Source organism: Syngnathus floridae, chromosome 6, assembly GCF_059516105.1.
Source record: "Syngnathus floridae isolate MCC-2025c chromosome 6, RoL_Sflo_1.0, whole genome shotgun sequence".
Lineage (NCBI taxonomy): Eukaryota > Metazoa > Chordata > Actinopteri > Syngnathiformes > Syngnathidae > Syngnathus > Syngnathus floridae.
The window spans coordinates 2,574,317-2,644,617 of NC_142418.1; positions in this window are offsets into that span (position 1 = coordinate 2,574,317).

The window sequence follows — 70,301 nt, forward strand, 5'->3', positions numbered from 1 at the left end:
GCCGCGTTGACCACTGCGCATGAAGAAATAAGCACCTGCAACGTTTGGTTTAGGTTTTAGGTGCATTTTTAATTTTATTGCTTAAATCGCATTTTCTCGACGAGCTGAGCACGTTTTCTGAAATGTGCTCCTCCCGTCACTCTGGTTGGGTGCGCACAGTAAAAAGTGCTCTTGGCAGCTAGAGAGTGCCGCGTTGACCACTGCGCATGAAGAAATAAGCACCTGCAACGTTTGGTTTAGGTTTTAGGTGCATTTTTAATTTTATTGCTTAAATCGCATTTTCTCGACGAGCTGAGCACGTTTTCTAAAATGTGCTCCTCCCGTCACTCTGGTTGGGTGCGCACAGTAAAAAGTGCTCCTGGCAGCTAGGGAGTGCCGCGTTGAGCACTGCGCACGAAGAAATAAGCACCTGCAACGTTTGGTTTAGGTTTTAGGTGGATTTTTAATTTTATTGCTTAAATCGCATTTTCTCGACGAGCTGAGCACGTTTTCTGAAATGTGCTCCTCCCGTCGCTCTGGTTGGGTGCGCACAGTAAAAATAGCTCCTGGCAGCTAGGGAGTTCCGCGTTGACCACTGCGCACGAAGAAATAAGCACCTGCAACGTTTGCTTTAGGTTTTAGGTGCATTTTTAATTTTATTGCTTAAATCGCATTCTCTCGACGAGCTGAGCACGTTTTCTGAAATGTGCTCCTCCCGTCGCTCTGGTTGTGCGCGCATAGTAAAAAGTGCTCCTGGCAGCTAGAGAGTGCCGCGTTGACCACTGCGCATGAAGAAATAAGCACCTGCAACGTTTGGTTTAGGTTTTAGGTGCATTTTTAATTTTATTGCTTAAATCGCATTTTCTCGACGAGCTGAGCACGTTTTCTGAAATGTGCTCCTCCCGTCGCTCTGGTTGGGTGCGCGTAGTAAAAAGTGCTCCTGGCAGCTAGGGAGTTCCGCGTTGACCACTGCGCACGAAGAAATAAGCACCTGCAACGTTTGGTTTAGGTTTTAGGTGCATTTTCAATTTTATTGCTTAAATCGCATTCTCTCGACGAGCTGAGCACGTTTTCTGAAATGTGCTCCTCCCGTTGCTCTGGTTGGGCGCGCATAGTAAAAAGTGCTCCTGGCAGCTAGAGAGTGCCGCGTTGACCACTGCGCATGAAGAAATAAGCACCTGCAACGTTTGGTTTAGGTTTTAGGTGCATTTTTAATTTTATTGCTTAAATCGCATTTTCTCGACGAGCTGAGCACGTTTTCTGAAATGTGCAACTCCCGTCACTCTGGTTGGGTGCGCACAGTAAAAAGTGCTCCTGGCAGCTAGGGAGTGCCGCGTTGAGCACTACGCACGAAGAAATAAGCACCTGCAACGTTTGGTTTAGGTTTTAGGTGCATTTTTAATTTTATTGCTTAAATCGCATTTTCTCGACGAGCTGAGCACGTTTTCTGAAATGTGCAACTCCCGTCACTCTGGTTGGGTGCGCACAGTAAAAAGTGCTCCTGGCAGCTAGGGAGTGCCGCGTTGAGCACTACGCACGAAGAAATAAGCACCTGCAACGTTTGGTTTAGGTTTTAGCTGCATTTTTAATTTTATTGCTTAAATCACATTTTCTCGACGAGCTGAGCACGTTTTCTGAAATGTGCTCCTCCCGTCGCTCTGGTTGGGTGCGCACAGTAAAAAGAGCTCCTGGCAGCTAGGGAGTTCCGCGTTGACCACTGCGCACGAAGAAATAAGCACCTGCAACGTTTGGTTTAGGTTTTAGGTGCATTTTCAATTTTATTGCTTAAATCGCATTCTCTCGACGAGCTGAGCACGTTTTCTGAAATGTGCTCCTCCCGTTGCTCTGGTTGGGCGCGCATAGTAAAAAGTGCTCCTGGCAGCTAGAGAGTGCCGCGTTGACCACTGCGCATGAAGAAATAAGCACCTGCAACGTTTGGTTTAGGTTTTAGGTGCATTTTTAATTTTATTGCTTAAATCGCATTTTCTCGACGAGCTGAGCACGTTTTCTGAAATGTGCTCCTCCCGTCGCTCTGGTTGGGCGCGCGTAGTAAAAAGTGCTCCTGGCAGCTAGAGAGTGCCGCGTTGACCACTGCGCATGAAGAAATAAGCACCTGCAACGTTCGGTTTAGGTTTTAGGTGCATTTTTAATCTTATTGCTTAAATCGCATTTTCTCGACGAGCTGAGCACGTTTTCTGAAATGTGCTCCTCCCGTCACTCTGGTTGGGTGCGCACGGTAAAAAGTGCTCTTGGCAGCTAGAGAGTGCCGCGTTGACCACTGCGCATGAAGAAATAAGCACCTGCAACGTTTGGTTTAGGTTTTAGGTGCATTTTTAATTTTATTGCTTAAATCGCATTTTCTCGACGAGCTGAGCACGTTTTCTGAAATGTGCTCCTCCCGTCACTCTGGTTGGGTGCACACAGTAAAAAGTGCTCCTGGCAGCTAGAGAGTTCCGCGTTGACCACTGCGCATGAAGAAATAAGCACCTGCAACGTTTGGTTTAGGTTTTAGGTGCATTTTTAATCTTATTGCTTAAATCGCATTTTCTCGACGAGCTGAGTACGTTTTCTGAAATGTGCTCCTCCCGTCACTCTGGTTGGGTGCGCACAGTAAAAAGTGCTCCTGGCAGCTAGGGAGTGCCGCGTTGACCACTGCGCACGAAGAAATAAGCACCTGCAACGTTTGGTTTAGGTTTTAGGTGCATTTTTAATTTTATTGTTTAAATCGCATTTTCTCGACGAGCTGAGCACGTTTTCTGAAATGTTCTCCTCCCGTCGCTCTGGTTGGGTGCGCACAGTAAAAAGAGCTCCTGGCAGCTAGGGAGTGCCGCGTTGACCACTGCGCACGAAGAAATAAGCACCTGCAACGTTTGGTTTAGGTTTTAGGTGCATTTTTATTTTATTGCTTAAATCGCATTCTCTCGACGAGCTGAGCACGTTTTCTGAAATGTGCTCCTCCCGTCGCTCTGGTTGGGTGCACACAGTAAAAATAGCTCCTGGCAGCTAGGGAGTGCCGCGTTGACCACTGCGCACGAAGAAATAAGCACCTGCAACGTTTGGTTTAGGCTTTAGGTGCATTTTTTATTTTATTGCTTAAATCGCATTCTCTCGACGAGCTGAGCACGTTTTCTGAAATGTGCTCCTCCCGTCGCTCTGGTTGGGTGCGCGTAGTAAAAAGTGCTCCTGGCAGCTAGGGAGTTCCGCGTTGACCACTGCGCACGAAGAAATAAGCACCTGCAACGTTTGGTTTAGGTTTTAGGTGCATTTTCAATTTTATTGCTTAAATCGCATTCTCTCGACGAGCTGAGCACGTTTTCTGAAATGTGCTCCTCCCGTTGCTCTGGTTGGGCGCGCATAGTAAAAAGTGCTCCTGGCAGCTAGAGAGTGCCGCGTTGACCACTGCGCATGAAGAAATAAGCACCTGCAACGTTTGGTTTAGGTTTTAGGTGCATTTTTAATTTTATTGCTTAAATCGCATTTTCTCGACGAGCTGAGCACGTTTTCTGAAATGTGCTCCTCCCGTCGCTCTGGTTGGGCGCGCGTAGTAAAAAGTGCTCCTGGCAGCTAAAGAGTGCCGCGTTGACCACTGCGCACGAAGAAATAAGCACCTGCAACGTTTGGTTTAGGTTTTAGGTGCATTTTTAATTTTATTGCTTAAATCGCATTTTCTCGACGAGCTGAGCACGTTTTCTGAAATGTGCTCCTCCCGTCGCTCTGGTTGGGTGCGCACAGTAAAAAGAGCTCCTGGCAGCTAGGGAGTGCCGCGTTGACCACTGCGCACGAAGAAATAAGCACCTGCAACGTTTGGTTTAGGTTTTAGGTGCATTTTTATTTTATTGCTTAAATCGCATTCTCTCGACGAGCTGAGCACGTTTTCTGAAATGTGCTCCTCCCGTCGCTCTGGTTGGGTGCACACAGTAAAAATAGCTCCTGGCAGCTAGGGAGTGCCGCGTTGACCACTGCGCACGAAGAAATAAGCACCTGCAACGTTTGGTTTAGGTTTTAGGTGCATTTTTTATTTTATTGCTTAAATCGCATTCTCTCGACGAGCTGAGCACGTTTTCTGAAATGTGCTCCTCCCGTCGCTCTGGTTGGGTGCGCGTAGTAAAAAGTGCTCCTGGCAGCTAGAGAGTGCCGCGTTGACCACTGCGCATGAAGAAATAAGCACCTGCAACGTTTGGTTTAGGTTTTAGGTGCATTTTTAATTTTATTGCTTAAATCGCATTTTCTCGACGAGCTGATCACGTTTTCTGAAATGTGCTCCTCCCGTCGCTCTGGTTGGGTGCGCACAGTAAAAAGAGCTCCTGGCAGCTAGGGAGTGCCGCGTTGACCACTGCGCACGAAGAAATAAGCACCTGCAACGTTTGGTTTAGGTTTTAGGTGCATTTTTTATTTTATTGCTTAAATCGCATTCTCTCGACGAGCTGAGCACGTTTTCTGAAATGTGCTCCTCCCGTCGCTCTGGTTGGGTGCGCGTAGTAAAAAGTGCTCCTGGCAGCTAGAGAGTGCCGCGTTGACCACTGCGCATGAAGAAATAAGCACCTGCAACGTTTGGTTTAGGTTTTAGGTGCATTTTTAATCTTATTGCTTAAATCGCATTTTCTCGACGAGCTGAGCACGTTTTCTGAAATGTGCTCCTCCCGTCACTCTGGTTGGGTGCGCACAGTAAAAAGTGCTCTTGGCAGCTAGAGAGTGCCGCGTTGACCACTGCGCATGAAGAAATAAGCACCTGCAACGTTTGGTTTAGGTTTAAGGTGCATTTTTAATTTTATTGCTTAAATCGCATTTTCTCGACGAGCTGAGCACGTTTTCTAAAATGTGCTCCTCCCGTCACTCTGGTTGGGTGCGCACAGTAAAAAGTGCTCCTGGCAGCTAGGGAGTGCCGCGTTGAGCACTGCGCACGAAGAAATAAGCACCTGCAACGTTTGGTTTAGGTTTTAGGTGGATTTTTAATTTTATTGCTTAAATCGCATTTTCTCGACGAGCTGAGCACGTTTTCTGAAATGTGCTCATCCCGTCACTCTGGTTGGGTGCGCATAGTAAAAAGTGCTCTTGGCAGCTAGAGAGTGCCGCGTTGACCACTGCGCACAAAGAAATAAGCACCTGCAACGTTTTGTTTAGGTTTTAGGTGCATTTTTTATATGATTGCTTAAATCGCATTCTCTCGACGAGCTGAGCACGTTTTCTGAAATGTGCTCCTCCCGTCGCTCTGGTTGGGTGCGCGTAGTAAAAAGTTCTCCTGGCAGCTAGAGAGTGCCGCGTTGACCACTGCGCATGAAGAAATAAGCACCTGCAACGTTTGGTTTAGGTTTTAGGTGCATTTTTAATTTTATTGCTTAAATCGCATTTTCTCGACGAGCTGATCACGTTTTCTGAAATGTGCTCCTCCCGTCGCTCTGGTTGGGTGCGCACAGTAAAAAGAGCTCCTGGCAGCTAGGGAGTGCCGCGTTGACCACTGCGCACGAAGAAATAAGCACCTGCAACGTTTGGTTTAGGTTTTAGGTGCATTTTTTATTTTATTGCTTAAATCGCATTCTCTCGACGAGCTGAGCACGTTTTCTGAAATGTGCTCCTCCCGTCGCTCTGGTTGGGTGCGCGTAGTAAAAAGTGCTCCTGGCAGCTAGAGAGTGCCGCGTTGACCACTGCGCATGAAGAAATAAGCACCTGCAACGTTTGGTTTAGGTTTTAGGTGCATTTTTAATCTTATTGCTTAAATCGCATTTTCTCGACGAGCTGAGCACGTTTTCTGAAATGTGCTCCTCCCGTCACTCTGGTTGGGTGCGCACAGTAAAAAGTGCTCTTGGCAGCTAGAGAGTGCCGCGTTGACCACTGCGCATGAAGAAATAAGCACCTGCAACGTTTGGTTTAGGTTTTAGGTGCATTTTTAATCTTATTGCTTAAATCGCATTTTCTCGACGAGCTGAGCACGTTTTCTGAAATGTGCTCCTCCCGTCACTCTGGTTGGGTGCGCACAGTAAAAAGTGCTCTTGGCAGCTAGAGAGTGCCGCGTTGACCACTGCGCATGAAGAAATAAGCACCTGCAACGTTTGGTTTAGGTTTTAGGTGCATTTTTAATTTTATTGCTTAAATCGCATTTTCTCGACGAGCTGAGCACGTTTTCTAAAATGTGCTCCTCCCGTCACTCTGGTTGGGTGCGCACAGTAAAAAGTGCTCCTGGCAGCTAGGGAGTGCCGCGTTGAGCACTGCGCACGAAGAAATAAGCACCTGCAACGTTTGGTTTAGGTTTTAGGTGCATTTTTAATTTTATTGCTTAAATCGCATTTTCTCGACGAGCTGAGCACGTTTTCTGAAATGTGCTCCTCCCGTCGCTCTGGTTGGGTGCGCATAGTAAAAAGTGCTCTTGGCAGCTAGAGAGTGCCGCGTTGACCACTGCGCACAAAGAAATTAGCACCTGCAACGTTTGGTTTAGGTTTTAGGTGCATTTTTAATTTTATTGCTTAAATCGCATTTTCTCGACGAGCTGAGTACGTTTTCTGAAATGTGCTCCTTCCGTCACTCTGGTTGGGTGCGCACAGTAAAAAGTGCTCCTGGCAGCTAGGGAGTGCCGCGTTGACCACTGCGCACGAAGAAATAAGCACCTGCAACGTTTGGTTTAGGTTTTAGGTGCATTTTCAATTTTATTGTTTAAATCGCATTTTCTCGACGAGCTGAGCACGTTTTCTGAAATGTTCTCCTCCCGTCGCTCTGGTTGGGTGCGCACAGTAAAAAGAGCTCCTGGCAGCTAGGGAGTGCCGCGTTGACCACTGCGCACGAAGAAATAAGCACCTGCAACGTTTGGTTTAGGTTTTAGGTGCATTTTTATTTTATTGCTTAAATCGCATTCTCTCGACGAGCTGAGCACGTTTTCTGAAATGTGCTCCTCCCGTCGCTCTGGTTGGGTGCACACAGTAAAAATAGCTCCTGGCAGCTAGGGAGTGCCGCGTTGACCACTGCGCACGAAGAAATAAGCACCTGCAACGTTTGCTTTAGGTTTTAGGTGCATTTTTTATTTTATTGCTTAAATCGCATTCTCTCGACGAGCTGAGCACGTTTTCTGAAATGTGCTCCTCCCGTCGCTCTGGTTGGGTGCGCGTAGTAAAAAGTGCTCCTGGCAGCTAGAGAGTGCCGCGTTGACCACTGCGCATGAAGAAATAAGCACCTGCAACGTTTGGTTTAGGTTTTAGGTGCATTTTTAATTTTATTGCTTAAATCGCATTTTCTCGACGAGCTGAGCACGTTTTCTGAAATGTGCTCCTCCCGTCACTCTGGTTGGGTGCGCACAGTAAAAAGTGCTCTTGGCAGCTAGAGAGTGCCGCGTTGACCACTGCGCATGAAGAAATAAGCACCTGCAACGTTTGGTTTAGGTTTTAGGTGCATTTTTAATTTTATTGCTTAAATCGCATTTTCTCGACGAGCTGAGCACGTTTTCTAAAATGTGCTCCTCCCGTCACTCTGGTTGGGTGCGCACAGTAAAAAGTGCTCCTGGCAGCTAGGGAGTGCCGCGTTGAGCACTGCGCACGAAGAAATAAGCACCTGCAACGTTTGGTTTAGGTTTTAGGTGGATTTTTAATTTTATTGCTTAAATCGCATTTTCTCGACGAGCTGAGCACGTTTTCTGAAATGTGCTCCTCCCGTCGCTCTGGTTGGGTGCGCACAGTAAAAATAGCTCCTGGCAGCTAGGGAGTTCCGCGTTGACCACTGCGCACGAAGAAATAAGCACCTGCAACGTTTGCTTTAGGTTTTAGGTGCATTTTTAATTTTATTGCTTAAATCGCATTCTCTCGACGAGCTGAGCACGTTTTCTGAAATGTGCTCCTCCCGTCGCTCTGGTTGTGCGCGCATAGTAAAAAGTGCTCCTGGCAGCTAGAGAGTGCCGCGTTGACCACTGCGCATGAAGAAATAAGCACCTGCAACGTTTGGTTTAGGTTTTAGGTGCATTTTTAATTTTATTGCTTAAATCGCATTTTCTCGACGAGCTGAGCACGTTTTATGAAATGTGCTCCTCCCGTCACTCTGGTTGGGTGCACACAGTAAAAAGTGCTCCTGGCAGCTAGAGAGTGCCGCGTTGACCACTGCGCATGAAGAAATAAGCACCTGCAACGTTTGGTTTAGGTTTTAGGTGCATTTTTAATCTTATTGCTTAAATCGCATTTTCTCGACGAGCTGAGCACGTTTTCTGAAATGTGCTCCTCCCGTCACTCTGGTTGGGTCCGCACAGTAAAAAGTGCTCTTGGCAGCTAGAGAGTGCCGCGTTGACCACTGCGCATGAAGAAATAAGCACCTGCAACGTTTGGTTTAGGTTTTAGGTGCATTTTTAATTTTATTGCTTAAATCGCATTTTCTCGACGAGCTGAGCACGTTTTCTGAAATGTGCAACTCCCGTCACTCTGGTTGGGTGCGCACAGTAAAAAAGTGCTCCTGGCAGCTAGGGAGTGCCGCGTTGAGCACTACGCACGAAGAAATAAGCACCTGCAACGTTTGGTTTAGGTTTTAGGTGCATTTTTAATTTTATTGCTTAAATCGCATTTTCTCGACGAGCTGAGCACGTTTTCTGAAATGTGCAACTCCCGTCACTCTGGTTGGGTGCGCACAGTAAAAAGTGCTCCTGGCAGCTAGGGAGTGCCGCGTTGAGCACTACGCACGAAGAAATAAGCACCTGCAACGTTTGGTTTAGGTTTTAGCTGCATTTTTAATTTTATTGCTTAAATCACATTTTCTCGACGAGCTGAGCACGTTTTCTGAAATGTGCTCCTCCCGTCGCTCTGGTTGGGTGCGCACAGTAAAAAGAGCTCCTGGCAGCTAGGGAGTTCCGCGTTGACCACTGCGCACGAAGAAATAAGCACCTGCAACGTTTGGTTTAGGTTTTAGGTGCATTTTCAATTTTATTGCTTAAATCGCATTCTCTCGACGAGCTGAGCACGTTTTCTGAAATGTGCTCCTCCCGTTGCTCTGGTTGGGCGCGCATAGTAAAAAGTGCTCCTGGCAGCTAGAGAGTGCCGCGTTGACCACTGCGCATGAAGAAATAAGCACCTGCAACGTTTGGTTTATGTTTTAGGTGCATTTTTAATTTTATTGCTTAAATCGCATTTTCTCGACGAGCTGAGCACGTTTTCTGAAATGTGCTCCTCCCGTCGCTCTGGTTGGGCGCGCGTAGTAAAAAGTGCTCCTGGCAGCTAGAGAGTGCCGCGTTGACCACTGCGCATGAAGAAATAAGCACCTGCAACGTTCGGTTTAGGTTTTAGGTGCATTTTTAATCTTATTGCTTAAATCGCATTTTCTCGATGAGCTGAGCACGTTTTCTGAAATGTGCTCCTCCAGTCACTCTGGTTGGGTGCGCACGGTAAAAAGTGCTCTTGGCAGCTAGAGAGTGCCGCGTTGACCACTGCGCATGAAGAAATAAGCACCTGCAACGTTTGGTTTAGGTTTTAGGTGCATTTTTAATTTTATTGCTTAAATCGCATTTTCTCGACGAGCTGAGCACGTTTTCTGAAATGTGCTCCTCCCGTCACTCTGGTTGGGTGCACACAGTAAAAAGTGCTCCTGGCAGCTAGAGAGTGCCGCGTTGACCACTGCGCATGAAGAAATAAGCACCTGCAACGTTTGGTTTAGGTTTTAGGTGCATTTTTAATCTTATTGCTTAAATCGCATTTTCTCGACGAGCTGAGCACGTTTTCTGAAATGTGCTCCTCCCGTCACTCTGGTTGGGTGCGCACAGTAAAAAGTGCTCTTGGCAGCTAGAGAGTGCCGCGTTGACCACTGCGCATGAAGAAATAAGCAGCTGCAACGTTTGGTTTAGGTTTTAGCTGCATTTTTAATTTTATTGCTTAAATCGCATTTCCTCGACGAGCTGAGCACGTTTTCTGAAATGTGCTCCTCCCGTCACTCTGGTTGGGTGCGCACGGTAAAAAGAGCTCCTGGCAGCTAGGGAGTTCCGCGTTGACCACTGCGCACGAAGAAATAAGCACCTGCAACGTTTGGTTTAGGTTTTAGGTGCATTTTCAATTTTATTGCTTAAATCGCATTCTCTCGACGAGCTGAGCACGTTTTCTGAAATGTGCTCCTCCCGTCGCTCTGGTTGGGTGCGCGTAGTAAAAAGTGCTCCTGGCAGCTAGAGAGTGCCGCGTTGACCACTGCGCATGAAGAAATAAGCACCTGCAACGTTTGGTTTAGGTTTTAGGTGCATCTTTAATCTTATTGCTTAAATCGCATTTTCTCGACGAGCTGAGCACGTTTTCTGAAATGTGCTCCTCCCGTCACTCTGGTTGGGTGCGCACAGTAAAAAGTGCTCTTGGCAGCTAGAGAGTGCCGCGTTGACCACTGCGCATGAAGAAATAAGCACCTGCAACGTTTGGTTTAGGTTTTAGGTGCATTTTTAATCTTATTGCTTAAATCGCATTTTCTCGACGAGCTGAGCACGTTTTCTGAAATGTGCTCCTCCCGTCACTCTGGTTGGGTGCGCACAGTAAAAAGTGCTCCTGGCAGCTAGAGAGTGCCGCGTTGACCACTGCGCATGAAGAAATAAGCACCTGCAACGTTTGATTTAGGTTTTAGGTGCATTTTTAATCTTATTGCTTAAATCGCGTTTTCTCGACGAGCTGCGCACGTTTTCTGAAATGTGCTCCTCCCGTCACTCTGGTTGGGTGCGCACAGTAAAAAGTGCTCTTGGCAGCTAGAGAGTGCCGCGTTGACCACTGCGCATGAAGAAATAAGCACCTGCAACGTTTGGTTTAGGTTTTAGGTGCATTTTTAATTTTATTGCTTAAATCGCATTTTCTCGACGAGCTGAGCACGTTTTCTGAAATGTGCTCCTCCCGTCTCTCTGGTTGGGTGCGCACAGTAAAAAGTGCTCTTGGCAGCTAGGGAGTGCCGCGTTGACCACTGTGCATGAAGAAATAAGCACCTGCAAGGTTTGGGTTAGGTTTTAGGTGCATTTTTAATTTTATTGCTTAAATCGCATCCTCTCGACGAGCTGAGCACGTTTTCTGAAATATGCTCCTCCCGTCGCTCTGGTTGGTCGCGCGTAGTAAAAAGTGCTCTTGGCAGCTAGAGAGTGCCGCGTTGACCACTGCGCATGAAGAAATAACCACCTGCAACGTTTGGTTTAGGTTTTAGGTGCATTTTTAATTTTATTGCTTAAATCGCATTTTCTCGACGAGCTGAGCACGTTTTCTGAAATGTGCTCATCCCGTCACTCTGGTTGGGTGCGCATAGTAAAAAGTGTTCTTGGCAGCTAGAGAGTGCCGCGTTGACCACTGCGCACAAAGAAATAAGCACCTGCAACGTTTGGTTTAGGTTTTAGGTGCATTTTTAATTTTATTGCTTAAATCGCATTTTCTCGACGAGCTGAGTACGTTTTCTGAAATGTGCTCCTTCCGTCACTCTGGTTGGGTGCGCACAGTAAAAAGTGCTCCTGGCAGCTAGGGAGTGCCGCGTTGACCACTGCGCACGAAGAAATAAGCACCTGCAACGTTTGGTTTAGGTTTTAGGTGCATTTTTAATTTTATTGTTTAAATCGCATTTTCTCGACGAGCTGAGCACGTTTTCTGAAATGTTCTCCTCCCGTCGCTCTGGTTGGGTGCGCACAGTAAAAAGAGCTCCTGGCAGCTAGGGAGTGCCGCGTTGACCACTGCGCACGAAGAAATAAGCACCTGCAACGTTTGGTTTAGGTTTTAGGTGCATTTTTATTTTATTGCTTAAATCGCATTCTCTCGACGAGCTGAGCACGTTTTCTGAAATGTGCTCCTCCCGTCGCTCTGGTTGGGTGCACACAGTAAAAATAGCTCCTGGCAGCGAGGGAGTGCCGCGTTGACCACTGCGCACGAAGAAATAAGCACCTGCAACGTTTGGTTTAGGCTTTAGGTGCATTTTTTATTTTATTGCTTAAATCGCATTCTCTCGACGAGCTGAGCACGTTTTCTGAAATGTGCTCCTCCCGTCGCTCTGGTTGGGTGCGCGTAGTAAAAAGTGCTCCTGGCAGCTAGGGAGTTCCGCGTTGACCACTGCGCACGAAGAAATAAGCACCTGCAACGTTTGGTTTAGGTTTTAGGTGCATTTTCAATTTTATTGCTTAAATCGCATTCTCTCGACGAGCTGAGCACGTTTTCTGAAATGTGCTCCTCCCGTTGCTCTGGTTGGGCGCGCATAGTAAAAAGTGCTCCTGGCAGCTAGAGAGTGCCGCGTTGACCACTGCGCATGAAGAAATAAGCACCTGCAACGTTTGGTTTAGGTTTTAGGTGCATTTTTAATTTTATTGCTTAAATCGCATTTTCTCGACGAGCTGAGCACGTTTTCTGAAATGTGCAACTCCCGTCACTCTGGTTGGGTGCGCACAGTAAAAAGTGCTCCTGGCAGCTAGGGAGTGCCGCGTTGAGCACTACGCACGAAGAAATAAGCACCTGCAACGTTTGGTTTAGGTTTTAGGTGCATTTTTAATTTTATTGCTTAAATCGCATTTTCTCGACGAGCTGAGCACGTTTTCTGAAATGTGCAACTCCCGTCACTCTGGTTGGGTGCGCACAGTAAAAAGTGCTCCTGGCAGCTAGGGAGTGCCGCGTTGAGCACTACGCACGAAGAAATAAGCACCTGCAACGTTTGGTTTAGGTTTTAGCTGCATTTTTAATTTTATTGCTTAAATCACATTTTCTCGACGAGCTGAGCACGTTTTCTGAAATGTGCTCCTCCCGTCGCTCTGGTTGGGTGCGCACAGTAAAAAGAGCTCCTGGCAGCTAGGGAGTTCCGCGTTGACCACTGCGCACGAAGAAATAAGCACCTGCAACGTTTGGTTTAGGTTTTAGGTGCATTTTCAATTTTATTGCTTAAATCGCATTCTCTCGACGAGCTGAGCACGTTTTCTGAAATGTGCTCCTCCCGTTGCTCTGGTTGGGCGCGCATAGTAAAAAGTGCTCCTGGCAGCTAGAGAGTGCCGCGTTGACCACTGCGCATGAAGAAATAAGCACCTGCAACGTTTGGTTTAGGTTTTAGGTGCATTTTTAATTTTATTGCTTAAATCGCATTTTCTCGACGAGCTGAGCACGTTTTCTGAAATGTGCTCCTCCCGTCGCTCTGGTTGGGCGCGCGTAGTAAAAAGTGCTCCTGGCAGCTAGAGAGTGCCGCGTTGACCACTGCGCATGAAGAAATAAGCACCTGCAACGTTCGGTTTAGGTTTTAGGTGCATTTTTAATCTTATTGCTTAAATCGCATTTTCTCGACGAGCTGAGCACGTTTTCTGAAATGTGCTCCTCCCGTCACTCTGGTTGGGTGCGCACGGTAAAAAGTGCTCTTGGCAGCTAGAGAGTGCCGCGTTGACCACTGCGCATGAAGAAATAAGCACCTGCAACGTTTGGTTTAGGTTTAAGGTGCATTTTTAATTTTATTGCTTAAATCGCATTTTCTCGACGAGCTGAGCACGTTTTCTGAAATGTGCTCCTCCCGTCACTCTGGTTGGGTGCACACAGTAAAAAGTGCTCCTGGCAGCTAGAGAGTGCCGCGTTGACCACTGCGCATGAAGAAATAAGCACCTGCAACGTTTGGTTTAGGTTTTAGGTGCATTTTTAATCTTATTGCTTAAATCGCATTTTCTCGACGAGCTGAGTACGTTTTCTGAAATGTGCTCCTCCCGTCACTCTGGTTGGGTGCGCACAGTAAAAAGTGCTCCTGGCAGCTAGGGAGTGCCGCGTTGACCACTGCGCACGAAGAAATAAGCACCTGCAACGTTTGGTTTAGGTTTTAGGTGCATTTTTAATTTTATTGTTTAAATCGCATTTTCTCGACGAGCTGAGCACGTTTTCTGAAATGTTCTCCTCCCGTCGCTCTGGTTGGGTGCGCACAGTAAAAAGAGCTCCTGGCAGCTAGGGAGTGCCGCGTTGACCACTGCGCACGAAGAAATAAGCACCTGCAACGTTTGGTTTAGGTTTTAGGTGCATTTTTATTTTATTGCTTAAATCGCATTCTCTCGACGAGCTGAGCACGTTTTCTGAAATGTGCTCCTCCCGTCGCTCTGGTTGGGTGCACACAGTAAAAATAGCTCCTGGCAGCTAGGGAGTGCCGCGTTGACCACTGCGCACGAAGAAATAAGCACCTGCAACGTTTGGTTTAGGTTTTAGGTGCATTTTTTATTTTATTGCTTAAATCGCATTCTCTCGACGAGCTGAGCACGTTTTCTGAAATGTGCTCCTCCCGTCGCTCTGGTTGGGTGCGCGTAGTAAAAAGTGCTCCTGGCAGCTAGAGAGTGCCGCGTTGACCACTGCGCATGAAGAAATAAGCACCTGCAACGTTTGGTTTAGGTTTTAGGTGCATTTTTAATTTTATTGCTTAAATCGCATTTTCTCGACGAGCTGATCACGTTTTCTGAAATGTGCTCCTCCCGTCGCTCTGGTTGGGTGCGCACAGTAAAAAGAGCTCCTGGCAGCTAGGGAGTGCCGCGTTGACCACTGCGCACGAAGAAATAAGCACCTGCAACGTTTGGTTTAGGTTTTAGGTGCATTTTTTATTTTATTGCTTAAATCGCATTCTCTCGACGAGCTGAGCACGTTTTCTGAAATGTGCTCCTCCCGTCGCTCTGGTTGGGTGCGCGTAGTAAAAAGTGCTCCTGGCAGCTAGAGAGTGCCGCGTTGACCACTGCGCATGAAGAAATAAGCACCTGCAACGTTTGGTTTAGGTTTTAGGTGCATTTTTAATCTTATTGCTTAAATCGCATTTTCTCGACGAGCTGAGCACGTTTTCTGAAATGTGCTCCTCCCGTCACTCTGGTTGGGTGCGCACAGTAAAAAGTGCTCTTGGCAGCTAGAGAGTGCCGCGTTGACCACTGCGCATGAAGAAATAAGCACCTGCAACGTTTGGTTTAGGTTTAAGGTGCATTTTTAATTTTATTGCTTAAATCGCATTTTCTCGACGAGCTGAGCACGTTTTCTAAAATGTGCTCCTCCCGTCACTCTGGTTGGGTGCGCACAGTAAAAAGTGCTCCTGGCAGCTAGGGAGTGCCGCGTTGAGCACTGCGCACGAAGAAATAAGCACCTGCAACGTTTGGTTTAGGTTTTAGGTGGATTTTTAATTTTATTGCTTAAATCGCATTTTCTCGACGAGCTGAGCACGTTTTCTGAAATGTGCTCATCCCGTCACTCTGGTTGGGTGCGCATAGTAAAAAGTGCTCTTGGCAGCTAGAGAGTGCCGCGTTGACCACTGCGCACAAAGAAATAAGCACCTGCAACGTTTTGTTTAGGTTTTAGGTGCATTTTTTATATGATTGCTTAAATCGCATTCTCTCGACGAGCTGAGCACGTTTTCTGAAATGTGCTCCTCCCGTCGCTCTGGTTGGGTGCGCGTAGTAAAAAGTGCTCCTGGCAGCTAGAGAGTGCCGCGTTGACCACTGCGCATGAAGAAATAAGCACCTGCAACGTTTGGTTTAGGTTTTAGGTGCATTTTTAATTTTATTGTTTAAATCGCATTTTCTCGACGAGATGAGCACGTTTTCTGAAATGTGCTCCTCCCGTCGCTCTGGTTGGGTGCGCACAGTAAAAAGAGCTCCTGGCAGCTAGGGAGTGCCGCGTTGACCACTGCGCACGAAGAAATAAGCACCTGCAACGTTTGGTTTAGGTTTTAGGTGCATTTTTTATTTTATTGCTTAAATCGCATTCTCTCGACGAGCTGAGCACGTTTTCTGAAATGTGCTCCTCCCGTCGCTCTGGTTGGGTGCACACAGTAAAAAGAGCTCCTGGCAGCTAGGGAGTGCCGCGTTGACCACTGCGCACGAAGAAATAAGCAACTGCAACGTTTGGTTTAGGTTTTAGGTGCATTTTTAATTTTATTGCTTAAATCGCATTCTCTCGACGAGCTGAGCACGTTTTCTGAAATGTGCTCCTCCCGTCGCTCTGGTTGGGTGCACGTAGTAAAAAGTGCTCCTGGCAGCTAGAGAGTGCCGCGTTGACCACTGCGCATGAAGAAATAAGCACCTGCAACGTTTGGTTTAGGTTTTAGGAGCATTTTTAATTTTATTGCTTCAATCGCATTTTCTCGACGAGCTGAGCACGTTTTCTGAAATGTGCTCCTCCCGTCACTCTGGTTGGGTGCGCATAGTAAAAAGTGCTCTTGGCAGCTAGAGAGTGCCGCGTTGACCACTGCGCTTGAAGAAATAACCACCTGCAACGTTTGGTTTAGGTTTTGGGTGCATTTTTAATTTTATTGCTTAAATCGTATTTTCTCGAGGAGCTGAGCACGTTTTCTGAAATGTGCTCCTCCCGTCGCTCTGGTTGGGTGCGCGTAGTAAAAAGTGCTCCTGGCAGCTAGAGAGTGCCGCGTTGACCACTGCGCATGAAGAAATAAGCACCTGCAACGTTTGGTTTAGGTTTTAGGTGCATTTTTAATTTTATTGCTTAAATCGCATTTTCTCGACGAGCTGAGCACGTTTTCTGAAATGTGCTCCTCCCGTCGCTCTGGTTGGGCGCGCGTAGTAAAAAGTGCTCCTGGCAGCTAAAGAGTGCCGCTTTGACCACTGCGCATGAAGAAATAAGCACCTGCAACGTTTGGTTTAGGTTTTAGGTGCATTTTTAATTTTATTGCTTAAATCGCATTTTCTCGACGAGCTGAGCACGTTTTCTGAAATGTGTCCTCCCGTCACTCTGGTTTTGTGCGCACAGTAAAAAGTGCTGCTGGCAGCTAGGGAGTGCCGCGTTGACCACTGCGCACGAAGAAATAAGCACCTGCAACGTTTGGTTTAGGTTTTAGGTGCATTTTTTATTTTATTGCTTAAATCGCATTCTCTCGACGAGCTGAGCACGTTTTCTGAAATGTGCTCCTCCCGTCGCTCTGGTTGGGTGCGCGTAGTAAAAAGTGCTCCTGGCAGCTAGAGAGTGCCGCGTTGACCACTGCGCATGAAGAAATAAGCACCTGCAACGTTTGGTTTAGGTTTTAGGTGCATTTTTAATCTTATTGCTTAAATCGCATTTTCTCGACGAGCTGAGCACGTTTTCTGAAATGTGCTCCTCCCGTCACTCTGGTTAGGTGCGCACAGTAAAAAGTGCTCTTGGCAGCTAGAGAGTGCCGCGTTGACCACTGCGCATGAAGAAATAAGCACCTGCAACGTTTGGTTTAGGTTTTAGGTGCATTTTTAATTTTATTATTTAAATCGCATTTTCTCGACGAGCTGAGCACGTTTTCTGAAATGTGCTCCTCCCGTCACTCTGGTTGGGTGCGCACAGTAAAAAGTGCTCCTGGCAGCTAGAGAGTGCCGCGTTGACCACTGCGCATGAAGAAATAAGCACCTGCAACGTTTGGTTTAGGTTTTAGGTGCATTTTTTATTTTATTGCTTAAATCGCATTCTCTCGACGAGCTGAGCACGTTTTCTGAAATGTGCTCCTCCCGTCGCTCTGGTTGGGTGCACACAGTAAAAAGAGCTCCTGGCAGCTAGGGAGTGCCGCGTTGACCACTGCGCACGAAGAAATAAGCACCTGCAACGTTTGGTTAAGGTTTTAGGTGCATTTTTTATTTTATTGCTCAAATCGCATTCTCTCGACGAGCTGAGCACGTTTTCTGAAATGTGCTCCTCCCGTCGCTCTGGTTGGGTGCGCGTAGTAAAAAGTGCTCCTGGCAGCTAGAGAGTGCCGCGTTGACCACTGCGCATGAAAAAATAAGCACCTGCAACGTTTGGTTTAGGTTTTAGGTGCATTTTTAATTTTATTGCTTAAATCGCATTTTCTCGACGAGCTGAGCACGTTTTCTGAAATGTGCTCCTCCCGTCGCTCTGGTTGGATGCGCACAGTAAAAAGAGCTCCTGGCAGCTAGGGAGTGCCGCGTTGACCACTGCGCACGAAGAAATAAGCACCTGCAACGTTTGGTTTAGGTTTTAGGTGCATTTTTTATTTTATTGCTTAAATCGCATTCTCTCGACGAGCTGAGCACGTTTTCTGAAATGTGCTCCTCCCGTCGCTCTGGTTGGGTGCGCGTAGTAAAAAGTGCTCCTGGCAGCTAGAGAGTGCCGCGTTGACCACTGCGCATGAAGAAATAAGCACCTGCAACGTTTGGTTTAGGTTTTAGGTGCATTTTTAATCTTATTGCTTTAATCGCATTTTCTCGACGAGCTGAGCACGTTTTCTGAAATGTGCTCCTCCCGTCACTCTGGTTGGGTGCGCACAGTAAAAAGTGCTCTTGGCAGCTAGAGAGTGCCGCGTTGACCACTGCGCATGAAGAAATAAGCACCTGCAACGTTTGGTTTAGGTTTTAGGTGCATTTTTAATTTTATTGCTTAAATCGCATTTTCTCGACGAGCTGAGCACGTTTTCTGAAATGTGCTCCTCCCGTCACTCTGGTTGGGTGCGCACAGTAAAAAGTGCTCCTGGCAGCTAGAGAGTGCCGCGTTGACCACTGCGCATGAAGAAATAAGCACCTGCAACGTTTGATTTAGGTTTTAGGTGCATTTTTAATCTTATTGCTTAAATCGCATTTTCTCGACGAGCTGAGCACGTTTTCTGAAATGTGCTCCTCCCGTCGCTCTGGTTGGGTGCGCGTAGTAAAAAGTGCTCCTCGCAGCTAGAGAGTGCCGCGTTGACCACTGCGCATGAAAAAATAAGCACCTGCAACGTTTGGTTTAGGTTTTAGGTGCATTTTTAATTTTATTGCTTAAATCGCATTTTCTCGACGAGCTGAGCACGTTTTCTGAAATGTGCTCCTCCCGTCGCTCTGGTTGGATGCGCACAGTAAAAAGAGCTCCTGGCAGCTAGGGAGTGCCGCGTTGACCACTGCGCACGAAGAAATAAGCACCTGCAACGTTTGGTTTAGGTTTTAGGTGCATTATTTATTTTATTGCTTAAATCGCATTCTCTCGACGAGCTGAGCACGTTTTCTGAAATGTGCTCCTCCCGTCGCTCTGGTTGGGTGCGCGTAGTAAAAAGTGCTCCTGGCAGCTAGAGAGTGCCGCGTTGACCACTGCGCATGAAGAAATAAGCAGCTGCAACGTTTGGTTTAGGTTTTAGGTGCATTTTTAATTTTATTGTTTAAATCGCATTTTCTCGACGAGCTGAGCACGTTTTCTGAAATGTGCTCCTCCCGTCACTCTGGTTGGGTGCGCACAGTAAAAAGTGCTCCTGGCAGCTAGAGAGTGCCGCGTTGACCACTGCGCATGAAGAAATAAGCACCTGCAACGTTTGGTTTAGGTTTTAGGTGCATTTTTAATTTTATTGCTTAAATCGGATTTTCTCGACGAGCTGAGCACGTTTTCTGAAATGTGCTCCTCCCGTCGCTCTGGTTGGGCGCGCATAGTAAAAAGTGCTCCTGGCAGCTAGGGAGTGCCGCGTTGAGCACTGCGCACGAAGAAATAAGCACCTGCAACGTTTGGTTTAGGTTTTAGGTGCATTTTTAATTTTATTGCTTAAATCGCATTTTCTCGACAAGCTGAGCACGTTTTCTGAAATGTGCTCCTCCCGTCGCTCTGGTTGGGTGCGCACAGTAAAAAGAGCTCCTGGCAGCTAGGGAGTGCCGCGTTGACCACTGCGCACGAAGAAATAAGCACCTGCAACGTTTGGTTTAGGTTTTAGGTGCATTTTTAATTTTATTGCTTAAATCGCATTTTCTCGAGGAGCTGAGCACGTTTTCTGAAATGTGCTCCTCCCGTCGCTTTGGTTGGGTGCGCGTAGTAAAAAGTGCTCCTGGCAGCTAGAGAGTGCCGCGTTGACCACTGCGCATGAAGAAATAAGCACCTGCAACGTTTGGTTTAGGTTTTAGGTGCATTTTTAATTTTATTGCTTAAATCGCATTTTCTCGACGAGCTGAGCACGTTTTCTGAAATGTGCTCCTCCCGTCGCTCTGGTTGGGTGCGCACAGTAAAAAGAGCTCCTGGCAGCTAGGGAGTTCCGCGTTGACCACTGCGCACGAAGAAATAAGCACCTGCAACGTTTGGTTTAGGTTTTAGGTGCATTTTTTATTTTATTGCTTAAATCACATTCTCTCGACGAGCTGAGCACGTTTTCTGAAATGTGCTCCTCCCGTCGCTCTGGTTGGGTGCGCGTAGTAAAAAGTGCTCCTGGCAGCTAGAGAGTGCCGCGTTGACCACTGCGCATGAAGAAATAAGCACCTGCAACGTTCGGTTTAGGTTTTAGGTGCATTTTTAATCTTATTGCTTAAATCGCATTTTCTCGACGAGCTGAGCACGTTTTCTGAAATGTGCTCCTCCCGTCACTCTGGTTGGGTGCGCACAGTAAAAAGTGCTCTTGGCAGCTAGAGAGTGCCGCGTTGACCACTGCGCATGAAGAAATAAGCACCTGCAACGTTTGGTTTAGGTTTTAGGTGCATTTTTAATTTTATTGCTTAAATCGCATTCTCTCGACGAGCTGAGCACGTTTTCTGAAATGTGCTCCTCCCGTCGCTCTGGTTGGGTGCGCGTAGTAAAAAGTGCTCCTGGCAGCTAGGGAGTGCCGCGTTGACCACTGCGCACGAAGAAATAAGCACCTGCAACGTTTGGTTTAGGTTTTAGGTGGATTTTTAATTTTATTGCTTAAATCGCATTTTCTTGACGAGCTGAGCACGTTTTCTGAAATGTGCTCATCCCGTCACTCTGGTTGGGTGCGCATAGTAAAAAGTGCTCTTGGCAGCTAGAGAGTGCCGCGTTGACCACTGCGCATGAAGAAATAAGCACCTGCAACGTTTGGTTTAGGTTTTAGGTGCATTTTTAATTTTATTGCTTAAATCGCATTTTCTCGACGAGCTGAGCACGTTTTCTGAAATGTGCTCCTCCCGTCACTCTGGTTGGGTGCGCACAGTAAAAAGTGCTCCTCGAAGCTAGGGAGTGCCGCGTTGAGCACTACGCACGAAGAAATAAGCACCTGCAACGTTTGGTTTAGGTTTTAGCTGCATTTTTAATTTTATTGCTTAAATCGCATTTTCTCGACGAGCTGAGCACGTTTTCTGAAATGTGCTCCTCCCGTCGCTCTGGTTGGGTGCGCACAGTAAAAAGAGCTCCTGGCAGCTAGGGAGTTCCGCGTTGACCACTGCGCACGAAGAAATAAGCACCTGCAACGTTTGGTTTAGGTTTTAGGTGCATTTTTAATTTTATTGCTTAAATCGCATTCTCTCGACGAGCTGAGCACGTTTTCTGAAATGTGCTCCTCCCGTCGCTCTGGTTGGGTGCGCACAGTAAAAAGTGCTCTTGGCAGCTCGGGAGTGCCGCGTTGACCACTGCGCATGAAGAAATAAGCACCTGCAACGTTTGGTTTAGGTTTTAGGTGCATTTTTAATTTTATTGCTTAAATCGCATTTTCTCGACGAGCTGAGCACGTTTTCTGAAATGTGCTCCTCCCGTCGCTCTGGATGGGCGCGCATAGTAAAAAGTTCTCCTGGCAGCTAGAGAGTGCCGCGTTGACCACTGCGCATGAAGAAATAAGCACCTGCAACGTTTGGTTTAGGTTTTAGGTGCATTTTTAATTTTATTGCTTAAATCGCATTTTCTCGACGAGCTGAGCACGTTTTCTGAAATGTGCTCCTCCCGTCGCTCTGGTTGGGTGCGCGTAGTAAAAAGTGCTCCTGGCAGCTAGAGAGTGCCGCGTTGACCACTGCGCATGAAGAAATAAGGACCTGCAACGTTCGGTTTAGGTTTTAGGTGCATTTTTAATCTTATTGCTTAAATCGCATTTTCTCGACGAGCTGAGCACGTTTTCTGAAATGTGCTCCTCCCGTCACTCTGGTTGGGTGCGCACAGTAAAAAGTGCTCTTGGCAGCTAGAGAGTGCCGCGTTGACCACTGCGCATGAAGAAATAAGCACCTGCAACGATTGGTTTAGGTTTTAGGTGCATTTTTAATTTTATTGCTTAAATCGCATTTTCTCGACGAGCTGAGCACGTTTTCTGAAATATGCTCCTCCCGTCGCTCTGGTTGGGTGCGCACAGTAAAAAGAGCTCCTGGCAGCTAGGGAGTGCCGCGTTGACCACTGCGCACGAAGAAATAAGCACCTGCAACGTTTGGTTTAGGTTTTAGGTGCATTTTTTATTTTATTGCTTAAATCGCATTCTCTCGACGAGCTGAGCACGTTTTCTGAAATGTGATCCTCCCGTCGCTCTGGTTGGGTGCGCGTAGTAAAAAGTGCTCCTGGCAGCTAGAGAGTGCCGCGTTGACCACTGCGCATGAAGAAATAACCACCTGCAACGTTTGGTTTAGGTTTTAGGTGCATTTTTTATATTATTGCTTAAATCGCATTCTCTCGACGAGCTGAGCACGTTTTCTGAAATGTGCTCCTCCCGTCGCTCTGGTTGGGTGCGCGTAGTAAAAAGTGCTCCTGGCAGCTAGAGAGTGCCGCGTTGACCACTGCGCATGAAGAAATAAGCACCTGCAACGTTTGGTTTAGGTTTTAGGTGCATTTTTAATTTTATTGCTTAAATCGCATTTTCTCGACGAGCTGAGCACGTTTTCTGAAATATGCTCCTCCCGTCGCTCTGGTTGGGTGCGCACAGTAAAAAGAGCTCCTGGCAGCTAGGGAGTGCTGCGTTGACCACTGCGCACGAAGAAATAAGCACCTGCAACGTTTGGTTTAGGTTTTAGGTGCATTTTTTATTTTATTGCTTAAATCGCATTCTCTCGACGAGCTGAGCACGTTTTCTGAAATGTGATCCTCCCGTCGCTCTGGTTGGGTGCGCGTAGTAAAAAGTGCTCCTGGCAGCTAGAGAGTGCCGCGTTGACCACTGCGCATGAAGAAATAACCACCTGCAACGTTTGGTTTAGGTTTTAGGTGCATTTTTAATTTTATTGCTTAAATCGCATTTTCTCGACGAGCTGAGCACGTTTTCTGAAATGTGCTCCTCCCGTCGCTCTGGTTGGGTGCGCACAGTAAAAAGAGCTCCTGGCAGCTAGGGAGTTCCGCGCTGACCACTGCGCACGAAGAAATAAGCACCTGCAACGTTTGGTTTAGGTTTTAGGTGCCTTTTTAATTTTATTGCTTAAATCGCATTCTCTCGACGAGCTGAGCACGTTTTCTGAAATGTGCTCCTCCCGTCGCTCTGGTTGGGTGCGCACAGTAAAAAGTGCTCTTGGCAGCTCGGGAGTGCCGCGTTGACCACTGCGCATGAAGAAATTAGCACCTGCAACGTTTGGTTTAGGTTTTAGGTGCATTTTTAATCTTATTGCTTAAATCGCGTTTTCTCGACGAGCTGAGCACGTTTTCTGAAATGTGCTCCTCCCGTCGCTCTGGTTGGGTGCACACAGTAAAAAGAGCGCCTGGCAGCTAGGGAGTGCCGCGTTGACCACTGCGCACGAAGAAATAAGCACCTGCAACGTTTGGTTTAGGTTTTAGGTGCATTTTTAATTTTATTGTTTAAATCGCATTTTCTCGACGAGCTGAGCACGTTTTCTGAAATGTGCTCCTCCCGTCGCTCTGGTTGGGTGCGCGTAGTAAAAAGTGCTCCTGGCAGCTAGAGAGTGCCGCGTTGACCACTGCGCATGAAGAAATAACCACCTGCAACGTTTGGTTTAGGTTTTAGGTGCATTTTTAATTTTATTGCTTAAATCGCATTTTCTCGACGAGCTGAGCACGTTTTCTGAAATGTGCTCCTCCCGTCGCTCTGGTTGGGTGCACACAGTAAAAAGAGCTCCTGGCAGCTAGGGAGTGCCGCGTTGACCACTGCGCACGAAGAAATAAGCACCTGCAACGTTTGGTTTAGGTTTTAGGTGCATTTTTTATTTTATTGCTTAAATCGCATTCTCTCGACGAGCTGAGCACGTTTTCTGAAATGTGCTCCTCCCGTCGCTCTGGTTGGGTGCGCGTAGTAAAAAGTGCTCCTGGCAGCTAGAGAGTGCCGCGTTGACCACTGCGCATGAAGAAATAAGCACCTGCAACGTTTGGTTTAGGTTTTAGGTGCATTTTTAATCTTATTGCTTAAATCGCATTTTCTCGACGAGCTGAGCACGTTTTCTGAAATGTGCTCCTCCCGTCACTCTGGTTGGGTGCGCACAGTAAAAAGTGCTCTTGGCAGCTAGAGAGTGCCGCGTTGACCACTGCGCATGAAGAAATATGCACCTGCAACGTTTGGTTTAGGTTTTAGGTGCATTTTTAATTTTATTGCTTAAATCGCATTTTCTCGACGAGCTGAGCACGTTTTCTAAAATGTGCTCCTCCCGTCACTCTGGTTGGGTGCGCACAGTAAAAAGTGCTCCTGGCAGCTAGGGAGTGCCGCGTTGAGCACTGCGCACGAAGAAATAAGCACCTGCAACGTTTGGTTTAGGTTTTAGGTGGATTTTTAATTTTATTGCTTAAATCGCATTTTCTCGACGAGCTGAGCACGTTTTCTGAAATGTGCTCCTCCCGTCGCTCTGGTTGGGTGCGCACAGTAAAAATAGCTCCTGGCAGCTAGGGAGTTCCGCGTTGACCACTGCGCACGAAGAAATAAGCACCTGCAACGTTTGGTTTAGGTTTTAGGTGCATTTTTAATTTTATTGCTTAAATCGCATTCTCTCGACGAGCTGAGCACGTTTTCTGAAATGTGCTCCTCCCGTCGCTCTGGTTGTGCGCGCATAGTAAAAAGTGCTCCTGGCAGCTAGAGAGTGCCGCGTTGACCACTGCACATGAAGAAATAGGCACCTGCAACGTTTGGTTTAGGTTTTAGGTGCATTTTTAATTTTATTGCTTAAATCGCATTTTCTCGACGAGCTGAGTACGTTTTCTGAAATGTGCTCCTTCCGTCACTCTGGTTGGGTGCGCACAGTAAAAAGTGCTCCTGGCAGCTAGGGAGTGCCGCGTTGACCACTGCGCACGAAGAAATAAGCACCTGCAACGTTTGGTTTAGGTTTTAGGTTGATTTTTAATTTTATTGCTTAAATCGCATTTTCTCGACGAGCTGAGCACGTTTTCTGAAATGTGCTCATCCCGTCACTCTGGTTGGGTGCGCATAGTAAAAAGTGCTCTTGGCAGCTAGAGAGTGCCGCGTTGACCACTGCGCACAAAGAAATAAGCACCTGCAACGTTTTGTTCAGGTTTTAGGTGCATTTTTTATATTATTGCTTAAATCGCATTCTCTCGACGAGCTGAGCACGTTTTCTGAATTGTGCTCCTCCCGTCGCTCTGGTTGGGTGCGCGTAGTAAAAAGTGCTCCTGGCAGCTAGAGAGTGCCGCGTTGACCACTGCGCACGAAGAAATAAGCACCTGCAACGTTTGGTTTAGGTTTTAGGTGCATTTTTAATTTTATTGCTTAAATCGCATTTTCTCGACGAGCTGAGCACGTTTTCTGAAATATGCTCCTCCCGTCGCTCTGGTTGGGTGCGCACAGTAAAAAGAGCTCCTGGCAGCTAGGGAGTGCCGCGTTGACCACTGCGCACGAAGAAATAAGCACCTGCAACGTTTGGTTTAGGTTTTAGGTGCATTTTTTATTTTATTGCTTAAATCGCATTCTCTCGACGAGCTGAGCACGTTTTCTGAAATGTGATCCTCCCGTCGCTCTGGTTGGGTGCGCGTAGTAAAAAGTGCTCCTGGCAGCTAGAGAGTGCCGCGTTGACCACTGCGCATGAAGAAATAACCACCTGCAACGTTTGGTTTAGGTTTTAGGTGCATTTTTAATTTTATTGCTTAAATCGCATTTTCTCGACGAGCTGAGCACGTTTTCTGAAATGTGCTCCTCCCGTCGCTCTGGTTGGTTGCGCACAGTAAAAAGAGCTCCTGGCAGCTAGGGAGTGCCGCGTTGACCACTGCGCACGAAGAAATAAGCACCTGCAACGTTTGGTTTAGGTTTTAGGTGCATTTTTTATTTTATTGCTCAAATCGCATTCTCTCGACGAGCTGAGCACGTTTTCTGAAATGTGCTCCTCCCGTCGCTCTGGTTGGGTGCGCGTAGTAAAAAGTGCTCCTGGCAGCTAGAGAGTGCCGCGTTGACCACTGCGCATGAAGAAATAAGCACCTGCAACGTTTGGTTTAGGTTTTAGGTGCATTTTTAATCTTATTGCTTAAATCGCATTTTCTCGACGAGCTGAGCACGTTTTCTGAAATGTGCTCCTCCCGTCACTCTGGTTGGGTGCGCACAGTAAAAAGTGCTCTTGGCAGCTAGAGAGTGCCGCGTTGACCACTGCGCATGAAGAAATATGCACCTGCAACGTTTGGTTTAGGTTTTAGGTGCATTTTTAATTTTATTGCTTAAATCGCATTTTCTCGACGAGCTGAGCACGTTTTCTAAAATGTGCTCCTCCCGTCACTCTGGTTGGGTGCGCACAGTAAAAAGTGCTCCTGGCAGCTAGGGAGTGCCGCGTTGAGCACTGCGCACGAAGAAATAAGCACCTGCAACGTTTGGTTTAGGTTTTAGGTGGATTTTTAATTTTATTGCTTAAATCGCATTTTCTCGACGAGCTGAGCACGTTTTCTGAAATGTGCTCCTCCCGTCGCTCTGGTTGGGTGCGCACAGTAAAAATAGCTCCTGGCAGCTAGGGAGTTCCGCGTTGACCACTGCGCACGAAGAAATAAGCACCTGCAACGTTTGGTTTAGGTTTTAGGTGCATTTTTAATTTTATTGCTTAAATCGCATTCTCTCGACGAGCTGAGCACGTTTTCTGAAATGTGCTCCTCCCGTCGCTCTGGTTGTGCGCGCATAGTAAAAAGTGCTCCTGGCAGCTAGAGAGTGCCGCGTTGACCGCTGCACATGAAGAAATAGGCACCTGCAACGTTTGGTTTAGGTTTTAGGTGCATTTTTAATTTTATTGCTTAAATCGCATTTTCTCGACGAGCTGAGTACGTTTTCTGAAATGTGCTCCTTCCGTCACTCTGGTTGGGTGCGCACAGTAAAAAGTGCTCCTGGCAGCTAGGGAGTGCCGCGTTGACCACTGCGCACGAAGAAATAAGCACCTGCAACGTTTGGTTTAGGTTTTAGGTGGATTTTTAATTTTATTGCTTAAATCGCATTTTCTCGACGAGCTGAGCACGTTTTCTGAAATGTGCTCATCCCGTCACTCTGGTTGGGTGCGCATAGTAAAAAGTGCTCTTGGCAGCTAGAGAGTGCCGCGTTGACCACTGCGCACAAAGAAATAAGCACCTGCAACGTTTTGTTCAGGTTTTAGGTGCATTTTTTATATTATTGCTTAAATCGCATTCTCTCGACGAGCTGAGCACGTTTTCTGAAATGTGCTCCTCCCGTCGCTCTGGTTGGGTGCGCGTAGTAAAAAGTGCTCCTGGCAGCTAGAGAGTGCCGCGTTGACCACTGCGCACGAAGAAATAAGCACCTGCAACGTTTGGTTTAGGTTTTAGGTGCATTTTTAATTTTATTGCTTAAATCGCATTTTCTCGACGAGCTGAGCACGTTTTCTGAAATATGCTCCTCCCGTCGCTCTGGTTGGGTGCGCACAGTAAAAAGAGCTCCTGGCAGCTAGGGAGTGCCGCGTTGACCACTGCGCACGAAGAAATAAGCACCTGCAACGTTTGGTTTAGGTTTTAGGTGCATTTTTTATTTTATTGCTTAAATCGCATTCTCTCGACGAGCTGAGCACGTTTTCTGAAATGTGATCCTCCCGTCGCTCTGGTTGGGTGCGCGTAGTAAAAAGTGCTCCTGGCAGCTAGAGAGTGCCGCGTTGACCACTGCGCATGAAGAAATAACCACCTGCAACGTTTGGTTTAGGTTTTAGGTGCATTTTTAATTTTATTGCTTAAATCGCATTTTCTCGACGAGCTGAGCACGTTTTCTGAAATGTGCTCCTCCCGTCGCTCTGGTTGGGTGCGCACAGTAAAAAGAGCTCCTGGCAGCTAGGGAGTGCCGCGTTGACCACTGCGCACGAAGAAATAAGCACCTGCAACGTTTGGTTTAGGTTTTAGGTGCATTTTTTATTTTATTGCTCAAATCGCATTCTCTCGACGAGCTAAGCACGTTTTCTGAAATGTGCTCCTCCCGTCGCTCTGGTTGGGTGCGCGTAGTAAAAAGTGCTCCTGGCAGCTAGAGAGTGCCGCGTTGACCACTGCGCATGAAGAAATAAGCACCTGCAACGTTTGGTTTAGGTTTTAGGTGCATTTTTAATTTTATTGCTTAAATCGCATTCTCTCGACGAGCTGAGCACGTTTTCTGAAATGTGCTCCTCCCCTCGCTCTGGTTGGGTGCGCACAGTAAAAAGTGCTCTTGGCAGCTCGGGAGTGCCGCGTTGACCACTGCGCATGAAGAAATAAGCACCTGCAATGTTTGGTTTAGGTTTTAGGTGCATTTTTAATTTTATTGCTTAAATCGCATTCTCTCGACGAGCTGAGCACGTTTTCTGAAATGTGCTCCTCCCGTCGCTCTGGTTGGGTGCGCACAGTAAAAAGTGCTCTTGGCAGCTAGAGAGTGCCGCGTTGACCACTGCGCATGAAGAAATAAGCACCTGCAACGTTTGGTTTAGGTTTTAGGTGCATTTTTAATTTTATTGCTTTAATCGCATTCTCTCGACGAGCTGAGCACGTTTTCTTAAATGTGCTCCTCCCGTCACTCTGGTTGGGTGCGCACAGTAAAAAGTGCTCTTGGCAGCTAGGGAGTGCCGCGTTGAGCACTACGCACGAAGAAATAAGCACCTGCAACGTTTGGTTTAGGTTTTAGCTGCATTTTTAATTTTATTGCTTAAATCGCATTTTCTCGACGAGCTGAGCACGTTTTCTGAAATGTGCTCATCCCGTCACTCTGGTTGGGTGCGCATAGTGAAAAGTGCTCTTGGCAGCTAGAGAGTGCCGCGTTGACCACTGCGCACAAAGAAATAAGCACCTGCAACGTTTGGTTTAGGTTGTAGGTGCATTTTTAATTTTATTGCTTAAATCGCATTTTCTCGACGAGCTGAGTACGTTTTCTGAGATGTGCTCCTTCCGTCACTCTGGTTGGGTGCGCACAGTAAAAAGTGCTCCTGGCAGCTAGGGAGTGCCGCGTTGACCACTGCGAACGAAGAAATAAGCACCTGCAACGTTTGGTTTAGGTTTTAGGTGCATTTTTAATTTTATTGTTTAAATCGCATTTTCTCGACGAGCTGAGCACGTTTTCTGAAATGTGCTCCTCCCGTCGCTCTGGTTGGGTGCGCACAGTAAAAAGAGCTCCTGGCAGCTAGGGAGTGCCGCGTTGACCACTGCGCACGAAGAAATAAGCACCTGCAACGTTTGGTTTAGGTTTTAGGTGCATTTTTTATTTTATTGCTTAAATCGCATTCTCTCGACGAGCTGAGCAAATTTTCTGAAATGTGCTCCTCCCGTCGCTCTGGTTGGGTGCACACAGTAAAAAGAGCTCCTGGCAGCTAGGGAGTGCCGCGTTGACCACTGCGCACGAAGAAATAAGCACCTGCAACGTTTGGTTTAGGTTTTATGTGCATTTTTAATTTTATTGCTTAAATCGCATTGTCTCGACGAGCTGAGCACGTTTTCTGAAATATGCTCCTCCCGTCGCTCTGGTTGGGTGCGCGTAGTAGAAAGTGCTCCTGGCAGCTAGGGAGTTCCGCGTTGACCACTGCGCATGAAGAAATAAGCACCTGCAACGTTTGGTTTAGGTTTTAGGTGCATTTTTAATTTTATTGCTTAAATCGGTTTTTCTCGACGAGCTGAGCACGTTTTCTGAAATGTGCTCCTCCCGTCGCTCTGGTTGGGTGCCCACAGTAAAAAGAGCTCCTGGCAGCTAGGGAGTGCCGCGTTGACCACTGCGCACGAAGAAATAAGCACCTGCAACGTTTGGTTTAGGTTTTAGGTGCATTTTTTATTTTATTGCTTAAATCGCATTCTCTCGACGAGCTGAGCACGTTTTCTGAAATGTGCTCCTCCCGTCGCTCTGGTTGGGTGCGCGTAGTAAAAAGTGCTCCTGGCAGCTAGAGAGTGCCGCGTTGACCACTGCGCATGAAGAAATAAGCACCTGCAACGTTTGGTTTAGGTTTTAGGTGCATTTTTAATCTTATTGCTTAAATCGCATTTTCTTGACGAGCTGAGCACGTTTTCTGAAATGTGCTCCTCCCGTCACTCTGGTTGGGTGCGCACAGTAAAAAGTGCTCTTGGCAGCTAGAGAGTGCCGCGTTGACCACCGCGCATGAAGAAATAACCACCTGCAACGTTTGGTTTAGGGTTTAGGTGCATTTTTAATTTTATTGCTTAAATCACATTTTCTCGACGAGCTGAGTAAGTTTTCTGAAATGTGCTCCTTCCGTCACTCTGGTTGGGTGCACACAGTAAAAAGTGCTCCTGGCAGCTAGGGAGTGCCGCGTTGACCACTGCACACGAAGAAATAAGCACCTGCAACGTTTGGTTTAGGTTTTAGGTGCATTTTTAATTTTATTGTTTAAATCGCATTTTCTCGACGAGCTGAGCACGTTTTCTGAAATGTGCTCCTCCCGTCGCTCTGGGTGGGTGCGCACAGTAAAAAGAGCTCCTGGCAGCTAGGGAGTGCCGCGTTGACCACTGCGCACGAAGAAATAAGCACCTGCAACATTTGGTTTAGGTTTTAGGTGCATTTTTTATTTTATTGCTTAAATCGCATTTTCTCGACGAGCTGAGCACGTTTTCTGAAATGTGCTCCTCCCGTCGCTCTGGTTGGGTGCGCGTAGTAAAAAGTGCTCCTGGCAGCTAGAGAGTGCCGCGTTGACCACTGCGCATGAAGAAATAAGCACCTGCAACGTTTGGTTTAGGTTTTAGGTGCATTTTTAATTTTATTGCTTAAATCGCATTTTCTCGACGAGCTGAGCACGTTTACTGAAATGTGCTCCTCCCGTCGCTCTGGTTGGGTGCGCACAGTAAAAAGAGCTCCTGGCAGCTAGGGAGTGCCTCGTTGACCACTGCGCACGAAGAAATAAGCACCTGCAACGTTTGGTTTAGGTTTTAGGTGCATTTTTTATTTTATTGCTTAAATCGCATTCTCTCGACGAGCTGAGCACGTTTTCTGAAATGTGCTCCTCCCGTCGCTCTGGTTGGGTGCGCGTAGTAAAAAGTGCTCCTGGCAGCTAGAGAGTGCCGCGTTGACCACTGCGCATGAAGAAATAAGCACCTGCAACGTTTGGTTTAGGTTTTAGGTGCATTTTTAATCTTATTGCTTAAATCGCATTTTCTCGACGAGCTGAGCACGTTTTCTGAAATGTGCTCCTCCCGTTATTCTGGTTGGGTGCGCACAGTAAAAAGTGCTCTTGGCAGCTAGAGAGTGCCGCGTTGACCACTGCGCATGAAGAAATAAGCACCTGCAACGTTTGGTTTAGGTTTTAGGTGCATTTTTAATTTTATTGCTTAAATCGCATTTTCTCGACGAGCTGAGCACGTTTTCTGAAATGTGCTCCTCCCGTCACTCTGGTTGGGTGCGCACAGTAAAAAGTGCTCCTGGCAGCTAGGGAGTGCCGCGTTGAGCACTGCGCACGAAGAAATAAGCACCTGCAACGTTTGGTTTAGGTTTTAGGTGCATTTTTAATTTTATTGCTTGAATCGCATTGTCTCGACGAGCTGAGCACGTTTTCTGAAATATGCTCCTCCCGTCGCTCTGGTTGGGTGCGCACAGTAAAAAGAGCTCCTGGCAGCTAGGGAGTTCCGCGTTGACCACTGCGCACGAAGAAATAAGCACCTGCAACGTTTGGTTTAGGTTTTAGCTGCATTTTTAATTTAATTGCTTAAATCGCAATCTCTCGACGAGCTGAGCACGTTTTCTGAAATGTGCTCCTCCCGTCGCTCTGGTTGGGTGCGCATAGTAAAAAGTGCTCTTGGCAGCTAAAGAGTGCCGCGTTGACCACTGCGCTTGAAGAAATAACCACCTGCAACGTTTGGTTTAGGTTTTGGGTGCATTTTTAATTTTATTGCTTAAATCGCATTTTCTCGAGGAGCTGAGCACGTTTTCTGAAATGTGCTCCTCCCGTCACTCTGGTTGGGTGCGCACAGTAAAAAGTGATCCTGGCAGCTAGGGAGTGCCGCGTTGAGCACTGCGCACGAAGAAATAAGCACCTGCAACGTTTGGTTTAGGTTTTAGGTGCATTTTTAATTTTATTGCTTAAATCGCATTCTCTCGACGAGCTGAGCACGTTTTCTGAAATGTGCTCCTCCCGTCGCTCTGGTTGTGCGCGCATAGTAAAAAGTGCTCCTGGCAGCTAGAGAGTGCCGCGTTGACCACTGCACATGAAGAAATAGGCACCTGCAACGTTTGGTTTAGGTTTTAGGTGCATTTTTAATTTTATTGCTTAAATCGCATTTTCTCGACGAGCTGAGTACGTTTTCTGAAATGTGCTCCTTCCGTCACTCTGGTTGGGTGCGCACAGTAAAAAGTGCTCCTGGCAGCTAGGGAGTGCCGCGTTGACCACTGCGCACGAAGAAATAAGCACCTGCAACGTTTGGTTTAGGTTTTAGGTGGATTTTTAATTTTATTGCTTAAATCGCATTTTCTCGACGAGCTGAGCACGTTTTCTGAAATGTGCTCATCCCGTCACTCTGGTTGGGTGCGCATAGTAAAAAGTGCTCTTGGCAGCTAGAGAGTGCCGCGTTGACCACTGCGCACAAAGAAATAAGCACCTGCAACGTTTTGTTCAGGTTTTAGGTGCATTTTTTATATTATTGCTTAAATCGCATTGTCTCGACGAGCTGAGCACGTTTTCTGAAATATGCTCCTCCCGTCGCTCTGGTTGGGTGCGCGTAGTAGAAAGTGCTCCTGGCAGCTAGGGAGTTCCGCGTTGACCACTGCGCATGAAGAAATAAGCACCTGCAACGTTTGGTTTAGGTTTTAGGTGCATTTTTAATTTTATTGCTTAAATCGGTTTTTCTCGACGAGCTGAGCACGTTTTCTGAAATGTGCTCCTCCCGTCGCTCTGGTTGGGTGCCCACAGTAAAAAGAGCTCCTGGCAGCTAGGGAGTGCCGCGTTGACCACTGCGCACGAAGAAATAAGCACCTGCAACGTTTGGTTTAGGTTTTAGGTGCATTTTTTATTTTATTGCTTAAATCGCATTCTCTCGACGAGCTGAGCACGTTTTCTGAAATGTGCTCCTCCCGTCGCTCTGGTTGGGTGCGCGTAGTAAAAAGTGCTCCTGGCAGCTAGAGAGTGCCGCGTTGACCACTGCGCATGAAGAAATAAGCACCTGCAACGTTTGGTTTAGGTTTTAGGTGCATTTTTAATCTTATTGCTTAAATCGCATTTTCTCGACGAGCTGAGCACGTTTTCTGAAATGTGCTCCTCCCGTCACTCTGGTTGGGTGCGCACAGTAAAAAGTGCTCTTGGCAGCTAGAGAGTGCCGCGTTGACCACTGCGCATGAAGAAATAACCACCTGCAACGTTTGGTTTAGGGTTTAGGTGCATTTTTAATTTTATTGCTTAAATCACATTTTCTCGACGAGCTGAGTAAGTTTTCTGAAATGTGCTCCTTCCGTCACTCTGGTTGGGTGCACACAGTAAAAAGTGCTCCTGGCAGCTAGGGAGTGCCGCGTTGACCACTGCACACGAAGAAATAAGCACCTGCAACGTTTGGTTTAGGTTTTAGGTGCATTTTTAATTTTATTGTTTAAATCGCATTATCTCGACGAGCTGAGCACGTTTTCTGAAATGTGCTCCTCCCGTCGCTCTGGTTGGGTGCGCACAGTAAAAAGTGCTCTTGGCAGCTAGAGAGTGCCGCGTTGACCACTGCGCATGAAGAAATAAGCACCTGCAACGTTTGGTTTAGGTTTTAGGTGCATTTTTAATTTTATTGCTTAAATCGCATTCTCTCGACGAGCTGAGCACGTTTTCTTAAATGTGCTCCTCCCGTCACTCTGGTTGGGTGCACACAGTAAAAAGTGCTCTTGGCAGCTAGGGAGTGCCGCGTTGAGCACTACGCACGAAGAAATAAGCACCTGCAACGTTTGGTTTAGGTTTTAGCTGCATTTTTAATTTTATTGCTTAAATCGCATTTTCTCGACGAGCTGAGCACGTTTTCTGAAATGTGCTCATCCCGTCACTCTGGTTGGGTGCGCATAGTGAAAAGTGCTCTTGGCAGCTAGAGAGTGCCGCGTTGACCACTGCGCACAAAGAAATAAGCACCTGCAACGTTTGGTTTAGGTTTTAGGTGCATTTTTAATTTTATTGCTTAAATCGCATTTTCTCGACGAGCTGAGTACGTTTTCTGAGATGTGCTCCTTCCGTCACTCTGGTTGGGTGCGCACAGTAAAAAGTGCTCCTGGCAGCTAGGGAGTGCCGCGTTGACCACTGCGCACGAAGAAATAAGCACCTGCAACGTTTGGTTTAGGTTTTAGGTGCATTTTTAATTTTATTGTTTAAATCGCATTTTCTCGACGAGCTGAGCACGTTTTCTGAAATGTGCTCCTCCCGTCGCTCTGGTTGGGTGCGCACAGTAAAAAGAGCTCCTGGCAGCTAGGGAGTGCCGCGTTGACCACTGCGCACGAAGAAATAAGCACCTGCAACGTTTGGTTTAGCTTTTAGGTGCATTTTTTATTTTATTGCTTAAATCGCATTGTCTCGACGAGCTGAGCACGTTTTCTGAAATATGCTCCTCCCGTCGCTCTGGTTGGGTGCGCGTAGTAGAAAGTGCTCCTGGCAGCTAGGGAGTTCCGCGTTGACCACTGCGCATGAAGAAATAAGCACCTGCAACGTTTGGTTTAGGTTTTAGGTGCATTTTTAATTTTATTGCTTAAATCGGTTTTTCTCGACGAGCTGAGCACGTTTTCTGAAATGTGCTCCTCCCGTCGCTCTGGTTGGGTGCCCACAGTAAAAAGAGCTCCTGGCAGCTAGGGAGTGCCGCGTTGACCACTGCGCACGAAGAAATAAGCACCTGCAACGTTTGGTTTAGGTTTTAGGTGCATTTTTTATTTTTTTGCTTAAATCGCATTCTCTCGACGAGCTGAGCACGTTTTCTGAAATGTGCTCCTCCCGTCGCTCTGGTTGGGTGCGCGTAGTAAAAAGTGCTCCTGGCAGCTAGAGAGTGCCGCGTTGACCACTGCGCATGAAGAAATAAGCACCTGCAACGTTTGGTTTAGGTTTTAGGTGCATTTTTAATCTTATTGCTTAAATCGCATTTTCTCGACGAGCTGAGCACGTTTTCTGAAATGTGCTCCTCCCGTCACTCTGGTTGGGTCCGCACAGTAAAAAGTGCTCTTGGCAGCTAGAGAGTGCCGCGTTGACCACTGCGCATGAAGAAATAACCACCTGCAACGTTTGGTTTAGGGTTTAGGTGCATTTTTAATTTTATTGCTTAAATCACATTTTCTCGACGAGCTGAGTAAGTTTTCTGAAATGTGCTCCTTCCGTCACTCTGGTTGGGTGCACACAGTAAAAAGTGCTCCTGGCAGCTAGGGAGTGCCGCGTTGACCACTGCACACGAAGAAATAAGCACCTGCAACGTTTGGTTTAGGTTTTAGGTGCATTTTTAATTTTATTGTTTAAATCGCATTTTCTCGACGAGCTGAGCACGTTTTCTGAAATGTGCTCCTCCCGTCGCTCTGGTTGGGTGCGCACAGTAAAAAGAGCTCCTGGCAGCTAGGGAGTGCCGCGTTGACCACTGCGCACGAAGAAATAAGCACCTGCAACATTTGGTTTAGGTTTTAGGTGCATTTTTTATTTTATTGCTTAAATCGCATTCTCTCGACGAGCTGAGCACGTTTTCTGAAATGTGCTCCTCCCGTCGCTCTGGTTGGGTGCGCGTAGTAAAAAGTGCTCCTGGCAGCTAGAGAGTGCCGCGTTGACCACTGCGCATGAAGAAATAAGCACCTGCAACGTTTGGTTTAGGTTTTAGGTGCATTTTTAATTTTATTGCTTAAATCGCATTTTCTCGACGAGCTGAGCACGTTTTCTGAAATGTGCTCCTCCCGTCGCTCTGGTTGGGTGCGCACAGTAAAAAGAGCTCCTGGCAGCTAGGGAGTGCCGCGTTGACCACTGCGCACGAAGAAATAAGCACCTGCAACGTTTGGTTTAGGTTTTAGGTGCATTTTTTATTTTATTGCTTAAATCGCATTCTCTCGACGAGCTGAGCACGTTTTCTGAAATGTGCTCCTCCCGTTGCTCTGGTTGGGTGCGCGTAGTAAAAAGTGCTCCTGGCAGCTAGAGAGTGCCGCGTTGACCACTGCGCACGAAGAAATAAGCACCTGCAACGTTTGGTTTAGGTTTTAGGTGCATTTTTTATTTTATTGCTTAAATCGCATTCTCTCGACGAGCTGAGCACGTTTTCTGAAATGTGCTCCTCCCGTTGCTCTGGTTGGGTGCACACAGTAAAAAGAGCTCCTGGCAGCTAGGGAGTGCCGCGTTGACCACTGCGCACGAAGAAATAAGCACCTGCAACGTTTGGTTTAGGTTTTAGGTGCATTTTTAATTTTATTGCTTAAATCGCATTCTCTCGACGAGCTGAGCACGTTTTCTGAAATGTGCTCCTCCCGTCGCTCTGGTTGGGTGCGCGTAGTAAAAAGTGCTCCTGGCAGCTAGAGAGTGCCGCGTTGACCACTGCGCATGAAGAAATAAGCACCTGCAACGTTTGGTTTAGGTTTTAGGTGCATTTTTAATCTTATTGCTTAAATCGCATTTTCTCGACGAGCTGAGCACGTTTTCTGAAATGTGCTCCTCCCGTCACTCTGGTTGGGTGCGCACAGTAAAAAGTACTCTTGGCAGCTAGAGAGTGCCGCGTTGACCACTGCGCATGAAGAAATAACCACCTGCAACGTTTGGTTTAGGTTTTAGGTGCATTTTTAATTTTATTGCTTAAATCGCATTTTCTCGACGAGCTGAGCACGTTTTCTGAAATGTGCTCCTCCCGTCGCTCTGGTTGGGTGCGCACAGTAAAAAGAGCTCCTGGCAGCTAGGGAGTGCCGCGTTGACCACTGCGCACGAAGAAATAAGCACCTGCAACGTTTGGTTTAGGTTTTAGGTGCATTTTTAATTTTATTGTTTAAATCGCATTTTCTTGACGAGCTGAGCACGTTTTCTGAAATGTGCTCCTCCCGTCGCTCTGGTTGGGTGCGCACAGTAAAAAGAGCTCCTGGCAGCTAGGGAGTGCCGCGTTGACCACTGCGCATGAAGAAATAAGCACCTGCAACGTTCGGTTTAGGTTTTAGGTGCATTTTTTATCTTATTGCTTAAATCGCATTTTCTCGACGAGCTGAGCACGTTTTCTGAAATGTGCTCCTCCCGTCACTCTGGTTGGGTGCGCACAGTAAAAAGAGCTCCTGGCAGCTTGGGAGTGCCGCGTTGACCACTGCGCACGAAGAAATAAGCACCTGCAACGTTTGCTTTAGGTTTTAGGTGCATTTTTTATTTTATTGCTTAAATCGCATTCTCTCGACGAGCTGAGCACGTTTTCTGAAATGTGCTCCTCCCGTCGCTCTGGTTGGGTGCGCGTAGTAAAAAGTGCTCCTGGCAGCTAGAGAGTGCCGCGTTGACCACTGCGCATGAAGAAATAAGCACCTGCAACGTTTGGTTTAGGTTTTAGGTGCATTTTTAATCTTATTGCTTAAATTGCATTTTCTCGACGAGCTGAGCACGTTTTCTGAAATGTGCTCCTCCCGTCACTCTGGTTGGGTGCGCAAGGTAAAAAGTGCTCTTGGCAGCTAGAGAGTGCCGCGTTGACCACTGCGCATGAAGAAATAAGCACCTGCAACGTTTGGTTTAGGTTTTAGGTGCATTTTTAATTTTATTGCTTAAATCGCATTTTCTCGACGAGCTGAGCACGTTTTCTAAAATGTGCTCCTCCCGTCACTCTGGTTGGGTGCGCACAGTAAAAAGTGCTCCTGGCAGCTAGGGAGTGCCGCGTTGAGCACTGCGCACGAAGAAATAAGCACCTGCAACGTTTGGTTTAGGTTTTAGGTGGATTTTTAATTTTATTGCTTAAATCGCATTTTCTCGACGAGCTGAGCACGTTTTCTGAAATGTGCTCCTCCCGTCACTCTGGTTGGGTGCGCACAGTAAAAAGTACTCTTGGCAGCTAGAGAGTGCCGCGTTGACCACTGCGCATGAAGAAATAACCACCTGCAACGTTTGGTTTAGGTTTTAGGTGCATTTTTAATTTTATTGCTTAAATCGCATTTTCTCGACGAGCTGAGCACGTTTTCTGAAATGTGCTCCTCCCGTCGCTCTGGTTGGGTGCGCACAGTAAAAAGAGCTCCTGGCAGCTAGGGAGTGCCGCGTTGACCACTGCGCACGAAGAAATAAGCACCTGCAACGTTTGGTTTAGGTTTTAGGTGCATTTTTATTTTATTGCTTAAATCGCATTCTCTCGACGAGCTGAGCACGTTTTCTGAAATGTGCTCCTCCCGTCGCTCTGGTTGGGTGCACACAGTAAAAATAGCTCCTGGCAGCTAGGGAGTGCCGCGTTGACCACTGCGCACGAAGAAATAAGCACCTGCAACGTTTGCTTTAGGTTTTAGGTGCATTTTTTATTTTATTGCTTAAATCGCATTCTCTCGACGAGCTGAGCACGTTTTCTGAAATGTGCTCCTCCCGTCGCTCTGGTTGGGTGCGCGTAGTAAAAAGTGCTCCTGGCAGCTAGAGAGTGCCGCGTTGACCACTGCGCATGAAGAAATAAGCACCTGCAACGTTTGGTTTAGGTTTTAGGTGCATTTTTAATCTTATTGCTTAAATCGCATTTTCTCGACGAGCTGAGCACGTTTTCTGAAATGTGCTCCTCCCGTCACTCTGGTTGGGTGCGCACAGTAAAAAGTGCTCTTGGCAGCTAGAGAGTGCCGCGTTGACCACTGCGCATGAAGAAATAAGCACCTGCAACGTTTGGTTTAGGTTTTAGGTGCATTTTTAATTTTATTGCTTAAATCGCATTTTCTCGACGAGCTGAGCACGTTTTCTAAAATGTGCTCCTCCCGTCACTCTGGTTGGGTGCGCACAGTAAAAAGTGCTCCTGGCAGCTAGGGAGTGCCGCGTTGAGCACTGCGCACGAAGAAATAAGCACCTGCAACGTTTGGTTTAGGTTTTAGGTGGATTTTTAATTTTATTGCTTAAATCGCATTTTCTCGACGAGCTGAGCACGTTTTCTGAAATGTGCTCCTCCCGTCGCTCTGGTTGGGTGCGCACAGTAAAAATAGCTCCTGGCAGCTAGGGAGTTCCGCGTTGACCACTGCGCACGAAGAAATAAGCACCTGCAACGTTTGGTTTAGGTTTTAGGTGCATTTTTAATTTTATTGCTTAAATCGCATTCTCTCGACGAGCTGAGCACGTTTTCTGAAATGTGCTCCTCCCGTCGCTCTGGTTGTGCGCGCATAGTAAAAAGTGCTCCTGGCAGCTAGAGAGTGCCGCGTTGACCACTGCGCATGAAGAAATAAGCACCTGCAACGTTTGGTTTAGGTTTTAGGTGCATTTTTAATTTTATTGCTTAAATCGCATTTTCTCGACGAGCTGAGCACGTTTTCTGAAATGTGCAACTCCCGTCACTCTGGTTGGGTGCGCACAGTAAAAAGTGCTCCTGGCAGCTAGGGAGTGCCGCGTTGAGCACTACGCACGAAGAAATAAGCACCTGCAACGTTTGGTTTAGGTTTTAGGTGCATTTTTAATTTTATTGCTTAAATCGCATTTTCTCGACGAGCTGAGCACGTTTTCTGAAATGTGCAACTCCCGTCACTCTGGTTGGGTGCGCACAGTAAAAAGTGCTCCTGGCAGCTAGGGAGTGCCGCGTTGAGCACTACGCACGAAGAAATAAGCACCTGCAACGTTTGGTTTAGGTTTTAGCTGCATTTTTAATTTTATTGCTTAAATCGCATTTTCTCGACGAGCTGAGCACGTTTTCTGAAATGTGCTCCTCCCGTCGCTCTGGTTGGGTGCGCACAGTAAAAAGAGCTCCTGGCAGCTAGGGAGTTCCGCGTTGACCACTGCGCACGAAGAAATAAGCACCTGCAACGTTTGGTTTAGGTTTTAGGTGCATTTTCAATTTTATTGCTTAAATCGCATTCTCTCGACGAGCTGAGCACGTTTTCTGAAATGTGCTCCTCCCGTTGCTCTGGTTGGGCGCGCATAGTAAAAAGTGCTCCTGGCAGCTAGAGAGTGCCGCGTTGACCACTGCGCATGAAGAAATAAGCACCTGCAACGTTTGGTTTAGGTTTTAGGTGCATTTTTAATTTTATTGCTTAAATCGCATTTTCTCGACGAGCTGAGCACGTTTTCTGAAATGTGCTCCTCCCGTCGCTCTGGTTGGGCGCGCGTAGTAAAAAGTGCTCCTGGCAGCTAGAGAGTGCCGCGTTGACCACTGCGCATGAAGAAATAAGCACCTGCAACGTTCGGTTTAGGTTTTAGGTGCATTTTTAATCTTATTGCTTAAATCGCATTTTCTCGACGAGCTGAGCACGTTTTCTGAAATGTGCTCCTCCCGTCACTCTGGTTGGGTGCGCACGGTAAAAAGTGCTCTTGGCAGCTAGAGAGTGCCGCGTTGACCACTGCGCATGAATAAATAAGCACCTGCAACGTTTGGTTTAGGTTTTAGGTGCATTTTTAATTTTATTGCTTAAATCGCATTTTCTCGACGAGCTGAGCACGTTTTCTGAAATGTGCTCCTCCCGTCACTCTGGTTGGGTGCACACAGTAAAAAGTGCTCCTGGCAGCTAGAGAGTGCCGCGTTGACCACTGCGCATGAAGAAATAAGCACCTGCAACGTTTGGTTTAGGTTTTAGGTGCATTTTTAATCTTATTGCTTAAATCGCATTTTCTCGACGAGCTGAGCACGTTTTCTGAAATGTGCTCCTCCCGTCACTCTGGTTGGGTGCGCACAGTAAAAAGTGCTCTTGGCAGCTAGAGAGTGCCGCGTTGACCACTGCGCATGAAGAAATAAGCAGCTGCAACGTTTGGTTTAGGTTTTAGCTGCATTTTTAATTTTATTGCTTAAATCGCATTTCCTCGACGAGCTGAGCACGTTTTCTGAAATGTGCTCCTCCCGTCACTCTGGTTGGGTGCGCACAGTAAAAAGAGCTCCTGGCAGCTAGGGAGTTCCGCGTTGACCACTGCGCACGAAGAAATAAGCACCTGCAACGTTTGGTTTAGGTTTTAGGTGCATTTTCAATTTTATTGCTTAAATCGCATTCTCTCGACGAGCTGAGCACGTTTTCTGAAATGTGCTCCTCCCGTCGCTCTGGTTGGGTGCGCGTAGTAAAAAGTGCTCCTGGCAGCTAGAGAGTGCCGCGTTGACCACTGCGCATGAAGAAATAAGCACCTGCAACGTTTGGTTTAGGTTTTAGGTGCATCTTTAATCTTATTGCTTAAATCGCATTTTCTCGACGAGCTGAGCACGTTTTCTGAAATGTGCTCCTCCCGTCACTCTGGTTGGGTGCGCACAGTAAAAAGTGCTCTTGGCAGCTAGAGAGTGCCGCGTTGACCACTGCGCATGAAGAAATAAGCACCTGCAACGTTTGGTTTAGGTTTTAGGTGCATTTTTAATCTTATTGCTTAAATCGCATTTTCTCGACGAGCTGAGCACGTTTTCTGAAATGTGCTCCTCCCGTCACTCTGGTTGGGTGCGCACAGTAAAAAGTGCTCCTGGCAGCTAGAGAGTGCCGCGTTGACCACTGCGCATGAAGAAATAAGCACCTGCAACGTTTGATTTAGGTTTTAGGTGCATTTTTAATCTTATTGCTTAAATCGCGTTTTCTCGACGAGCTGCGCACGTTTTCTGAAATGTGCTCCTCCCGTCACTCTGGTTGGGTGCGCACAGTAAAAAGTGCTCTTGGCAGCTAGAGAGTGCCGCGTTGACCACTGCGCATGAAGAAATAAGCACCTGCAACGTTTGGTTTAGGTTTTAGGTGCATTTTTAATTTTATTGCTTAAATCGTATTTTCTCGACGAGCTGAGCACGTTTTCTGAAATGTGCTCCTCCCGTCTCTCTGGTTGGGTGCGCACAGTAAAAAGTGCTCTTGGCAGCTAGGGAGTGCCGCGTTGACCACTGTGCATGAAGAAATAAGCACCTGCAATGTTTGGGTTAGGTTTTAGGTGCATTTTTAATTTTATTGCTTAAATCGCATCCTCTCGACGAGCTGAGCACGTTTTCTGAAATATGCTCCTCCCGTCGCTCTGGTTGGTCGCGCGTAGTAAAAAGTGCTCTTGGCAGCTAGAGAGTGCCGCGTTGACCACTGCGCATGAAGAAATAACCACCTGCAACGTTTGGTTTAGGTTTTAGGTGCATTTTTAATTTTATTGCTTAAATCGCATTTTCTCGACGAGCTGAGCACGTTTTCTGAAATGTGCTCATCCCGTCACTCTGGTTGGGTGCGCATAGTAAAAAGTGTTCTTGGCAGCTAGAGAGTGCCGCGTTGACCACTGCGCACAAAGAAATAAGCACCTGCAACGTTTGGTTTAGGTTTTAGGTGCATTTTTAATTTTATTGCTTAAATCGCATTTTCTCGACGAGCTGAGTACGTTTTCTGAAATGTGCTCCTTCCGTCACTCTGGTTGGGTGCGCACAGTAAAAAGTGCTCCTGGCAGCTAGGGAGTGCCGCGTTGACCACTGCGCACGAAGAAATAAGCACCTGCAACGTTTGGTTTAGGTTTTAGGTGCATTTTTAATTTTATTGTTTAAATCGCATTTTCTCGACGAGCTGAGCACGTTTTCTGAAATGTTCTCCTCCCGTCGCTCTGGTTGGGTGCGCACAGTAAAAAGAGCTCCTGGCAGCTAGGGAGTGCCGCGTTGACCACTGCGCACGAAGAAATAAGCACCTGCAACGTTTGGTTTAGGTTTTAGGTGCATTTTTATTTTATTGCTTAAATCGCATTCTCTCGACGAGCTGAGCACGTTTTCTGAAATGTGCTCCTCCCGTCGCTCTGGTTGGGTGCACACAGTAAAAATAGCTCCTGGCAGCTAGGGAGTGCCGCGTTGACCACTGCGCACGAAGAAATAAGCACCTGCAACGTTTGGTTTAGGTTTTAGGTGCATTTTTTATTTTATTGCTTAAATCGCATTCTCTCGACGAGCTGAGCACGTTTTCTGAAATGTGCTCCTCCCGTCGCTCTGGTTGGGTGCGCGTAGTAAAAAGTGCTCCTGGCAGCTAGGGAGTTCCGCGTTGACCACTGCGCACGAAGAAATAAGCACCTGCAACGTTTGGTTTAGGTTTTAGGTGCATTTTCAATTTTATTGCTTAAATCGCATTCTCTCGATGAGCTGAGCACGTTTTCTGAAATGTGCTCCTCCCGTTGCTCTGGTTGGGCGCGCATAGTAAAAAGTGCTCCTGGCAGCTAGAGAGTGCCGCGTTGACCACTGCGCATGAAGAAATAAGCACCTGCAACGTTTGGTTTAGGTTTTAGGTGCATTTTTAATTTTATTGCTTAAATCGCATTTTCTCGACGAGCTGAGCACGTTTTCTGAAATGTGCTCCTCCCGTCGCTCTGGTTGGGCGCGCGTAGTAAAAAGTGCTCCTGGCAGCTAAAGAGTGCCGCGTTGACCACTGCGCACGAAGAAATAAGCACCTGCAACGTTTGGTTTAGGTTTTAGGTGCATTTTTAATTTTATTGCTTAAATCGCATTTTCTCGACGAGCTGAGCACGTTTTCTGAAATGTGCTCCTCCCGTCGCTCTGGTTGGGTGCGCACAGTAAAAAGAGCTCCTGGCAGCTAGGGAGTGCCGCGTTGACCACTGCGCACGAAGAAATAAGCACCTGCAACGTTTGGTTTAGGTTTTAGGTGCATTTTTATTTTATTGCTTAAATCGCATTCTCTCGACGAGCTGAGCACGTTTTCTGAAATGTGCTCCTCCCGTCGCTCTGGTTGGGTGCACACAGTAAAAAATAGCTCCTGGCAGCTAGGGAGTGCCGCGTTGACCACTGCGCACGAAGAAATAAGCACCTGCAACGTTTGGTTTAGGTTTTAGGTGCATTTTTTATTGTATTGCTTAAATCGCATTCTCTCGACGAGCTGAGCACGTTTTCTGAAATGTGCTCCTCCCGTCGCTCTGGTTGGGTGCGCGTAGTAAAAAGTGCTCCTGGCAGCTAGAGAGTGCCGCGTTGACCACTGCGCATGAAGAAATAAGCACCTGCAACGTTTGGTTTAGGTTTTAGGTGCATTTTTAATTTTATTGCTTAAATCGCATTTTCTCGACGAGCTGATCACGTTTTCTGAAATGTGCTCCTCCCGTCGCTCTGGTTGGGTGCGCACAGTAAAAAGAGCTCCTGGCAGCTAGGGAGTGCCGCGTTGACCACTGCGCACGAAGAAATAAGCACCTGCAACGTTTGGTTTAGGTTTTAGGTGCATTTTTTATTTTATTGCTTAAATCGCATTCTCTCGACGAGCTGAGCACGTTTTCTGAAATGTGCTCCTCCCGTCGCTCTGGTTGGGTGCGCGTAGTAAAAAGTGCTCCTGGCAGCTAGAGAGTGCCGCGTTGACCACTGCGCATGAAGAAATAAGCACCTGCAACGTTTGGTTTAGGTTTTAGGTGCATTTTTAATCTTATTGCTTAAATCGCATTTTCTCGACGAGCTGAGCACGTTTTCTGAAATGTGCTCCTCCCGTCACTCTGGTTGGGTGCGCACAGTAAAAAGTGCTCCTGGCAGCTAGGGAGTGCCGCGTTGAGCACTACGCACGAAGAAATAAGCACCTGCAACGTTTGGTTTAGGTTTTAGCTGCATTTTTAATTTTATTGCTTAAATCACATTTTCTCGACGAGCTGAGCACGTTTTCTGAAATGTGCTCCTCCCGTCGCTCTGGTTGGGTGCGCACAGTAAAAAGAGCTCCTGGCAGCTAGGGAGTTCCGCGTTGACCACTGCGCACGAAGAAATAAGCACCTGCAACGTTTGGTTTAGGTTTTAGGTGCATTTTCAATTTTATTGCTTAAATCGCATTCTCTCGACGAGCTGAGCACGTTTTCTGAAATGTGCTCCTCCCGTTGCTCTGGTTGGGCGCGCATAGTAAAAAGTGCTCCTGGCAGCTAGAGAGTGCCGCGTTGACCACTGCGCATGAAGAAATAAGCACCTGCAACGTTTGGTTTAGGTTTTAGGTGCATTTTTAATTTTATTGCTTAAATCGCATTTTCTCGACGAGCTGAGCACGTTTTCTGAAATGTGCTCCTCCCGTCGCTCTGGTTGGGCGCGCGTAGTAAAAAGTGCTCCTGGCAGCTAGAGAGTGCCGCGTTGACCACTGCGCATGAAGAAATAAGCACCTGCAACGTTCGGTTTAGGTTTTAGGTGCATTTTTAATCTTATTGCTTAAATCGCATTTTCTCGACGAGCTGAGCACGTTTTCTGAAATGTGCTCCTCCCGTTACTCTGGTTGGGTGCGCACGGTAAAAAGTGCTCTTGGCAGCTAGAGAGTGCCGCGTTGACCACTGCGCATGAAGAAATAAGCACCTGCAACGTTTGGTTTAGGTTTTAGGTGCATTTTTAATTTTATTGCTTAAATCGCATTTTCTCGACGAGCTGAGCACGTTTTCTGAAATGTGCTCCTCCCGTCACTCTGGTTGGGTGCACACAGTAAAAAGTGCTCCTGGCAGCTAGAGAGTGCCGCGTTGACCACTGCGCATGAAGAAATAAGCACCTGCAACGTTTGGTTTAGGTTTTAGGTGCATTTTTAATCTTATTGCTTAAATCGCATTTTCTCGACGAGCTGAGCACGTTTTCTGAAATGTGCTCCTCCCGTCACTCTGGTTGGGTGCGCACAGTAAAAAGTGCTCTTGGCAGCTAGAGAGTGCCGCGTTGACCACTGCGCATGAAGAAATAAGCAGCTGCAACGTTTGGTTTAGGTTTTAGCTGCATTTTTAATTTTATTGCTTAAATCGCATTTCCTCGACGAGCTGAGCACGTTTTCTGAAATGTGCTCCTCCCGTCACTCTGGTTGGGTGCGCACAGTAAAAAGAGCTCCTGGCAGCTAGGGAGTTCCGCGTTGACCACTGCGCACGAAGAAATAAGCACCTGCAACGTTTGGTTTAGGTTTTAGGTGCATTTTCAATTTTATTGCTTAAATCGCATTCTCTCGACGAGCTGAGCACGTTTTCTGAAATGTGCTCCTCCCGTCGCTCTGGTTGGGTGTGCGTAGTAAAAAGTGCTCCTGGCAGCTAGAGAGTGCCGCGTTGACCACTGCGCATGAAGAAATAAGCACCTGCAACGTTTGGTTTAGGTTTTAAGTGCATCTTTAATCTTATTGCTTAAATCGCATTTTCTCGACGAGCTGAGCACGTTTTCTGAAATGTGCTCCTCCCGTCACTCTGGTTGGGTGCGCACAGTAAAAAGTGCTCTTGGCAGCTAGAGAGTGCCGCGTTGACCACTGCGCATGAAGAAATAAGCACCTGCAACGTTTGGTTTAGGTTTTAGGTGCATTTTTAATCTTATTGCTTAAATCGCATTTTCTCGACGAGCTGAGCACGTTTTCTGAAATGTGCTCCTCCCGTCACTCTGGTTGGGTGCGCACAGTAAAAAGTGCTCCTGGCAGCTAGAGAGTGCCGCGTTGACCACTGCGCATGAAGAAATAAGCACCTGCAACGTTTTATTTAGGTTTTAGGTGCATTTTTAATCTTATTGCTTAAATCGCGTTTTCTCGACGAGCTGCGCACGTTTTCTGAAATGTGCTCCTCCCGTCACTCTGGTTGGGTGCGCACAGTAAAAAGTGCTCTTGGCAGCTAGAGAGTGCCGCGTTGACCACTGCGCATGAAGAAATAAGCACCTGCAACGTTTGGTTTAGGTTTTAGGTGCATTTTTAATTTTATTGCTTAAATCGCATTTTCTCGACGAGCTGAGCACGTTTTCTGAAATGTGCTCCTCCCGTCTCTCTGGTTGGGTGCGCACAGTAAAAATTGCTCTTGGCAGCTAGGGAGTGCCGCGTTGACCACTGTGCATGAAGAAATAAGCACCTGCAATGTTTGGGTTAGGTTTTAGGTGCATTTTTAATTTTATTGCTTAAATCGCATCCTCTCGACGAGCTGAGCACGTTTTCTGAAATATGCTCCTCCCGTCGCTCTGGTTGGTCGCCCGTAGTAAAAAGTGCTCTTGGCAGCTAGAGAGTGCCGCGTTGACCACTGCGCATGAAGAAATAACCACCTGCAACGTTTGGTTTAGGTTTTAGGTGCATTTTTAATTTTATTGCTTAAATCGCATTTTCTCGACGAGCTGAGCACGTTTTCTGAAATGTGCTCATCCCGTCACTCTGGTTGGGTGCGCATAGTAAAAAGTGTTCTTGGCAGCTAGAGAGTGCCGCGTTGACCACTGCGCACAAAGAAATAAGCACCTGCAACGTTTGGTTTAGGTTTTAGGTGCATTTTTAATTTTATTGCTTAAATCGCATTTTCTCGACGAGCTGAGTACGTTTTCTGAAATGTGCTCCTTCCGTCACTCTGGTTGGGTGCGCACAGTAAAAAGTGCTCCTGGCAGCTAGGGAGTGCCGCGTTGACCACTGCGCACGAAGAAATAAGCACCTGCAACGTTTGGTTTAGGTTTTAGGTGCATTTTTAATTTTATTGTTTAAATCGCATTTTCTCGACGAGCTGAGCACGTTTTCTGAAATGTTCTCCTCCCGTCGCTCTGGTTGGGTGCGCACAGTAAAAAGAGCTCCTGGCAGCTAGGGAGTGCCGCGTTGACCACTGCGCACGAAGAAATAAGCACCTGCAACGTTTGGTTTAGGTTTTAGGTGCATTTTTATTTTATTGCTTAAATCGCATTCTCTCGACGAGCTGAGCACGTTTTCTGAAATGTGCTCCTCCCGTCGCTCTGGTTGGGTGCACACAGTAAAAATAGCTCCTGGCAGCTAGGGAGTGCCGCGTTGACCACTGCGCACGAAGAAATAAGCACCTGCAACGTTTGGTTTAGGCTTTAGGTGCATTTTTTATTTTATTGCTTAAATCGCATTCTCTCGACGAGCTGAGCACGTTTTCTGAAATGTGCTCCTCCCGTCGCTCTGGTTGGGTGCGCGTAGTAAAAAGTGCTCCTGGCAGCTAGGGAGTTCCGCGTTGACCACTGCGCACGAAGAAATAAGCACCTGCAACGTTTGGTTTAGGTTTTAGGTGCATTTTCAATTTTATTGCTTAAATCGCATTCTCTCGACGAGCTGAGCACGTTTTCTGAAATGTGCTCCTCCCGTTGCTCTGGTTGGGCGCGCATAGTAAAAAGTGCTCCTGGCAGCTAGAGAGTGCCGCGTTGACCACTGCGCATGAAGAAATAAGCACCTGCAACGTTTGGTTTAGGTTTTAGGTGCATTTTTAATTTTATTGCTTAAATCGCATTTTCTCGACGAGCTGAGCACGTTTTCTGAAATGTGCTCCTCCCGTCGCTCTGGTTGGGCGCGCGTAGTAAAAAGTGCTCCTGGCAGCTAAAGAGTGCCGCGTTGACCACTGCGCACGAAGAAATAAGCACCTGCAACGTTTGGTTTAGGTTTTAGGTGCATTTTTAATTTTATTGCTTAAATCGCATTTTCTCGACGAGCTGAGCACGTTTTCTGAAATGTGCTCCTCCCGTCGCTCTGGTTGGGTGCGCACAGTAAAAAGAGCTCCTGGCAGCTAGGGAGTGCCGCGTTGACCACTGCGCACGAAGAAATAAGCACCTGCAACGTTTGGTTTAGGTTTTAGGTGCATTTTTATTTTATTGCTTAAATCGCATTCTCTCGACGAGCTGAGCACGTTTTCTGAAATGTGCTCCTCCCGTCGCTCTGGTTGGGTGCACACAGTAAAAATAGCTCCTGGCAGCTAGGGAGTGCCGCGTTGACCACTGCGCACGAAGAAATAAGCACCTGCAACGTTTGGTTTAGGTTTTAGGTGCATTTTTTATTTTATTGCTTAAATCGCATTCTCTCGACGAGCTGAGCACGTTTTCTGAAATGTGCTCCTCCCGTCGCTCTGGTTGGGTGCGCGTAGTAAAAAGTGCTCCTGGCAGCTAGAGAGTGCCGCGTTGACCACTGCGCATGAAGAAATAAGCACCTGCAACGTTTTGTTTAGGTTTTAGGTGCATTTTTAATTTTATTGCTTAAATCGCATTTTCTCGACGAGCTGATCACGTTTTCTGAAATGTGCTCCTCCCGTCGCTCTGGTTGGGTGCGCACAGTAAAAAGAGCTCCTGGCAGCTAGGGAGTGCCGCGTTGACCACTGCGCACGAAGAAATAAGCACCTGCAACGTTTGGTTTAGGTTTTAGGTGCATTTTTTATTTTATTGCTTAAATCGCATTCTCTCGACGAGCTGAGCACGTTTTCTGAAATGTGCTCCTCCCGTCGCTCTGGTTGGGTGCGCGTAGTAAAAAGTGCTCCTGGCAGCTAGAGAGTGCCGCGTTGACCACTGCGCATGAAGAAATAAGCACCTGCAACGTTTGGTTTAGGTTGTAGGTGCATTTTTAATCTTATTGCTTAAATCGCATTTTCTCGACGAGCTGAGCACGTTTTCTGAAATGTGCTCCTCCCGTCACTCTGGTTGGGTGCGCACAGTAAAAAGTGCTCTTGGCAGCTAGAGAGTGCCGCGTTGACCACTGCGCATGAAGAAATAAGCACCTGCAACGTTTGGTTTAGGTTTTAGGTGCATTTTTAATTTTATTGCTTAAATCGCATTTTCTCGACGAGCTGAGCACGTTTTCTAAAATGTGCTCCTCCCGTCACTCTGGTTGGGTGCGCACAGTAAAAAGTGCTCCTGGCAGCTAGGGAGTGCCGCGTTGAGCACTGCGCACGAAGAAATAAGCACCTGCAACGTTTGGTTTAGGTTTTAGGTGGATTTTTAATTTTATTGCTTAAATCGCATTTTCTCGACGAGCTGAGCACGTTTTCTGAAATGTGCTCATCCCGTCACTCTGGTTTGGTGCGCATAGTAAAAAGTGCTCTTGGCAGCTAGAGAGTGCCGCGTTGACCACTGCGCACAAAGAAATAAGCACCTGCAACGTTTTGTTTAGGTTTTAGGTGCATTTTTTATATGATTGCTTAAATCGCATTCTCTCGACGAGCTGAGCACGTTTTCTGAAATGTGCTCCTCCCGTCGCTCTGGTTGGGTGCACGTAGTAAAAAGTGCTCCTGGCAGCTAGAGAGTGCCGCGTTGACCACTGCGCATGAAGAAATAAGCACCTGCAACGTTTGGTTTAGGTTTTAGGAGCATTTTTAATTTTATTGCTTAAATCGCATTTTCTCGACGAGCTGAGCACGTTTTCTGAAATGTGCTCCTCCCGTCACTCTGGTTGGGTGCGCATAGTAAAAAGTGCTCTTGGCAGCTAGAGAGTGCCGCGTTGACCACTGCGCTTGAAGAAATAACCACCTGCAACGTTTGGTTTAGGTTTTGGGTGCATTTTTAATTTTATTGCTTAAATCGTATTTTCTCGAGGAGCTGAGCACGTTTTCTGAAATGTGCTCCTCCCGTCGCTCTGGTTGGGTGCGCGTAGTAAAAAGTGCTCCTGGCAGCTAGAGAGTGCCGCGTTGACCACTGCGCATGAAGAAATAAGCACCTGCAACGTTTGGTTTAGGTTTTAGGTGCATTTTTAATTTTATTGCTTAAATCGCATTTTCTCGACGAGCTGAGCACGTTTTCTGAAATGTGCTCCTCCCGTCGCTCTGGTTGGGCGCGCGTAGTAAAAAGTGCTCCTGGCAGCTAAAGAGTGCCGCTTTGACCACTGCGCATGAAGAAATAAGCACCTGCAACGTTTGGTTTAGGTTTTAGGTGCATTTTTAATTTTATTGCTTAAATCGCATTTTCTCGACGAGCTGAGCACGTTTTCTGAAATGTGTCCTCCCGTCACTCTGGTTTTGTGCGCACAGTAAAAAGTGCTGCTGGCAGCTAGGGAGTGCCGCGTTGACCACTGCGCACGAAGAAATAAGCACCTGCAACGTTTGGTTTAGGTTTTAGGTGCATTTTTTATTTTATTGCTTAAATCGCATTCTCTCGACGAGCTGAGCACGTTTTCTGAAATGTGCTCCTCCCGTCGCTCTGGTTGGGTGCGCGTAGTAAAAAGTGCTCCTGGCAGCTAGAGAGTGCCGCGTTGACCACTGCGCATGAAGAAATAAGCACCTGCAACGTTTGGTTTAGGTTTTAGGTGCATTTTTAATCTTATTGCTTAAATCGCATTTTCTCGACGAGCTGAGCACGTTTTCTGAAATGTGCTCCTCCCGTCACTCTGGTTAGGTGCGCACAGTAAAAAGTGCTCTTGGCAGCTAGAGAGTGCCGCGTTGACCACTGCGCATGAAGAAATAAGCACCTGCAACGTTTGGTTTAGGTTTTAGGTGCATTTTTAATTTTATTGTTTAAATCGCATTTTCTCGACGAGCTGAGCACGTTTTCTGAAATGTGCTCCTCCCGTCACTCTGGTTGGGTGCGCACAGTAAAAAGTGCTCCTGGCAGCTAGAGAGTGCCGCGTTGACCACTGCGCATGAAGAAATAAGCACCTGCAACGTTTGGTTTAGGTTTTAGGTGCATTTTTTATTTTATTGCTTAAATCGCATTCTCTCGACGAGCTGAGCACGTTTTCTGAAATGTGCTCCTCCCGTCGCTCTGGTTGGGTGCACACAGTAAAAAGAGCTCCTGGCAGCTAGGGAGTGCCGCGTTGACCACTGCGCACGAAGAAATAAGCACCTGCAACGTTTGGTTAAGGTTTTAGGTGCATTTTTTATTTTATTGCTCAAATCGCATTCTCTCGACGAGCTGAGCACGTTTTCTGAAATGTGCTCCTCCCGTCGCTCTGGTTGGGTGCGCGTAGTAAAAAGTGCTCCTGGCAGCTAGAGAGTGCCGCGTTGACCACTGCGCATGAAAAAATAAGCACCTGCAACGTTTGGTTTAGGTTTTAGGTGCATTTTTAATTTTATTGCTTAAATCGCATTTTCTCGACGAGCTGAGCACGTTTTCTGAAATGTGCTCCTCCCGTCGCTCTGGTTGGATGCGCACAGTAAAAAGAGCTCCTGGCAGCTAGGGAGTGCCGCGTTGACCACTGCGCACGAAGAAATAAGCACCTGCAACGTTTGGTTTAGGTTTTAGGTGCATTTTTCATTTTATTGCTTAAATCGCATTCTCTCGACGAGCTGAGCACGTTTTCTGAAATGTGCTCCTCCCGTCGCTCTGGTTGGGTGCGCGTAGTAAAAAGTGCTCCTGGCAGCTAGAGAGTGCCGCGTTGACCACTGCGCATGAAGAAATAAGCACCTGCAACGTTTGGTTTAGGTTTTAGGTGCATTTTTAATCTTATTGCTTTAATCGCATTGTCTCGACGAGCTGAGCACGTTTTCTGAAATGTGCTCCTCCCGTCACTCTGGTTGGGTGCGCACAGTAAAAAGTGCTCTTGGCAGCTAGAGAGTGCCGCGTTGACCACTGCGCATGAAGAAATAAGCACCTGCAACGTTTGGTTTAGGTTTTAGGTGCATTTTTAATTTTATTGCTTAAATCGCATTTTCTCGACGAGCTGAGCACGTTTTCTGAAATGTGCTCCTCCCGTCACTCTGGTTGGGTGCGCACAGTAAAAAGTGCTCCTGGCAGCTAGAGAGTGCCGCGTTGACCACTGCGCATGAAGAAATAAGCACCTGCAACGTTTGATTTAGGTTTTAGGTGCATTTTTAATCTTATTGCTTAAATCGCATTTTCTCGACGAGCTGAGCACGTTTTCTGAAATGTGCTCCTCCCGTCGCTCTGGTTGGGTGCGCGTAGTAAAAAGTGCTCCTGGCAGCTAGAGAGTGCCGCGTTGACCACTGCGCATGAAAAAATAAGCACCTGCAACGTTTGGTTTAGGTTTTAGGTGCATTTTTAATTTTATTGCTTAAATCGCATTTTCTCGACGAGCTGAGCACGTTTTCTGAAATGTGCTCCTCCCGTCGCTCTGGTTGGATGCGCACAGTAAAAAGAGCTCCTGGCAGCTAGGGAGTGCCGCGTTGACCACTGCGCACGAAGAAATAAGCACCTGCAACGTTTGGTTTAGGTTTTAGGTGCATTTTTTATTTTATTGCTTAAATCGCATTCTCTCGACGAGCTGAGCACGTTTTCTGAAATGTGCTCCTCCCGTCGCTCTGGTTGGGTGCGCGTAGTAAAAAGTGCTCCTGGCAGCTAGAGAGTGCCGCGTTGACCACTGCGCATGAAGAAATAAGCAGCTGCAACGTTTGGTTTAGGTTTTAGGTGCATTTTTAATTTTATTGTTTAAATCGCATTTTCTCGACGAGCTGAGCACGTTTTCTGAAATGTGCTCCTCCCGTCACTCTGGTTGGGTGCGCACAGTAAAAAGTGCTCCTGGCAGCTAGAGAGTGCCGCGTTGACCACTGCGCATGAAGAAATAAGCACCTGCAACGTTTGGTTTAGGTTTTAGGTGCATTTTTAATTTTATTGCTTAAATCGGATTTTCTCGACGAGCTGAGCACGTTTTCTGAAATGTGCTCCTCCCGTCGCTCTGGTTGGGCGCGCGTAGTAAAAAGTGCTCCTGGCAGCTAGAGAGTGCCGCGTTGACCACTGCGCATGAAGAAATAAGGACCTGCAACGTTCGGTTTAGGTTTTAGGTGCATTTTTAATCTTATTGCTTAAATCGCATTTTCTCGACGAGCTGAGCACGTTTTCTGAAATGTGCTCCTCCCGTCACTCTGGTTGGGTGCGCACAGTAAAAAGTGCTCTTGGCAGCTAGAGAGTGCCGCGTTGACCACTGCGCATGAAGAAATAAGCACCTGCAACGTTTGGTTTAGGTTTTAGGTGCATTTTTAATTTTATTGCTTAAATCGCATTTTCTCGACGAGCTGAGCACGTTTTCTGAAATGTGCTCCTCCCGTCACTCTGGTTGGGTGCGCACAGTAAAAAGTGCTCCTCGAAGCTAGGGAGTGCCGCGTTGAGCACTACGCACGAAGAAATAAGCACCTGCAACGTTTGGTTTAGGTTTTAGCTGCATTTTTAATTTTATTGCTTAAATCGCATTTTCTCGACGAGCTGAGCACGTTTTCTGAAATGTGCTCCTCCCGTCGCTCTGGTTGGGTGCGCACAGTAAAAAGAGCTCCTGGCAGCTAGGGAGTTCCGCGTTGACCACTGCGCACGAAGAAATAAGCACCTGCAACGTTTGGTTTAGGTTTTAGGTGCATTTTTAATTTTATTGCTTAAATCGCATTCTCTCGACGAGCTGAGCACGTTTTCTGAAATGTGCTCCTCCCGTTGCTCTGGTTGGGCGCGCATAGTAAAAAGTGCTCCTGGCAGCTAGAGAGTGCCGCGTTGACCACTGCGCATGAAGAAATAAGCACCTGCAACGTTTGGTTTAGGTTTTAGGTGCATTTTTAATTTTATTGCTTAAATCGCATTTTCTCGACGAGCTGAGCACGTTTTCTGAAATGTGCTCCTCCCGTCGCTCTGGTTTGGCGCGCGTAGTAAAAAGTGCTCCTGGCAGCTAAAGAGTGCCGCGTTGACCACTGCGCATGAAGAAATAAGCACCTGCAACGTTTGGTTTAGGTTTTAGGTGCATTTTTAATTTTATTGCTTAAATCGCATTTTCTCGACGAGCTGAGCACGTTTTCTGAAATGTGTCCTCCCGTCACTCTGGTTTTGTGCGCACAGTAAAAAGTGCTCCTGGCAGCTAGGGAGTGCCGCGTTGACCACTGCGCACGACGAAATAAGCACCTGCAACGTTTGGTTTAGGTTTTAGGTGCATTTTTTATTTTATTGCTTAAATCGCATTCTCTCGACGAGCTGAGCACGTTTTCTGAAATGTGCTCCTCCCGTCGCTCTGGTTGGGTGCGCGTAGTAAAAAGTGCTCCTGGCAGCTAGAGAGTGCCGCGTTGACCACTGCGCATGAAGAAATAAGCACCTGCAACGTTTGGTTTAGGTTTTAGGTGCCTTTTTAATCTTATTGCTTAAATCGCATTTTCTCGACGAGCTGAGCACGTTTTCTGAAATGTGCTCCTCCCGTCACTCTGGTTAGGTGCGCACAGTAAAAAGTGCTCTTGGCAGCTAGAGAGTGCCGCGTTGACCACTGCGCATGAAGAAATAAGCACCTGCAACGTTTGGTTTAGGTTTTAGGTGCATTTTTAATTTTATTGCTTAAATCGCATTTTCTCGACGAGCTGAGCACGTTTTCTGAAATGTGCTCCTCCCGTCACTCTGGTTGGGTGCGCACAGTAAAAAGTGCTCCTGGCAGCTAGAGAGTGCCGCGTTGACCACTGCGCATGAAGAAATAAGCACCTGCAACGTTTGATTTAGGTTTTAGGTGCATTTTTAATCTTATTGCTTAAATCGCATTTTCTCGACGAGCTGAGCACGTTTTCTGAAATGTGCTCCTCCCGTCACTCTGGTTGGGTGCGCACAGTAAAAAGTGCTCTTGGCAGCTAGAGAGTGCCGCGTTGACCACTGCGCATGAAGAAATAAGCAGCTGCAACGTTTGGTTTAGGTTTTAGGTGCATTTTTAATTTTATTGCTTAAATCGCATTTTCTCGACGAGCTGAGCACGTTTTCTGAAATGTGCTCCTCCCGTCACTCTAGTTGGGTGCGCACAGTAAAAAGTGCTCCTGGCAGCTAGGGAGTTCCGCGTTGAGCACTACGCACGAAGAAATAAGCACCTGCAACGTTTGGTTTAGGTTTTAGCTGCATTTTTAATTTTATTGCTTAAATCGCATTTTCTCGACGAGCTGAGCACGTTTTCTGAAATGTGCTCCTCCCGTCGCTCTGGTTGGGTGCGCACAGTAAAAAGAGCTCCTGGCAGCTAGGCAGTTTCGCGTTGACCACTGCGCACGAAGAAATAAGCACCTGCAACGTTTGGTTTAGGTTTTAGGTGCATTTTTAATTTTATTGCTTAAATCGCATTCTCTCGACGAGCTGAGCACGTTTTCTGAAATGTGCTCCTCCCGTCGCTCTGGTTGGGTGCGCACAGTAAAAAGTGCTCTTGGCAGCTCGGGAGTGCCGCGTTGACCACTGCGCATGAAGAAATAAGCACCTGCAACGTTTGGTTTAGGTTTTAGGTGCATTTTTAATTTTATTGCTTAAATCGCATTTTCTCGACGAGCTGAGCACGTTTTCTGAAATGTGCTCCTCCCGTCGCTCTGGTTGGGCGCGCATAGTAAAAAGTTCTCCTGGCAGCTAGAGAGTGCCGCGTTGACCACTGCGCATGAAGAAATAAGCACCTGCAACGTTTGGTTTAGGTTTTAGGTGCATTTTTAATTTTATTGCTTAAATCGCATTTTCTCGACGAGCTGAGCACGTTTTCTGAAATGTGCTCCTCCCGTCGCTCTGGTTGGGTGCGCGTAGTAAAAAGTGCTCCTGGCAGCTAGAGAGTGCCGCGTTGACCACTGCGCATGAAGAAATAAGGACCTGCAACGTTCGGTTTAGGTTTTAGGTGCATTTTTAATCTTATTGCTTAAATCGCATTTTCTCGACGAGCTGAGCACGTTTTCTGAAATGTGCTCCTCCCGTCACTCTGGTTGGGTGCGCACAGTAAAAAGTGCTCTTGGCAGCTAGAGAGTGCCGCGTTGACCACTGCGCATGAAGAAATAAGCACCTGCAACGCTTGGTTTAGGTTTTAGGTGCATTTTTAATTTTATTGCTTAAATCGCATTTTCTCGACGAGCTGAGCACGTTTTCTGAAATATGCTCCTCCCGTCGCTCTGGTTGGGTGCGCACAGTAAAAAGAGCTCCTGGCAGCTAGGGAGTGCCGCGTTGACCACTGCGCACGAAGAAATAAGCACCTGCAACGTTTGGTTTAGGTTTTAGGTGCATTTTTTATTTTATTGCTTAAATCGCATTCTCTCGACGAGCTGAGCACGTTTTCTGAAATGTGATCCTCCCGTCGCTCTGGTTGGGTGCGCGTAGTAAAAAGTGCTCCTGGCAGCTAGAGAGTGCCGCGTTGACCACTGCGCATGAAGAAATAACCACCTGCAACGTTTGGTTTAGGTTTTAGGTGCATTTTTAATTTTATTGCTTAAATCGCATTTTCTCGACGAGCTGAGCACGTTTTCTGAAATGTGCTCCTCCCGTCGCTCTGGTTGGGTGCGCACAGTAAAAAGAGCTCCTGGCAGCTAGGGAGTGCCGCGTTGACCACTGCGCACGAAGAAATAAGCACCTGCAACGTTTGGTTTAGGTTTTAGGTGCATTTTTTATTTTATTGCTCAAATCGCATTCTCTCGACGAGCTGAGCACGTTTTCTGAAATGTGCTCCTCCCGTCGCTCTGGTTGGGTGCGCGTAGTAAAAAGTGCTCCTGGCAGCTAGAGAGTGCCGCGTTGACCACTGCGCATGAAGAAATAAGCACCTGCAACGTTTGGTTTAGGTTTTAGGTGCATTTTTAATTTTATTGCTTAAATCGCATTCTCTCGACGAGCTGAGCACGTTTTCTGAAATGTGCTCCTCCCCTCGCTCTGGTTGGGTGCGCACAGTAAAAAGTGCTCTTGGCAGCTCGGGAGTGCCGCGTTGACCACTGCGCATGAAGAAATAAGCACCTGCAATGTTTGGTTTAGGTTTTAGGTGCATTTTTAATTTTATTGCTTAAATCGCATTCTCTCGACGAGCTGAGCACGTTTTCTGAAATGTGCTCCTCCCGTCGCTCTGGTTGGGTGCGCACAGTAAAAAGTGCTCTTGGCAGCTAGAGAGTGCCGCGTTGACCACTGCGCATGAAGAAATAAGCACCTGCAACGTTTGGTTTAGGTTTTAGGTGCATTTTTAATTTTATTGCTTAAATCGCATTCTCTCGACGAGCTGAGCACGTTTTCTTAAATGTGCTCCTCCCGTCACTCTGGTTGGGTGCGCACAGTAAAAAGTGCTCTTGGCAGCTAGGGAGTGCCGCGTTGAGCACTACGCACGAAGAAATAAGCACCTGCAACGTTTGGTTTAGGTTTTAGCTGCATTTTTAATTTTATTGCTTAAATCGCATTTTCTCGACGAGCTGAGCACGTTTTCTGAAATGTGCTCATCCCGTCACTCTGGTTGGGTGCGCATAGTGAAAAGTGCTCTTGGCAGCTAGAGAGTGCCGCGTTGACCACTGCGCACAAAGAAATAAGCACCTGCAACGTTTGGTTTAGGTTTTAGGTGCATTTTTAATTTTATTGCTTAAATCGCATTTTCTCGACGAGCTGAGCACGTTTTCTGAAATGTGCTCCTCCCGTCGCTCTGGTTGGGTGCGCACAGTAAAAAGAGCTCCTGGCAGCTAGGGAGTTCCGCGTTGACCACTGCGCACGAAGAAATAAGCACCTGCAACGTTTGGTTTAGGTTTTAGGTGCCTTTTTAATTTTATTGCTTAAATCGCATTCTCTCGACGAGCTGAGCACGTTTTCTGAAATGTGCTCCTCCCGTCGCTCTGGTTGGGTGCGCACAGTAAAAAGTGCTCTTGGCAGCTCGGGAGTGCCGCGTTGACCACTGCGCATGAAGAAATTAGCACCTGCAACGTTTGGTTTAGGTTTTAGGTGCATTTTTAATCTTATTGCTTAAATCGCGTTTTCTCGACGAGCTGAGCACGTTTTCTGAAATATGCTCCTCCCGTCGCTCTGGTTGGGTGCACACAGTAAAAAGAGCTCCTGGCAGCTAGGGAGTGCCGCGTTGACCACTGCGCACGAAGAAATAAGCACCTGCAACGTTTGGTTTAGGTTTTAGGTGCATTTTTAATTTTATTGTTTAAATCGCATTTTCTCGACGAGCTGAGCACGTTTTCTGAAATGTGCTCCTCCCGTCGCTCTGGTTGGGTGCGCGTAGTAAAAAGTGCTCCTGGCAGCTAGAGAGTGCCGCGTTGACCACTGCGCATGAAGAAATAACCACCTGCAACGTTTGGTTTAGGTTTTAGGTGCATTTTTAATTTTATTGCTTAAATCGCATTTTCTCGACGAGCTGAGCACGTTTTCTGAAATGTGCTCCTCCCGTCGCTCTGGTTGGGTGCACACAGTAAAAAGAGCTCCTGGCAGCTAGGGAGTGCCGCGTTGACCACTGCGCACGAAGAAATAAGCACCTGCAACGTTTGGTTTAGGTTTTAGGTGCATTTTTTATTTTATTGTTCAAATCGCATTCTCTCGACGAGCTGAGCACGTTTTCTGAAATGTGCTCCTCCCGTCGCTCTGGTTGGGTGCGCGTAGTAAAAAGTGCTCCTGGCAGCTAGAGAGTGCCGCGTTGACCACTGCGCATGAAGAAATAAGCACCTGCAACGTTTGGTTTAGGTTTTAGGTGCATTTTTAATTTTATTGCTTAAATCGCATTCTCTCGACGAGCTGAGCACGTTTTCTGAAATGTGCTCCTCCCGTCGCTCTGGTTGGGTGCGCACAGTAAAAAGTGCTCTTGGCAGCTCGGGAGTGCCGCGTTGACCACTGCGCATGAAGAAATAAGCACCTGCAACGTTTGGTTTAGGTTTTAGGTGCATTTTTAATTTTATTGCTTAAATCGCATTCTCTCGACGAGCTGAGCACGTTTTCTGAAATGTGCTCCTCCCGTCGCTTTGGTTGGGTGCGCACAGTAAAAAGTGCTCTTGGCAGCTAGAGAGTGCCGCGTTGACCACTGCGCATGAAGAAAGAAGCACCTGCAACGTTTGGTTTAGGTTTTAGCTGCATTTTTAATTTTATTGCTTAAATCGCATTTTCTCGACGAGCTGAGCACGTTTTCTGAAATGTGCTCATCCCGTCACTCTTGTTGGGTGCGCATAGTGAAAAGTGCTCTTGGCAGCTAGAGAGTGCCGCGTTGAGCACTGCGCACAAAGAAATAAGCACCTGCAACGTTTGGTTTAGGTTTTAGGTGCATTTTTAATTTTATTGCTTAAATCGCATTTTCTCGACGAGCTGAGTACGTTTTCTGAGATGTGCTCCTTCCGTCACTCTGGTTGGGTGCGCACAGTAAAAAGTGCTCCTGGCAGCTAGGGAGTGCCGCGTTGACCACTGCGCACGGAGAAATAAGCACCTGCAACGTTTGGTTTAGGTTTTAGGTGCATTTTTAATTTTATTGCTTAAATCGCATTCTCTCGACGAGCTGAGCACGTTTTCTGAAATGTGCTCCTCCCGTCGCTCTGGTTGTGCGCGCATAGTAAAAAGTGCTCCTGGCAGCTAGAGAGTGCCGCGTTGACCACTGCACATGAAGAAATAGGCACCTGCAACGTTTGGTTTAGGTTTTAGGTGCATTTTTAATTTTATTGCTTAAATCGCATTTTCTCGACGAGCTGAGTACGTTTTCTGAAATGTGCTCCTTCCGTCACTCTGGTTGGGTGCGCACAGTAAAAAGTGCTCCTGGCAGCTAGGGAGTGCCGCGTTGACCACTGCGCACGAAGAAATAAGCACCTGCAACGTTTGGTTTAGGTTTTAGGTTGATTTTTAATTTTATTGCTTAAATCGCATTTTCTCGACGAGCTGAGCACGTTTTCTGAAATGTGCTCATCCCGTCACTCTGGTTGGGTGCGCATAGTAAAAAGTGCTCTTGGCAGCTAGAGAGTGCCGCGTTGACCACTGCGCACAAAGAAATAAGCACCTGCAACGTTTTGTTCAGGTTTTAGGTGCATTTTTTATATTATTGCTTAAATCGCATTCTCTCGACGAGCTGAGCACGTTTTCTGAAATGTGCTCCTCCCGTCGCTCTGGTTGGGTGCGCGTAGTAAAAAGTGCTCCTGGCAGCTAGAGAGTGCCGCGTTGACCACTGCGCACGAAGAAATAAGCACCTGCAACGTTTGGTTTAGGTTTTAGGTGCATTTTTAATTTTATTCCTTAAATCGCATTTTCTCGACGAGCTGAGCACGTTTTCTGAAATATGCTCCTCCCGTCGCTCTGGTTGGGTGCGCACAGTAAAAAGAGCTCCTGGCAGCTAGGGAGTGCCGCGTTGACCACTGCGCACGAAGAAATAAGCACCTGCAACGTTTGGTTTAGGTTTTAGGTGCATTTTTTATTTTATTGCTTAAATCGCATTCTCTCGACGAGCTGAGCACGTTTTCTGAAATGTGATCCTCCCGTCGCTCTGGTTGGGTGCGCGTAGTAAAAAGTGCTCCTGGCAGCTAGAGAGTGCCGCGTTGACCACTGCGCATGAAGAAATAACCACCTGCAACGTTTGGTTTAGGTTTTAGGTGCATTTTTAATTTTATTGCTTAAATCGCATTCTCTCGACGAGCTGAGCACGTTTTCTGAAATGTGCTCCTCCCGTCGCTCTGGTTGGTTGCGCACAGTAAAAAGAGCTCCTGGCAGCTAGGGAGTGCCGCGTTGACCACTGCGCACGAAGAAATAAGCACCTGCAACGTTTGGTTTAGGTTTTAGGTGCATTTTTTATTTTATTGCTCAAATCGCATTCTCTCGACGAGCTGAGCACGTTTTCTGAAATGTGCTCCTCCCGTCGCTCTGGTTGGGTGCGCGTAGTAAAAAGTGCTCCTGGCAGCTAGAGAGTGCCGCGTTGACCACTGCGCATGAAGAAATAAGCACCTGCAACGTTTGGTTTAGGTTTTAGGTGCATTTTTAATCTTATTGCTTAAATCGCATTTTCTCGACGAGCTGAGCACGTTTTCTGAAATGTGCTCCTCCCGTCACTCTGGTTGGGTGCGCACAGTAAAAAGTGCTCTTGGCAGCTAGAGAGTGCCGCGTTGACCACTGCGCATGAAGAAATATGCACCTGCAACGTTTGGTTTAGGTTTTAGGTGCATTTTTAATTTTATTGCTTAAATCGCATTTTCTCGACGAGCTGAGCACGTTTTCTAAAATGTGCTCCTCCCGTCACTCTGGTTGGGTGCGCACAGTAAAAAGTGCTCCTGGCAGCTAGGGAGTGCCGCGTTGAGCACTGCGCACGAAGAAATAAGCACCTGCAACGTTTGGTTTAGGTTTTAGGTGGATTTTTAATTGTATTGCTTAAATCGCATTTTCTCGACGAGCTGAGCACGTTTTCTGAAATGTGCTCCTCCCGTCGCTCTGGTTGGGTGCGCACAGTAAAAATAGCTCCTGGCAGCTAGGGAGTTCCGCGTTGACCACTGCGCACGAAGAAATAAGCACCTGCAACGTTTGGTTTAGGTTTTAGGTGCATTTTTAATTTTATTGCTTAAATCGCATTCTCTCGACGAGCTGAGCACGTTTTCTGAAATGTGCTCCTCCCGTCGCTCTGGTTGTGCGCGCATAGTAAAAAGTGCTCCTGGCAGCTAGAGAGTGCCGCGTTGACCACTGCACATGAAGAAATAGGCACCTGCAACGTTTGGTTTAGGTTTTAGGTGCATTTTTAATTTTATTGCTTAAATCGCATTTTCTCGACGAGCTGAGTACGTTTTCTGAAATGTGCTCCTCCCGTCACTCTGGTTGGGTGCGCACAGTAAAAAGTGCTCCTGGCAGCTAGGGAGTGCCGCGTTGAGCACTGCGCACGAAGAAATAAGCACCTGCAACGTTTGGTTTAGGTTTTAGGTGGATTTTTAATTGTATTGCTTAAATCGCATTTTCTCGACGAGCTGAGCACGTTTTCTGAAATGTGCTCCTCCCCTCGCTCTGGTTGGGTGCGCACAGTAAAAAGTGCTCTTGGCAGCTCGGGAGTGCCGCGTTGACCACTGCGCATGAAGAAATAAGCACCTGCAATGTTTGGTTTAGGTTTTAGGTGCATTTTTAATTTTATTGCTTAAATCGCATTCTCTCGACGAGCTGAGCACGTTTTCTGAAATGTGCTCCTCCCGTCGCTCTGGTTGGGTGCGCACAGTAAAAAGTGCTCTTGGCAGCTAGAGAGTGCCGCGTTGACCACTGCGCATGAAGAAATAAGCACCTGCAACGTTTGGTTTAGGTTTTAGGTGCATTTTTAATTTTATTGCTTAAATCGCATTCTCTCGACGAGCTGAGCACGTTTTCTTAAATGTGCTCCTCCCGTCACTCTGGTTGGGTGCGCACAGTAAAAAGTGCTCTTGGCAGCTAGGGAGTGCCGCGTTGAGCACTACGCACGAAGAAATAAGCACCTGCAACGTTTGGTTTAGGTTTTAGCTGCATTTTTAATTTTATTGCTTAAATCGCATTTTCTCGACGAGCTGAGCACGTTTTCTGAAATGTGCTCATCCCGTCACTCTGGTTGGGTGCGCATAGTGAAAAGTGCTCTTGGCAGCTAGAGAGTGCCGCGTTGACCACTGCGCACAAAGAAATAAGCACCTGCAACGTTTGGTTTAGGTTTTAGGTGCATTTTTAATTTTATTGCTTAAATCGCATTTTCTCGACGAGCTGAGTACGTTTTCTGAGATGTGCTCCTTCCGTCACTCTGGTTGGGTGCGCACAGTAAAAAGTGCTCCTGGCAGCTAGGGAGTGCCGCGTTGACCACTGCGCACGAAGAAATAAGCACCTGCAACGTTTGGTTTAGGTTTTAGGTGCATTTTTAATTTTATTGTTTAAATCGCATTTTCTCGACGAGCTGAGCACGTTTTCTGAAATGTGCTCCTCCCGTCGCTCTGGTTGGGTGCGCACAGTAAAAAGAGCTCCTGGCAGCTAGGGAGTGCCGCGTTGACCACTGCGCACGAAGAAATAAGCACCTGCAACGTTTGGTTTAGGTTTTAGGTGCATTTTTTATTTTATTGCTTAAATCGCATTCTCTCGACGAGCTGAGCAAATTTTCTGAAATGTGCTCCTCCCGTCGCTCTGGTTGGGTGCACACAGTAAAAAGAGCTCCTGGCGGGAGTGCCGCGTTGACCACTGCGCACGAAGAAATAAGCACCTGCAACGTTATGTTTAGGTTTTATGTGCATTTTTAATTTTATTGCTTAAATCGCATTGTCTCGACGAGCTGAGCACGTTTTCTGAAATATGCTCCTCCCGTCGCTCTGGTTGGGTGCGCGTAGTAGAAAGTGCTCCTGGCAGCTAGGGAGTTCCGCGTTGACCACTGCGCATGAAGAAATAAGCACCTGCAACGTTTGGTTTAGGTTTTAGGTGCATTTTTAATTTTATTGCTTAAATCGGTTTTTCTCGACGAGCTGAGCACGTTTTCTGAAATGTGCTCCTCCCGTCGCTCTGGTTGGGTGCCCACAGTAAAAAGAGCTCCTGGCAGCTAGGGAGTGCCGCGTTGACCACTGCGCTCGAAGAAATAAGCACCTGCAACGTTTGGTTTAGGTTTTAGGTGCATTTTTTATTTTATTGCTTAAATCGCATTCTCTCGACGAGCTGAGCACGTTTTCTGAAATGTGCTCCTCCCGTCGCTCTGGTTGGGTGCGCGTAGTAAAAAGTGCTCCTGGCAGCTAGAGAGTGCCGCGTTGACCACTGCGCATGAAGAAATAAGCACCTGCAACGTTTGGTTTAGGTTTTAGGTGCATTTTTAATCTTATTGCTTAAATCGCATTTTCTCGACGAGCTGAGCACGTTTTCTGAAATGTGCTCCTCCCGTCACTCTGGTTGGGTGCGCACAGTAAAAAGTGCTCTTGGCAGCTAGAGAGTGCCGCGTTGACCACTGCGCATGAAGAAATAACCACCTGCAACGTTTGGTTTAGGGTTTAGGTGCATTTTTAATTTTATTGCTTAAATCACATTTTCTCGACGAGCTGAGTAAGTTTTCTGAAATGTGCTCCTTCCGTCACTCTGGTTGGGTGCACACAGTAAAAAGTGCTCCTGGCAGCTAGGGAGTGCCGCGTTGACCACTGCACACGAAGAAATAAGCACCTGCAACGTTTGGTTTAGGTTTTAGGTGCATTTTTAATTTTATTGTTTAAATCGCATTTTCTCGACGAGCTGAGCACGTTTTCTGAAATGTGCTCCTCCCGTCGCTCTGGGTGGGTGCGCACAGTAAAAAGAGCTCCTGGCAGCTAGGGAGTGCCGCGTTGACCACTGCGCACGAAGAAATAAGCACCTGCAACATTTGGTTTAGGTTTTAGGTGCATTTTTTATTTTATTGCTTAAATCGCATTTTCTCGACGAGCTGAGCACGTTTTCTGAAATGTGCTCCTCCCGTCGCTCTGGTTGGGTGCGCGTAGTAAAAAGTGCTCCTGGCAGCTAGAGAGTGCCGCGTTGACCACTGCGCATGAAGAAATAAGCACCTGCAACGTTTGGTTTAGGTTTTAGGTGCATTTTTAATTTTATTGCTTAAATCGCATTTTCTCGACGAGCTGAGCACGTTTTCTGAAATGTGCTCCTCCCGTCGCTCTGGTTGGGTGCGCACAGTAAAAAGAGCTCCTGGCAGCTAGGGAGTGCCGCGTTGACCACTGCGCACGAAGAAATAAGCACCTGCAACGTTTGGTTTAGGTTTTAGGTGCATTTTTTATTTTATTGCTTAAATCGCATTCTCTCGACGAGCTGAGCACGTTTTCTGAAATGTGCTCCTCCCGTCGCTCTGGTTGGGTGCGCGTAGTAAAAAGTGCTCCTGGCAGCTAGAGAGTGCCGCGTTGACCACTGCGCATGAAGAAATAAGCACCTGCAACGTTTGGTTTAGGTTTTAGGTGCATTTTTAATCTTATTGCTTAAATCGCATTTTCTCGACGAGCTGAGCACGTTTTCTGAAATGTGCTCCTCCCGTTATTCTGGTTGGGTGCGCACAGTAAAAAGTGCTCTTGGCAGCTAGAGAGTGCCGCGTTGACCACTGCGCATGAAGAAATAAGCACCTGCAACGTTTGGTTTAGGTTTTAGGTGCATTTTTAATTTTATTGCTTAAATCGCATTTTCTCGACGAGCTGAGCACGTTTTCTGAAATGTGCTCCTCCCGTCACTCTGGTTGGGTGCGCACAGTAAAAAGTGCTCCTGGCAGCTAGGGAGTGCCGCGTTGAGCACTGCGCACGAAGAAATAAGCACCTGCAACGTTTGGTTTAGGTTTTAGGTGCATTTTTAATTTTATTGCTTGAATCGCATTGTCTCGACGAGCTGAGCACGTTTTCTGAAATATGCTCCTCCCGTCGCTCTGGTTGGGTGCGCACAGTAAAAAGAGCTCCTGGCAGCTAGGGAGTTCCGCGTTGACCACTGCGCACGAAGAAATAAGAACCTGCAACGTTTGGTTTAGGTTTTAGCTGCATTTTTAATTTAATTGCTTAAATCGCAATCTCTCGACGAGCTGAGCACGTTTTCTGAAATGTGCTCCTCCCGTCGCTCTGGTTGGGTGCGCATAGTAAAAAGTGCTCTTGGCAGCTAAAGAGTGCCGCGTTGACCACTGCGCTTGAAGAAATAACCACCTGCAACGTTTGGTTTAGGTTTTGGGTGCATTTTTAATTTTATTGCTTAAATCGCATTTTCTCGAGGAGCTGAGCACGTTTTCTGAAATGTGCTCCTCCCGTCACTCTGGTTGGGTGCGCACAGTAAAAAGTGATCCTGGCAGCTAGGGAGTGCCGCGTTGAGCACTGCGCACGAAGAAATAAGCACCTGCAACGTTTGGTTTAGGTTTTAGGTGCATTTTTAATTTTATTGCTTAAATCGCATTCTCTCGACGAGCTGAGCACGTTTTCTGAAATGTGCTCCTCCCGTCGCTCTGGTTGTGCGCGCATAGTAAAAAGTGCTCCTGGCAGCTAGAGAGTGCCGCGTTGACCACTGCACATGAAGAAATAGGCACCTGCAACGTTTGGTTTAGGTTTTAGGTGCATTTTTAATTTTATTGCTTAAATCGCATTTTCTCGACGAGCTGAGTACGTTTTCTGAAATGTGCTCCTTCCGTCACTCTGGTTGGGTGCGCACAGTAAAAAGTGCTCCTGGCAGCTAGGGAGTGCCGCGTTGACCACTGCGCACGAAGAAATAAGCACCTGCAACGTTTGGTTTAGGTTTTAGGTGGATTTTTAATTTTATTGCTTAAATCGCATTTTCTCGACGAGCTGAGCACGTTTTCTGAAATGTGCTCATCCCGTCACTCTGGTTGGGTGCGCATAGTAAAAAGTGCTCTTGGCAGCTAGAGAGTGCCGCGTTGACCACTGCGCACAAAGAAATAAGCACCTGCAACGTTTTGTTCAGGTTTTAGGTGCATTTTTTATATTATTGCTTAAATCGCATTCTCTCGACGAGCTGAGCACGTTTTCTGAAATGTGCTCCTCCCGTCGCTCTGGTTGGGTGCGCGTAGTAAAAAGTGCTCCTGGCAGCTAGAGAGTGCCGCGTTGACCACTGCGCACGAAGAAATAAGCACCTGCAACGTTTGGTTTAGGTTTTAGGTGCATTTTTAATTTTATTGCTTAAATCGCATTTTCTCGACGAGCTGAGCACGTTTTCTGAAATATGCTCCTCCCGTCGCTCTGGTTGGGTGCGCACAGTAAAAAGAGCTCCTGGCAGCTAGGGAGTGCCGCGTTGACCACTGCGCACGAAGAAATAAGCACCTGCAACGTTTGGTTTAGGTTTTAGGTGCATTTTTTATTTTATTGCTTAAATTGCATTCTCTCGACGAGCTGAGCACGTTTTCTGAAATGTGATCCTCCCGTCGCTCTGGTTGGGTGCGCGTAGTAAAAAGTGCTCCTGGCAGCTAGAGAGTGCCGCGTTGACCACTGCGCATGAAGAAATAACCACCTGCAACGTTTGGTTTAGGTTTTAGGTGCATTTTTAATTTTATTGCTTAAATCGCATTTTCTCGACGAGCTGAGCACGTTTTCTGAAATGTGCTCCTCCCGTCGCTCTGGTTGGGTGCGCACAGTAAAAAGAGCTCCTGGCAGCTAGGGAGTGCCGCGTTGACCACTGCGCACGAAGAAATAAGCACCTGCAACGTTTGGTTTAGGTTTTAGGTGCATTTTTTATTTTATTGCTCAAATCGCATTCTCTCGACGAGCTGAGCGCGTTTTCTGAAATGTGCTCCTCCCGTCGCTCTGGTTGGGTGCGCGTAGTAAAAAGTGCTCCTGGCAGCTAGAGAGTGCCGCGTTGACCACTGCGCATGAAGAAATAAGCACCTGCAACGTTTGGTTTAGGTTTTAGGTGCATTTTTAATTTTATTGCTTAAATCGCATTCTCTCGACGAGCTGAGCACGTTTTCTGAAATGTGCTCCTCCCCTCGCTCTGGTTGGGTGCGCACAGTAAAAAGTGCTCTTGGCAGCTCGGGAGTGCCGCGTTGACCACTGCGCATGAAGAAATAAGCACCTGCAACGTTTGGTTTAGGTTTTAGGTGCATTTTTAATTTTATTGCTTAAATCGCATTCTCTCGACGAGCTGAGCACGTTTTCTGAAATGTGCTCCTCCCGTCGCTCTGGTTGGGTGCGCACAGTAAAAAGTGCTCTTGGCAGCTAGAGAGTGCCGCGTTGACCACTGCGCATGAAGAAATAAGCACCTGCAACGTTTGGTTTAGGTTTTAGGTGCATTTTTAATTTTATTGCTTAAATCGCATTCTCTCGACGAGCTGAGCACGTTTTCTGAAATGTGCTCCTCCCGTCGCTCTGGTTTGGCGCGCGTAGTAAAAAGTGCTCCTGGCAGCTAAAGAGTGCCGCGTTGACCACTGCGCATGAAGAAATAAGCACCTGCAACGTTTAGTTTAGGTTTTAGGTGCATTTTTAATTTTATTGCTTAAATCGCATTTTCTCGACGAGCTGAGCACGTTTTCTGAAATGTGTCCTCCCGTCACTCTGGTTTTGTGCGCACAGTAAAAAGTGCTCCTGGCAGCTAGGGAGTGCCGCGTTGACCACTGCGCACGACGAAATAAGCACCTGCAACGTTTGGTTTAGGTTTTAGGTGCATTTTTTATTTTATTGCTTAAATCGCATTCTCTCGACGAGCTGAGCACGTTTTCTGAAATGTGCTCCTCCCGTCGCTCTGGTTGGGTGCGCGTAGTAAAAAGTGCTCCTGGCAGCTAGAGAGTGCCGCGTTGACCACTGCGCATGAAGAAATAAGCACCTGCAACGTTTGGTTTAGGTTTTAGGTGCCTTTTTAATCTTATTGCTTAAATCGCATTTTCTCGACGAGCTGAGCACGTTTTCTGAAATGTGCTCCTCCCGTCACTCTGGTTAGGTGCGCACAGTAAAAAGTGCTCTTGGCAGCTAGAGAGTGCCGCGTTGACCACTGCGCATGAAGAAATAAGCACCTGCAACGTTTGGTTTAGGTTTTAGGTGCATTTTTAATTTTATTGCTTAAATCGCATTCTCTCGACGAGCTGAGCACGTTTTCTGAAATGTGCTCCTCCCGTCGCTCTGGTTGGGTGCGCACAGTAAAAAGTGCTCTTGGCAGCTCGGGAGTGCCGCGTTGACCACTGCGCATGAAGAAATAAGCACCTGCAACGTTTGGTTTAGGTTTTAGGTGCATTTTTAATTTTATTGCTTAAATCGCATTCTCTCGACGAGCTGAGCACGTTTTCTGAAATGTGCTCCTCCCGTCGCTTTGGTTGGGTGCGCACAGTAAAAAGTGCTCTTGGCAGCTAGAGAGTGCCGCGTTGACCACTGCGCATGAAGAAAGAAGCACCTGCAACGTTTGGTTTAGGTTTTAGCTGCATTTTTAATTTTATTGCTTAAATCGCATTTTCTCGACGAGCTGAGCAAGTTTTCTGAAATGTGCTCATCCCGTCACTCTTGTTGGGTGCGCATAGTGAAAAGTGCTCTTGGCAGCTAGAGAGTGCCGCGTTGAGCACTGCGCACAAAGAAATAAGCACCTGCAACGTTTGGTTTAGGTTTTAGGTGCATTTTTAATTTTATTGCTTAAATCGCATTTTCTCGACGAGCTGAGTACGTTTTCTGAGATGTGCTCCTTCCGTCACTCTGGTTGGGTGCGCACAGTAAAAAGTGCTCCTGGCAGCTAGGGAGTGCCGCGTTGACCACTGCGCACGGAGAAATAAGCACCTGCAACGTTTGGTTTAGGTTTTAGGTGCATTTTTAATTTTATTGTTTAAATCGCATTTTCTCGACGAGCTGAGCACGTTTTCTGAAATGTGCTCCTCCCGTCGCTCTGGTTGGGCGCGCGTAGTTAAAAGTGCTCCTGGCAGCTAGAGAGTGCCGCGTTGACCACTGCGCAAGAAGAAATAACCACCTGCAACGTTTGGTCTAGGGTTTAGGTGCATTTTTAATTTTATTGCTTAAATCGCATTTTCTCGACAAGCTGAGCACGTTTTCTGAAATGTGCTCCTCCCGTCGCTCTGGTTGGGTGCGCACAGTAAAAAGAGCTCCTGGCAGCTAGGGAGTGCCGCGTTGACCACTGCGCACGAAGAAATAAGCACCTGCAACGTTTGGTTTAGGTTTTAGGTGCATTTTTAATTTTATTGCTTAAATCGCATTCTCTCGACGAGCTGAGCACGTTTTCTGAAATGTGCTCCTCCCGTCGCTGTGGTTGGGCGCGCATAGTAAAAAGTGCTCCTGGCAGCTAGAGAGTGCCGCGTTGACCACTGCGCATGAAGAAATAAGCACCTGCAACGTTTGGTTTAGGTTTTAGGTGCATTTTTAATTTTATTGCTTAAATCGCATTTTCTCTACGAGCTGAGCACGTTTTCTGAAATGTGCTCCTCCCGTCGCTCTGGTTGGGCGCACATAGTAAAAAGTGCTCCTGGCAGCTAGAGAGTGCCGCGTTGACCACTGCGCATGAAGAAATAAGCACCTGCAACGTTTGGTTTAGGTTTTAGGTGCATTTTTAATTTTATTGCTTAAATCGCATTTTCTCGACGAGCTGAGCACGTTTTCTGAAATGTGCTCCTCCCGTCACTCTGGTTGGGTGCGCACAGTAAAAAGTGCTCCTGGCAGCTAGGGAGTGCCGCGTTGACCACTGCGCATGAAGAAATAACCACCTGCAACGTTTGGTTTAGGTTTTAGGTGCATTTTTAATTTTATTGCTTAAATCGCATTTTCTCGACGAGCTGAGCACGTTTTCTGAAATGTGCTCATCCCGTCACTCTGGTTGGGTGCGCATAGTAAAAAGTGCTCTTGGCAGCTAGAGAGTGCCGCG